Source organism: Saccostrea cucullata, unplaced genomic scaffold (genome assembly GCF_032062105.1).
Source record: "Saccostrea cucullata isolate Sc308-1 unplaced genomic scaffold, CSIRO_AGI_Scuc_v1 ctg603, whole genome shotgun sequence".
NCBI classification, from domain to species: domain Eukaryota; kingdom Metazoa; phylum Mollusca; class Bivalvia; order Ostreida; family Ostreidae; genus Saccostrea; species Saccostrea cuccullata.
In genome coordinates, this window is record NW_026921972.1 from 75513 (window position 1) to 147601 (window position 72089).

Here is a 72089-nt window from a genome sequence, read left to right on the forward strand (position 1 = left end):
GAGGAGTGTATATTCATTGAACATAATTAACCTTGAATCATACTTATACATCACGCAAAGCAATATTTCTGGTAATTCCAAATTTTAAATCAGGTCACTTCATTTAAATACACAAAATTAAACACCAGACATGGTAAAACATTATATATATACAAACAACCTTACCTAATTTGACCCCTTCTTTAACATTGATTTTATTAATTATTACCAGAAATAATGAAGTTTTAAACAATGAAGAAAGAAAGAAAAAGTAACAAGTGGTCAAGGAAAGTAAATTTCTTATTATATATAGTATGTACAGTCCGTGTTACCTTTTACACATAAATAGGTCCCTTCGCAAATACTGATTTGTTCGATGCCATAGACAGTTATCGAAAGGTGCAAGTAACCACCCCTACATGTACACTGCGTTAAAAGACGGTCGATGTGACATTGTAAAAAAAATATGCATGTATATAGTCATTTTTTTTCTCACAACGGAGAATTCTCTTGGTGAAAATAACTTCGTATTTCACAGCTGTGTTCTGATGTAATAAATCGGAAAGTACATCGGTTAGGTTAGACTATATCGTTTTTCATCATTATCGTGAACAGAGTTGCACGTGCGGAGAAAGAATTAAACGAACTCGAGCCAATTTCATCAAATCTTAAGAGTTTTATTTCTGGTACTATTACAAACTTCTTAAATTTCTCCGCAGATCAATTCGTCGAAAATTTTGCTAACATCTAAATATACAACTACCATTTTGTATGGTGAAAAAAATCAATAATACACCCAGTCTTTGAGAAGTACAAAGAAAGTATACTTTTAACGAAAGAAATCGAACACCCTCACAAATCTTATTACTATGTCACTCGATACTATCTAGGATTTCTTGTTACAAGACAAAGGAATTGGAAATTACGACCTTATCACCGGAAACCATTTCTAAAATTGAAATAAAATGACATTACAAAATATCCACAATAACGAAAAAGAAATTTTCATCCCACGTTGCAGGAATAGTATTCATATACAACTAAAACATTCTGTTTTTACGTGTATTTGCAGAGGGGGGAAAAGGATAAAACATATGGGGACCGAACCTATTACAAAGCTTCCGGATTTGTAAGAGAGAGACTTAATTAAATCTTCTTCTAATTGGTCAGAAATATATGTAGCTGTCTATCAACATATTTTCTTTTTCTGTTGCCCCGCAATCTCCGATAACTGTTGACAGAGAACTTCAGCAGTTGCCCACAACATTGGCAACCAACCTGACGCTAATTCGTGGAAGCGTTCAACGTTCGTTCATGCAATCACACGATATAACCTACAAAAAGAATTCGAAATTGGTGTAAAAGTTAAAATAATGAGGCAATCAATGTATTGACCCTAAAAGTGTCTAAATGTTTGTTTTCTTTTAGCAAGGGGTACCACCGTTTTACATTCATAACCGTCCAAAATATACATCTACAGTGAATACATCAAAGACGATGGTACAAGCTTCCAACCTCATGTTTTTCTTTCATTTACAGGGTATTAACCTTAGACATGACCGGTAGAAAAATATTTTCTATTTTTTTTTTAAATTAAAATATTTAGAACAAAGACAACTCAAGTCTCCACATAAAACATTTTTAAGGTATAAACAAAACCAAACATTCTGTGACCATATTTTACGGATGTTGGTATTCTTTACATATTCCCACAAAACACATTCTACCCATACAGGGATGTTTTAACGAACAGTAACATGGAGGTCACCGATCCAAGGAACTCGCCGCAGGTTAGCTTGCCTAAAATCAAGGTAGACTCTACTGCAACTCAAGAACGTTCCCCATATACTCTGTCTTTTACAGTGAAATTGGGACAAGTCGAAAGACCTACAGTTCATTTTTAAGAGCCAGATCGATGGCATGAGAAAGGAATTAAAAATAATAACCGATCTCATATTTACAGAAGATATAGTTTGATTTTTTTGGAACTCAATAACATAATTAGATCTTCATGTAGAAATTCACATGAAACTACACCAAAACAACAGAAACCTTTGAACAAGAAATGTTATTTAACATTTTCAACTTTATTTGTGGAAGAAACCGCGAGAATATCCTGTCAACAGAATTCATCATGTGTATCTACTACGCCTCCCTTCCGTTGCCGCAAAAAGCATGGGTGTGCAACTTGCCATGTTGTCGCACACGTTCAACTTCCATTACTGGAAACCACAGTTAAATAACTATGTACGAATTGTCACGCTAAGATATTGACGAATTTAATCAATACTATTCGGATATTTCATCAGTTTCTATTTTTGACAAATGTGTACCAATTACCAATATATTGTCGACTCAAATCAACCAAAGTACAAGGTTTTTGAAATGTCTTAATCTATTTTCAGCTTACATTTTGCTGACGATATAGGGTCAATATACACCGGGCGATGATTATTAATCCAATATCAAAATTGATCTGATATCATATGCAGCCCGTTACGAACTCAGAAAAATTGCTTGCGCTGCAAAATTTGTGAACAGGTGAAATGGACGCAATGTCTGTACTGTAAAGGAAAATTACATAACCCCCGATAATTTACATTGTTTCAATGATTGAACACCTGATTAAACGCACTTACTTTCACGTGTCATGCATGCTAGCGTGCACGTACATAAGAACTAAAAAATTCTGAGTAATCTATTTAACAAATACAGCAATCTTTGGTAAATTGACTTTTTTTGACTAGGTTCCAATATAATGATTCGAAGTATCCAGTCGCCCAGTTTTTCCCATAATTACGTTATTTACTATACCGGCAAATCCTTAGGTTCAATAACACTACGAGCGAGCATTACCTCACCACAACTTTACTATAATCGTAGTAAAATTCAAATGGATTTTGCATGTGTCTCAGGGTCATAGCCCTGTCTGTTTCATCGAAACTAACGACCAAACCAGTGATTGAATATTATATGTATTCTCCAGTTTATTGATGGCTTACGCGGAGACTGCCTAATCCCCCGTGTGTAGAAATGATACCTACTGGATATTACACCGGTCGAGAGCTAGATACGGATTAATATTCTGATGGAAATCATCTGATCCTATTCGATGTGAACCAAAAAATCCATATCCATGCATTATTATAAAGATGTCAGCACATAAAAGTTTTCTTATACCAAATGATATGAAATTTGTCAGATTCCTAGATGTTTATACGGAATTGTATCAGATGGTATTTATCCGTGTTGGTATTTGATTTGTAATACGTATCATTTCATAATTTTCTTCTCGTTAGATTTTTAGCCCACTGGTTAAAAATTGGAATGGACGAAAAAAGAGTTGCACTTTTATGTATTCAAAAAAGTGTACGTATGTACATGTCTTTGTACGTAATTATATTGTAAAATAGAGCGAGGGCTACTGTAACATTTCTATTGTTATAAGCTGTTACTAACCATAAGTTCGATCATACTTCATATTCCTCAATACGTTATCGACAACCAGCGACAATATCTAGGTTTTCATAATTTTTTTCTACTGTTGTTTTTTTTAGCTCACAGGTCAAATTAACAATGAACAACTACAGATTATAATTTCATGTATTAAAAAACATGCATTTACATGACATGTAGTAATAATAGTACAGCATTGAGAATGAAACTGAGTTTCATTTCAGTACTGGGAAGTAATTAATAAACTGTCAACTCTGTTTCCCAACATACTCTTTTAATACTTTTAACCAAATAAAACATTCCATACTACTATTTTCAAAAGTTGTCCTCGGCATGCGATTTGGCAGATCACGAAAAGCTTTTATTGCAAATTGGATAAAGAGCCGCTTGGACAATTATTCCAATTTTTGTTCAGAACAGTCAACGACACTTCTGCAGCTATTATTCAGCATGTATATGGACTGGAGGTTAATATTAAAGATCTGAACATGCTTTAATGTTTTAGTGGATGTTTTGAGTCTTGTAAACAACATTTTATATCGCTACTTACTGTTAAGGTGAAAATAAAAAAAAGGTGCAAATAAGGAAAGTGATCGATCTAAAAATAAATCAATGAAGAATATAAATTTTTAAACAGGACACAAAACACAGATCCCTGAGGAGTGCAAAGGTGGGATCAGGTGCCTAGGAGGAGTAAGCATTCCCTGTTGACCGGTCAAATCCGTCGTGAGTCCTTTATATTAAGTAAACAGATCATGCCATAGTCAAAGTCAGTATGAAAATAATGGCCTAACTAATGATATTAATCATGTAAGCCAAACTACGATCTAAATAAATGATAGCTTATATATTTGCCAACAAGGTTTTTGAAATATACCAAAACATATATGATATTTTTTTAAAATTCTAAACTGCTATCTATATGTCGAAAGATTTAAACCCAACATTGTTTTACCAGCAATTCAAGTGAATTTCTGAAGAGTTACATGTATACAGGAAATAACATCCTATGGAATCTTACATATACTGAAAGGAAAAAGAAACGCATATTTTACTTTTAAATTAAATTAAAACTATTATTTCGAAAATATTTTCCAGTATTGTTATCAAACATTTTAATTTATCTTTAATCTACAAGTTACCAAAATCTTGTGTGACTTTGACTGATAATTCCTGAGTTATTGAAATTGATATGTTCCCCAAAATTAAAATAAAAATTTTTAATCTCCCTTGCACATTGGTAACAGCCTTGATTTTCCTGTGCATTGAGTTCACCAGAGCATTTATCTTTCTCATTTGATTATTATTCAACTCTTGTAGTCTTAATGGAGAGAGAGCTGTATTATTCCAAAGCCAACAAATCCCCCCGCCAAATGAGTGCCACGAATTTTTTTTTCCAAGATTTTGCCATGGTAATGTGAATGTTTGTGAAAGTCTTCGACAAACACTGGCTACATTTTCCAGTGTGAACACTAAAAACAACGCACAACGTGTAGGTGCGCGCGTGAGAGTAAAATCCGTAAAAGTTGCCAATTTGCAGACCAAATTAGAGCAGAGAATTACTGTCAATTTTAGGATGAAAATATTGGTATATAGTTTTTATTTTTTCAGTGATAATACCTTGACAACAACCGAGGTGACATGATGAAAAGCCCTGTCTTGATGTGACGTTGTTACGCGTCAACGTCACCGCCATGGTTGGTTGGAAACCTTTTAATATACTCTCTGACAACTGAAAAACCCATTCTTGTTGAAAAGTTTAAAACAAACTGCACAGCAACATCTTGTTGCCTTTTCATTCACTTACGCAATTCAATTACTGGAACCATTGTAACTTCCGTCAGCCATACCATGATTGCACGAAATTTATACTGATTTAAAATGCGGAAAAGATGATAACTCCAATGCATCGATTAGCACCACAAAATGTGATCATAAAATTGTCATCATCAACATGCACGTGTTTTTGGCTTTTTATAAAAAAATACATTTCATGGTTGTATAATTGACCAGCAATTTTAGTGCACGGTAATCAAAATACACATTTGACCAATTTTCATAATTTTCGGCCTTATAGTCAAATATAGTTCGCTATTATACTATTATGCGTTTCTTTTTCCTTTCAGTATAAATACTACTGCATGTTTAGAAAAATGAATACAAATAGCGAATGTTCAACACTCTTGTCTTGAATCTATAATTTTTTATGCCCTTCAAAAGCTTTGATTAAGTCTTGACACATCATCCAGTTCGAGATTTGCGTCTCAAGGAGAGACATGTACCTTCCTCAATATGTATATTTTCCAAGAATTTGCCATTAAGTATTATTGCCTCTTCAATAAGTTTCCTCACAAAAAAAAAGTTCCTTACCAGGCATTTGGGGAAGATAGTTACTGTATAGGATGTTATTTATATTTTTATTTTTTAGGAAATCTCAAAGATTGCCAGTGTTAAATATTTGGATGCTCTATCTACTAGTAAGTAGATATTTTGGTTTGGAAATATTTTTAAAAATCACAATACATTTATAATTATGATGGAGTTGTTGAAAATTAGGAAGAGATACAAAACAACTGTTTGTCGTTAGACTTTAATAAAAAAAATACACATGTATATTAATTTTTACACATAATATTCCAAAAAATGATCTTGGTTCAAAATTATATTCCTAGAGTCATAACACAATTATCATATCAAAAGTTTATAATTAGACGATATCAAGTTAAACTTTTCTTTTAAATTAAAGTGTTTATTGTTACAGATAAGTTTTACTAAATAAAGTCTAAACTTTAAATGTAGCACAGTTTCAAGGATACACTGAACGTTAAGAGGTGTTGCTGACAATTTTGGAAAACGGTCATATGTATATTGTATAATAATTAATATTCATACTACTAAAACAAAAAAAAGCCATTTTCAGCATAAACATGTATATATAAAAAGGATGAATTAGGAAAAGAAATCTAATTGTCTCATTGTTAATGATAACAATGCTCGAAAGAAGGTTAAACTGAACGCAGGGAAGGAAGATCTTTTTGTACCAATTGTAATATAATGCATGTCAGATCTAAATAGCTTTTGTTTCAGGTTTACTGTATAGCCAATGCAGAACTTAAAAAAAATCTTTTTTTGCAAACCGTATATTATAAATATTTCAAGCTTTTCCTGGTAGCAAGTACACGATGGTACTGCTAACATTGCAAATCCTTCTGTATAGTGAAAATAGCAACAAACACTGCCGTGGACTTCCTTATTGGGTGAAAGCGTTCAGAGCTGATGGTAACATGTAACCTTCACGGATACTTATTACATTATATATAATTATATTAAGCAACTAGATTGCTTCAAGAAAACTCGTTAAAGTACTCTTAAATCTTTACATAAATATACTCAATGTACTGAGAAGTTACCCGTAGTTAACTTTAGTGATAACTTTGACACTATGAAAAATAAAGCGAACTATAGGGATAAAGACACACTTTGTATTACTTGTACTCTAGGGACAACTTTAAAAACTTTTGAAATCATTTTATTTACTGACACTCTACACATTGAATAACAATAGAGATTCCTTTGGTATGTTTTATAGCTATATCGCTATACATTAAACAATAATTCGTTTAAAAAACTTTCCCCACGAAAATTAAAGTCCAGACTTTTTGATTTCATATAAACAGCTGCTTTTTCAATTAAAATGCAACTTGCAAATTTACTTACCTTATCACTGGACTTTTGCAAATGATTCTGAATATGATTTTAAAAAGATGCTTGAGACTCTGGTTGACAATATCTATGATTTTTTTGTGCTGAAGATCAGGTATTCCAACAAACCATCAGGATTCCGATGGATAAAAATTTTTGCGTTCATGTAAAGATTACTTCTTTAAAAACTTATACATGAGAAGAAGAAACCTCTTGAATTGGCCTTCAACTTGACATTTAGGTAGATTTTTAATTTATTATATCAATTTACAATATTTACTTCCATTATGTATCAAATCGATATATTACAGTGAATTTAAAAAAAAACACTACAGAGTCTGATACATCAATTTCATGTTTAAGATATTTTACTAGAAAAGAACGTAAATGATAGCGTAACATTAAAATTTTATGACAAACATGGTGATTTCAACTTTTCTATCTTTCTCTTCCCTTACTTGTGTAACATAATCACTTATCACAATCATATGATTCAATATGCAAGCGCAAGATCAATTTCTTGAACAAGGCAAGCTATTGACAAACACATAGTTTGAAACAAGGATTTCAACAGTCTCGTTTGAAGTCAACATTTGGATATAGTTCAAAAGTTTCGTTTAAAGTCATCATATGGCAAGTTCTACAATGACTTAAACAGCGAATACAACCTATCATTAAGTCAAATGCTGACTGACGTTTTTCATACTAATTGTAAGGTCATTATATACAAACTGATCTGTCAACGGATTTTTTCATCTACCCAATCATAACAAGAAGCACACGTCGTGTGTGACCGTTTGACAAAGGATGCCTACTCCTCCATAGCATTTGATCCCATCTCTGATGTTCTAGAGTTCCGTGTTTGCTATATTTCCGACTTCTATTGTTTTAATGGACTTTTGTGCTTGATTTTGTTCGTTATCTCCATATTTCATTCTGACATTCACTATTATGCCATACTCATTAAACACAATGTCACTGGTAAGAAGAAGGTATGGTTTTAGCTTTATTGCGCCCTAAAAATATAATGACATCAAAAAAGTTTGAAACTGGCTTAAATATTAGTTAAATAAATGACTCTGATAAATCAGGAAAGAATATGGCACGGAGGTTTACCATTCTGCAAATATGACGTCATTAATGTGAATCATATTTTTAAAAATGGCACATTTCAAGAGTGATTTTTTTAGAAAACAGTGTCCACAACGTTGCCCATGTTAATTTTTTGATATTTAGGCAAAATTCAATAACAAATCATATATCTCAAGATCTTTGTGGGCGATGCCTGTGGATGTTATCTGAAAGAAAATTCCATTGAAAATTGGTGTCTTCTGCACATTTTTAAGAAAATACGGGAAAATGCACATGTTTATGACTTCATAATTAGCATTTAAAAACACATGTGAGAAAATGACTTGTATGATTTTTCTGCATTGAATTTCAATTATTTAAAAAGCATGACTTTTCAAATTTTACACCAGTTTCATTTTTCAGAAAATCATAGGGCAAAATTTGTATGGAAACCATACCTTCTTCTTTGTTAATTTTTAAATTTTTTAAAAATAAAATTTGAAAAAAAATGGATCAAATTAAAGTTTTGTAATTGAATTGAATTTCTAATAAAGAAATTGATTTAACATAGTTAAACCTTTTGCACTTTGATTTATTATACATTAGGCTTTGCCTTGATTCATTTAATTCAGTTATCATACATCTACACAATAAATAAGACATGCGGGTTTTGAAAACAAATTGGCACATTTTATATTTATCTGTTTCCTAAAACTAGCTTTCAACTGTTAATATACATTAGTCCTTGTTGCATGACAAATATAATAGAAAATATAGTTTAAAAAAATGAAGAAATGAATACGAAAAATGAGTTAGAATGTAATATGATTGATCATACTGATAAAGAGATAAATTTGACACTTTGATTTACTAAAACAATCACTGTGATACACATATTATACACGTATATTGATAAGATTAAAAACTTTGATTTACTAAAGAGATAACATTTAACTACTTTCGTTATTTAAGCATAATTGACAGCTAACCAAGGTTTGTTAGAGTACAAGGTACATTTACCGGTATGTTTTAATGTTACTTCAAAAGTTATCAAGAATATTTCTTTCTTATTGTATAGTGCATGGTTTATATTATCTATTTTATAGTATCCAGAACATGCACATTTATAAAGACTATTCAGAGCGAAGATTTGGAGAGACAAGCAAAATCTATCATTTCCAATTTTCAACGCAAACATTATTTGTTTAATGTTTATTATTATACTTCTGTTAAAATGGTTCCTATATAAAGTTTAGAAGGTAAAATAGCTATCTTTAATAGTTCACGCATAGCAAAGCTGTACCCCGGGGTATAGTTTTTGCTATCCAAAGCGGAAAATTTTCATGCAATTTATGCCTCCAATTTTGATTTCCAAAAAAATTGATTTTTGACTGACGATGTCATTTGACTTCAATAATTGCGACGTCATCAGGTTTTCAGATTATTCTTACAGCATTATCTTACTACTAAAAAATTCAAACCTCAGAAATTATATTATACATCAGTATAATAAAACGCTTATCCACTGGGTTTAAAATGTGGGATAGCTCATCATCAAACCCTTTAATAACTATTCCCCTCGGGTAAGCCGTATAAATACTTTTCATTGTCGCGGGTTTGATAACAAGCTATCCCACTCACACCCAGTGGATAACTGTATACTAGATATTGCATTCAAATTCGACCAAAGTATAGAATTTTAATAGTTGAAAAATCATTAAAAGTCATTAAGAATGATCTACCCGAAGTGCTATTGAACATGGCAAAATTGACATCTTTTCTCTGGATTGCAGGCATGAAAAGCAAGGCATATGCATGTTGCACATGCTGTCTCATTAAATATCACATGAAATACAATAATTATTGAATATTAAAAAGTTATTAAATTCTAGTCTTAAATGCTATAATCAAGCGCGCACAAATTATTTATAATCTTTGAATGTTTTATAGACTCATTTGTAGTATATATGGTATTTTAAAAAAAATATTGTAATAAAGTCAACTGTTATAATATTTATGTCTACAAGTTTATAAAGAGAATTTGGCCTGAACATGTACAGTCATAATTAATTTTTTCTGGTTTTTCCAAAATATCTCAAATTACACGATAGAGGTATGGGATTACTTTTTTTATTATTGTAACAATACACCACCCACGGAATGTTATTTATTATGTAATAGTTCCCGCTCTACCACATCATATTAAATTCGACAGACAAACAAAACACCCTTGAGGTAACTGTAAAACCCCAGCAGGCATTTGATCTGAAGAATTCAAAGAAAAGACAGCTACACCCCTGATCAATACGGGGAAAAATTAACTATGGGACGCTTATACCAGAAACCACAATTTTTTCTTGAGATTTCTTAACGATTCTATGAGTCTTTGATATCTCCTTAAAAGTATTTGACATAAAAAAATCTTTTTTTTATTCTATTTAGAAATCATTTACGATGTAGTTGACTTTATCTTATCCACACGCTAAAGGTGAGTCTCTTTTCTTTCAATGCATTTACTGAAGATATTTGGTCCACATACTTATGTTTTATACAAAGTAAATATGAATTATGAATATTAAAAATTTGACATGCTACGACTTGAAATACCCCCAGTTAACGCGTGTCTCCTACTAAGTCTTTTTGCAAAGCAGGGTAAATTTTGAGGTCAGTGGAAGCTTGTCTTAAGATTTCACAGAATTAATTTTTGGGTGATGTTTTGATTTTAAAACGACTAGGATAAAAGTAGTGGATGAAATATTTTTATATTCCGTAATTAAAAAATAGTTTTTCTGAGATATCCGAGTTCTGCCTTCCTTAATATCTTGATGAATTATAAAGCCAAGACTAACATACTGTAATTTAAAATGTGGGATATCTCCATCATCAACCCCTTTAATAACACGCATTGAATACAAATACTTTTCATTATAGCGATGTTTTATAACAATTATGAATAAAAAACCGTTTGAAGTGTCAGAGATGGAGAAAATACAATAAAAAATCCACATGATAGTCTAATAATTCTGATCAGCGTTTGGATTACTTTTAACAATTTCCGACCCATCGATTCGCTTTAATTGTCCTCCCATTCGATACGCCACAGAGTTATAGCGCACCAAAAATTGTCTTTCTTTAATCTAAATGAGGTCTTGGTTTTTTTAGTAGATGAAACAAGTGAATCTCAATTCATATTATTTATTCATAAAATGTAAATTTTGCATCTGTTTGCATTGTTCAAAGGCTTCTGGTTCAGAAATGAGACAGATTATCACGGGCCACACAGAAAAATAATCAAAACATTGATTCTATCATTGTTTTGGATGGTTAAATATTAATGCTTTTGATCTGTATTGGATTAATATACACACATTTCACGCCCTTATCACTTTTTTCTTTTTTGCTGCAGTATACGTTAATCACACGCTTATCTGTTTTGTTCCTTTATGCAATTAACCAAAGAATGGTTATTATTTATGTTGATTTTACTATAAAAATTGACTCATTTAATATGACAAATGTTGCCAAGATATTTAATTTGTTATCAAAGTTTACCACAATAAAATGTTAAAAAAAATAATTAACCCCAAATCCATCTTAAAAAAATCTATGAAGAAAAGGGCATAAAATACAGACCCCTGTAAATTTCAGAGGTGGGATCAGGTGCCCAGGAGGAGTAAGCATCTGCATTTACTGGACACGTCTATAGTGAGCCCTATGTTCTACAGAATATTCCTCATCAAATTCATTATAGAACATTAAGACCCAAAAATTAACACGGAAGAAGTTTGCCAAAATAAGACCCATTTTTAGATTGTCTTTGCTCTCAAGGTCATTATAAAGACTACAAAATTTAACAAAAGGAAAATTTAAATGAAGTTTTTGAAATCCCTGTAACGTAAATCTTTCTGTTAGTAGCATTTCTCGGATAAAAATGGATCATACTCGGAGCATACTCTTGAGTATCAAATGAGTCGGGTGGTGTAATCACAAGGCCTGGGGGCCCTAAAACTTAGACGAACTCACTTTTGATCTAAGTCTCAGTTTTCATCTATATATTCCTTTGGTAAAAGTGAGACTGATATCACGTTTGATCTCAGTCTCAATTTTCATCTATATATTCCTTTGGTAAAAGTGAGACTGAGATCAAAAGTGAGCTCGTCTAAGTTTAATGGCACCAGGCCAGATACAGGTGATAGCGGGATATTACTATATAAAAAGGGAAAGTTGACGATAGAAAAGTTAAAGTCAACTCGTTTTCCATACAATGTAGTACATTTAGTTAATTGGCTGTTAGTCAACTTAAGGCAGTAAAATAATCAAATATGAAACAGATGTGCCCTTTATTTCAAATGCAACGGGATATTTTAAATCAACATTATGAATAGAAGTAACTATAATTATTGTTAATTGATAAAACATCGACGTTATATCTAAATGTCGAGATAAAGTTCACAGCAAGCGTCTTTTTTTCTTATGTAAAAGATTGTAAATAAATTCTTCCTCACGGGAATATGTAAAATTTAAAAGAACAGGTCACCTTATAAAGGAGCAGATTTAGTGTCCACAGAATCATAGAATTCTAAAAAGTTTGTTGGAAAGACCTTGTACCTTAAGAGTACATTGATGTTGTCAATGAGGAACTACGGCATCCTTCTAATATCAACTTTACAGTACTTTTATATAGAAACTAAGTGAATTTTGATAAAGTTATTTGGTGATGACCAATCAGAAGAAAGATAATTTTCGGACTTACTATTTTAGTTGAGAAGCTGATTAAAATATCCAGAAACCTGGTTTTTGATTAATTATGAGGAATGATTTTTAAAGTGTAGAAAAGTCATACGTTTTGATTTAAGTTACTCAATGAAATATTAAGCAAGCTTGATTGAATATATTATTTTACTGCAAATACTATAAAAGCTTGTTTATTCTTATGAATGTACATGCGTAAATGCAGCTAATACTGTAAAAGCACCTAACTATATAGCAAATACTGTAAAAAGGTCGTTTTTTGCCATGAGCATATATTAAATAGCACTAAGTTTTGTAAGATAATTTTATAATTATTTATAGGCAGCTAATTCTGTAAAATATTGTAAATCCACGTACGAAAGTATCATAAAAGCGTAAAAGTTTTATTTGTTACTATTTACAAAAACACAAGTACAGCGGATATCCGAGGAGAGCAGAATAATGTACTTATTTCCGTAATTCTGAGGATCGGGTGAACATTTTATCATTTGTATCATATAGTAACAAAATACGACTAACATATAATTACTGCACGAATATACCAGAAGAGTTTCACAGTAAGAATGTTTTATTGTCTTTTGGCAAGGTTTTCAATATTCACTTTGTGAATAAAAGTTGAATTCTTCTTAATAATGGTTTATCATTGAATAAAAAATTTCAAATAAAATAGAACAAAACTTGAGTGAAATTTTCAATTTTCTTCAATAAGTATTGCAAATATACAACCTTATTTATTTTTTTTAATATAATCATCATCATATACATGTAATACAGAAAAGTTTCAAGTCACGTATCGCCTCATTATAAAGACATCATAGATAAACAAACTCATTATCATACATGATATTATGAAACAGACCACAATAACAAGTCCGTGATTCACGATTCTGCAATTTTTTCTTATTTTCTCCACAGAAACGTGGACATACACGGGATCATTGTGATCTGCGTCATTAAGGAACGATAATTAATTAAAATGCTGATGCAGCACAATGTGGTTTTTCCACCCTATATTTTCACTCTTTAATTAAAAATACCTGCTTACAAACCAATTAAAACGCTAATTATGGAAAAAATATCCAAATATATTTGATCCAAAAATTATTTAAAATTTACATCGATTTTTGGATTCAATTTCGCTACAAAGCTAACATTGCTGGGCTCAGGTCCAAATTGACAACACTTAGGAGCCTGCATGAAGTTGCTTCGGTTTCCGAGTCTTATGATGAACTTCCTTGTCAACCTTTGCAAAACAAAAAAAAGTTTCTGATCACCTTGCAGGGTACCATTAATGTTGAAATACCCTTTGTATCTCGTGTTCAGAACTATTTACACTCCCAACTAACCTTCACTGCTAATAATAAAAAGAATACAAAAGATATTGCATATTAACAGTGTTGTGACAATTTATAATCTATTCAAATACTAATATACTACGACTATTGGGAATGTTGACATATTCCATGTAGGAGGATTTTACTTATTTTCAGCTCCCATTCTGTTTGATTCACCCCTCCACGCTTTATCAACATGAAGGCGACTTTTAAAAAACTAAATACAAAATGAAATACAAACATTTCGAAAACTTTGTCCTCATACTATTCAAAAGGGAGTTCTGCGGCCCCATTTATGCTCAAAATGTATTACTAAATCTGGAATTCTCAGAAATAGTTAAGTATCTCACCTTTATCCTTGTAACTCTATTTAAAATAATATAGTAACGAGGTCTTTTTAAAAACATTGTATGAATTGACGCTTTTTATTCCGTGTATAGAGGCTAACTTAAGCATATTGTTCAATTTAACATTGCAACTTTACGTCGCTATAAACTTGATACATTCGTGTAGTCCTAAAAAAATCAGGTTACGTAATTAGTTTTCTCGTTCAGAAATTTTTTTGTACCTGAAACAAGTCTGGCTTTGAGTTACGTGATTTCCTATATAAATTAGATCAGCGGTGTTAACAAACATGTTTACAACGTTCTGACATTTTGCGCAAGTAATTGTAGTAAAGAAACGAAATATAAGCAGATGTTAATATTTGTACATGTGTATTGTGTTTCTTTTTAACCAGTTTAATACTATAACATATATTATAAGTCTGTTGTTATTTTTCTGTGCCATCGTAATTGTCAGTTCTCAGAAACTACTAGTATCTATCTGCTTTTCCGCAGGCCTTGTAGAATGAATACTTTGGGGTTAAGTCTTAACATAACCTTTTGTAATATACATATCAATTCTTGAAGTTGAAAAATTACTCGCTTTTTATAAGTAATTTCCTCTTTCTTTGCTCTACTCACGGCAAAATTCCTAAATAACTTTTGATCCTCCTCTGCGTGGCAATGGCTGAAAAGAAGAAATAAATATTTCTAATGTAAAGAAATTCATTGCTTGCATCAGAATTATTGATGGAAATGTTATATACATATTTTCTGTAATTATGAAATAACTTGAACAATCAATAAACCTTAATTATAAGAATAAATGATAATAAAATCTGGTGACTGTAAACAAACCATGAGCAAAACATATAATAGTATTCTACAGGAAACCGCTGTTGATCAGAACTCTTTGCCTGTAACCAATTCCTACGGATAAAAAAAGACCATGAATGAGTTTTTGTTAAAATTGTTTGAATAAGTTCGTTTAATTAATAATTAAAATATTGTATGAACTGAGAACTTATGAAGAAAATGTCATAAACCTTTGTTTTGTTTCAAGAAAGCTGTCGAAAGGAAACGGAGTGTTAGAAAATGCGTGTAAAAGCCCTAATACATTTAATGAAATAAATTACTTGCACTAAAAAAATAAATGAAATAAAAGGAAAAACTTTGACTTTCTTTGCTTATTTCTACCTTATCATTTATATTATAGAAAAAGAAAATCTATCTGCAGATTTTGTATGAATTTCCGAGATAAACGTTATCTTGCTCTGATGAATGATATCACCATAAAAGGAAGAAGTAAGAAAACAACAGTAATGACTAAATTAAATAAAAAAAATAAATAATGTGTTATTTAGATAATGCACCTATATATCATAGAGATATATTTATACCTTTTCTGTTGATGTTAGAGCAGTACTTTGAATACTTACAACTAATTTAATAAATAATTTAATAAACTTATCAATTTATTTTACTTGTAAAATAAATTGAATATTACTTCTTGTGTACAAACTTAAATAAAACACCTTGTTATTATCAGAGATATATCGACAATGTTTTATAAATCGAGAATGTATTTACAGTTATTTCATTTATATGTCAACTCAGTTCATCCCATATCCCATATATGAACTGAGACTAAAGGACTTCGCAGAGTCTGGCACATCTGTTTCATATTTGGATGTTGTATTGACTTTAAGGACGATAATTAACAACTAACAACTAAACTGATGAAACACGAGATGACTTCAGCTTTAACATCATCAAGTCTCCTTATTTTTAAAAGTAGCAAAATTCTATTATCACCTGCTTCTAATGTTAATGTTTCCCAACTTTTTCGCTACTCTATAGAGATTGCTCTGAGTATGTTTAAAAGTTAAAAGCAATGCATTAATAAGTTTATGTTTAAAGATAGCAATTCTATATCGCCGTTATAATGACCTTGTTAGCAAATACAACCTATCTTTAGGTCGTGTTATGGCTAACTTGTTTCATACCAATTGTGAGTCCTATGTTTTTACATACTAGATTTGACTAGGGCATGTATCGTTGATCAAAGCATAAGGCTCACGGCGGGTGTGACCGGTCAACAGGGGATGCTTTCTTCTTCTATGCATCTGATCTCACCTTTGAAAAATCCAGGAGTGTTGATGCCCTCTTCATAGATTTGTATTGTTTATAGAATTCTTTTGACGTAGTACACTCTTTGTTATCTTTACTTTTTACAAACTGTAAAATCAAGTTGAAATACATGTGATTAAAAAAAAAATCATCTTCATATTAAACAACTTATGAGAAAATTACAAAGAAATTCAAAAAAGCTAATATTTTCTTACAGCTTATAGATTTTTGGCAATATACGTAAATATGAGATACATCATAATGCAAAATATTTGAAATTTATTAAGTAATACTTTGAGTATATTTAATTTAGTGATTCAGAGATTGTTCAAAGAACATCTACATGTGTATCTACATTTAAGCGTGGCTTTAAAAAGGCCTCAGTTGATTGTCAAATTGATTTCAAATAATTAAATAAACTGATTACATGCAAATAACAGTCGTTGTGTGTTAAAACCAAATGTAATTTTGGAGACAGACAGATCATTGTCAGTTTACTTGTAAATAAGTGTTGAAATGAACTCCCTTGTTAATTTCCTTACACTACTGCTGATGATGTAAGCATGATATTTAACAGTAAACAGGATGGGTTAATTGTATGAGTTGTGATGTATAGTAACTTGTCAAAAACAAAACTATAGGAGCAGAGATAAATTTCCACCACCCACTTAATTATCTGTTATTGAAATTTAACAATTAAAGTACATAGTAAAATCGGGGATGAAATTAAATGACTGATTCAATCAGCAATGGTATTTTTTTAAATAAAAAAAAACAAAACAACAACATAAAACTTAACACTAATCATCCACCGAAGCAGAGTGATCTACCCCCGATGTAAATGAGAAAAAATTGGAAAACGTTGAAAAAAATTTAATTCAAATTAAACTACTTTAAAATAAGTTAATTGCTATTAAATTAACCTTTCAGAAAAGTTAATCCCCCACAAGAAAACGTGATTCTTATGGTGGGTTGTTTTAGGCTTGTTATTTCACAGTTTGTTCAAGTATAGGAATTCACTCTTCAATGGTGTTGTTTTATTCAAATTGAATAGTGTTGTTTACGATAAATTTTTGTGGATGCTTTGTTTTAGTCTGTGTCACTCGGACTGATGCTTAAAGAAGTCTCATCCATTATTTTAATGATAGAAAGAGATTATACGCTTATAGTCTGGATTAAGAAAAGATGTACATATTTATCATCCAAAATCACCCATTATATTTTTATGCCCCCGTAAACGAAGTTTCGGGGGTATATAGTTTTTGTCGTGTCCGTCCGTCTCTCTGTCTGTCTCTCTGTCTCTCTGTTTGTCCGCAAAAACTTTAACCTTGCCCATAACTTTTGATTTAGTTGAGCTATGACTTTCATATTTCATATGTGTATTCCTTGTGATAAGACCTTTCTTTGGGTACCACCAAATTTGACCTTTTGACCTTGACCTTGGAGTTTGACCCACTTTTACATGAAAATTTACTTTTGCCATTTCTTTTGAACAGTAGACACCAGAACATTTATACTTCACATATGTAATGTTTGTTAAAAGATCTTTCATTGGATACCAACAACCTTGACCCTTTGACCTTGACCTTGTAGATTTCTGTACTTGTGAAAAAACTTTAACCTTGGCCATAACTTTTGAACGGTAAGATATAGGGCTTTCATACTTTATATATGTAATCCTTGTGAGAAGACTCCTTATTGGATACCAAGCACTTTTACCCTTTGACCTTGACCTTTGAGTTTGACCTACTTTTAAAAAGCAAACCTTGACCATAAATTTTAAAGGGTTAAGGCTTGTGCTCTCATACTTTACATATTTAATCCTTGTGACAAGACCTTTCATTTGCTAACAAGAAATATGACCCTTTGTCCTTGACCTTAGAGTTTGACCTACTTCAAAAAAAATTTTAACATTGGCCATAACTTCTGAACGGTTAGGGCTAAGGCTTCCATACTCTACATAAGTATTCTATGTGGCAAGATCTTTCATTGGATACCAATTACCTTGACCCTTTGACCTTGAGCTTGGAGATTTTGCACTGATTGGAAAAACTTTAACATTGGCCTACTTTCAAATTTCACAATTGTTTTCCAGTGAGAATACCCTACTTTTGGTACCATTAAATTTGCATTTAAGAAAAGTTTAATCTTTGCTATGTTGCCATACGGGGACATCAGTGTTTCACAAACACATCTTGTTTCTACATGAAATTGTAGTAATAATAGCTTTTCTTAAAAATGTCAATTTAAGGAACCGGATACGAATTTAAACATATATAATTTACTCGCAATTGTAGATCAAAGATATGCTTTAAGAAATTTTTATTTTTGATAGACAACATGTCTAGAAATTAAAGATATACTGGCCTACTAATCACATAATGATTGCCAATCTTATGATATATACAGGTACAAACAAACTAAGAATAACTTTCTGGAATTTTTTCTCGTTCAAAATCGAAATAGCTGACCAAGTTACGCAAATTTCAAAGTATTCTGAATTTTTATATATGAACAATTTACATTTTAAACAAATATTGTAAAAAAAATTATGTATTCGCAGTCCTACCATTATTTTTTGTTATAGTAAATACTATATGGTAATAAAATCATACCATATTTTTAACTTATCATGCAACACATTTTGGACTGTTTAAGAAAATGTGAGAACAACCCAATCCCTGGAATTTCTGATGAAACCCACAGTCATTCAACAAAAGGACATTGGGTACTACTACAACAAACCAATTCATAACTTTGTGTGGTATAATATTTCAGTCAAGTTGCGGAAGATGAGTGATTGTGACGTAGGAGAGGTTAATAATAAGATGCAATGTCCACATTCCCTAGCCCTTCATCCTAGTATGAACCGGAACAATCAGCTGGTTCAATCGTAATGATATAATGACCAATCACAGTTGTCGTACTATAGTAGTTAAACAGGGTATCGCGGATAACCACATACTTTACATTGTCTGAATTGCAGTTATAAGTCGTGAAGAAACACAGTCTAAATATAGATATACAAGTACTTCATGTATAAACTTGTTTGAGAAATTTGAACCACGCGTTTTTTTTTAAACGAATTCAAATGGATTTATGTTCTGACATGAGATTCTCTCATATTACGAGGAACCCGGATCTGTAAGAAAAATAAATGCTTTCATTTCTAAGAAGAAAAGATGATATCTTATTAAAGTTTATCAGAACCAGGTTGAGGTTGCTCATATATGCATATTAAATGGAACGCAGAAAAAAAATATTTAAGAAGTATATATTTCCTCATTGAAAGAGTCACATTTTTGTTTAAAGGCAAAAAATCGTATGTTGTACTAAAACTGAGACACACTAACACATTTTTTAAGACAGCAATGTACTGTAAACTTATGTTTTGTTTGTTTATGTCAGAATTATATTAGAGTTTTTGACAAATTATTCCTGTTAAAAGTTAAACATATTCGCAGGGTTATTCCTTAAGATCTATTATGATAATATATACATTTACAAAGAAACATTGATATTGATATATTTTTCTTAACTCAGTCTAAATATATATTTATAATAACTTGAAAGAAAGGTATCAAATTAATTTCAGTCAAACCCAAGGCGACTACTTGAAAAAAAAAGAAGATTTGAATTACATCATCCCAAAGTGGGTGAAGAAAACGTATAGAAGAAGAACTTGAAGAAATATTATAAAGTAAAACTATATATTTGTGCAGGTTTAATTAAAAGAAACACCGGAAGTAAAGAGGGAAGCAGGAAGGTCTCCTCAGCTTGGACAAGAACGTTCAAGAGTAGGATATAGGGGAAACTAACCAGGGGAGAGATCCAGTTTTATGATACTTAATAACGAATGGATAAGAGACGAATCTAAGGATCAGGGAACTATGTGTCAGTGTGTTCAAAGAGGAGATATAATTACATGCGTAAAAGTGTATTTATAATATTTAAAAATGATATCTACGAATTCTCGATTAAAATATTATTGTGCTTAGTGTCTAATAGCAATATCTCTATGATTTTTTTTTCTCTTAAGTTTACTTCAGAATGTCTCATTTCTATCAATTAAGCTAACACGTGCTATGGTAAATCTCAAACACTTCTTTAAAATCAATTAATAATCAAACAAATAAAGATTGGAAAAGTGAACTTTATTATAATGTAGATGATAAATAAGCTTAAAAGATACTTCTCTGTGATTCTGAGTTTCTTAAAAACTTTGAGAATATTAACATATATATTTAAAAATTGAGAAGAAGAACTAGATGAGATATGAGATGTGCAATACATTTAAAATAACTGTTAAACCAGAAATATATTCAGCTTGATTTGAATAAACACAAAGAATGCTAAAATGCAGAGAAAATAATAAACGAAATGTACAGCGCTTTTGGAAAAAAAATATGCAATAAAATTTGATATATATATTATTCATGTGTTTATTTTATTTTGAAATGCTGACCTTGATTTTTTATTGAATTTATTCATTTTTCAAATGAAATTTTTCAGATTTTAAAAGAAATATTTTTCCCTTAGAGCCAGAGAACGAATCTATAATTTTCTGCAAAAGAACATTATAGAGCAATGTACAAAGGTAATGAGTACTTGACCTTAACGACAATTACAAATAAGTGATACTTCAGTGGATGACTACAAAAAACTCGACTTCTTTGTTTGAATTGCACATGACTTTTATGTCAATTAGGGCGCACAGGATTTAAAGCATTCCTAATTTGGGGATGACCCGGTGCAATGTGACTACTTTAACTAATAGTAGTGACACGCGTTCACCTACTTACTTGTATTTATATATTTATATTAAAGTTACGGTGTGTAGACTCTACTGATGTTCTTTAATTTTTGTTTTATGACTTATTACTTTTTTGCCTATATTTTTGATCTTTTACATTTAAGTATTTATTTCTTATATAAAATTAGAAGCATATTTTACTTTTAAATTAAATTAAAACTATTATTTGAATTTCAGTATTGTTATCAAACATTTTAATTTATATTTTATCTTGTGTGTGACTGATAATTCCTGAGTTATTGAAATTGATATGTCGATACCCCCCAAAATTAAAATAAAAACATAATCTCCCTTGCACATTGGTAACAGCATTGTTCAGAGCATCTTTCTCATTTGATTATTATTAACATATAATATAGCCAACAAATCCCCCCGCCTGCATTTTCAATTAGTTGAACAAACACTGGCTACATTTTCCCAGTGTGAACATTCTAAAAACATTACGCACACGACGTGTAGGTGCGCGCGTGAGAGTAAAATCGACGTAAAAGTTGCCAAGCTTGCAGACCAAATTAGAGCAGAGAATTTCTGTCAATTTTAGGGTGAAAATATTGGTATGACCTTGCTGTAAAATAACGGTTTCAGATATACATTGACAACAACCGAGAGAGAGAGAAAAATACAAAATAAGATATTCCCAGAAATCACATATGACATTGGCCTCTAAAATTTTAATGGTTTGATGCATTAGTGAATATTTTTGTTTCACTTAGCAATTCAATTGAACCATTGTAATGTACCATTGCTTATTAAATTTCAAAGTTAAAATGCGGAAAACGATGTCTAGACATTTCAACCACGGAAAAAATATGTGACTTATAAAATTAGCATAAAGTGTCATCTGGAAAACCAATGTTGATGCTATTTTTTAAAAAAAAGTTGGTTTTCAACCCCTAATCACTTCCATGGTGAAAAATCGGAAGTCAACTTAGTAATCTTTCAAAATGTCATTTGGCTACTGATTATAGGGTGTAGAAGTTCGTTTATAGAACTACATTATTGTTTGAGTAAAAAAAAGACTCTGAAACTTATCGTAGATCAAGGAACAACCGATACTATTAAAGAAGTAAAGCGGGTTTTCTGTAGAAAAACAATTTTTTTAATCCTCCAAAACACCGAACCCGTCCATTCCCCATTCAAACACTATGTTAAAAATCGAATTCAAAATCCTTAATGCCTCTTGAACTACATGTATAAGACACTCTTAACATATTAATTCTAAAATATGCCTACTGTTTCAAATGTATGAAAGAAATTAGGGAACCATTTTAAAAAAAAAAAAAAGAAAAACGTTTTATTCCCTTTTGCTTTCAGGGTGAAAATTGAATTATATGAATCCTTATTGCACATTTCGTTAGATTCTCAAAATTCAAAACTATCCAAAAAATGAATAGGCTGCTGAGAAAAAAAAAAACACAATAGGAGTTCAGAGACGCAGGTTTTAATTTTATTAGAAGAAACGGCTTCCAAGCGCCTATAGGGTAAAACAGAATTCCCAAAGCTCACTGCAAACCAGGGCCCGAGAAACTGAGAAAAGTTTCCTTCTGAATACGTATCTTAGGTTCTATTTTTCAATCATGTTTAAAAACCTGCAGGTTTGTATAATAATCAAACAGAATCAGAAAGAATTTTGATTTTCAATCTGGAGGCAATTGGGGGTAAAAAAGAGGTTTTTCTACAAAAGAAAATTTGCTTCCATAATGGTTTCCTCTTTTTGCAACAACGAGTTCCTCTTGCCTTGCGAGAGATAACTGCTGGGATCAAGACCATATACTGAAGTCTAATTTTCAAATCATTATAACAGATGAAATAACTTTTAAAATAAAACAGAATTTTCATCACTTGTCTGTTTTGATCATTTTACGAAGCTGCAGGTTTTTAAACATGGTTATAAAAACTTGCAATATTCAAAAGGAAAATTTTGCATGACTTTAGTCCATTCTCAGTTTATGTTATCGGGCCCGAGCGATTTGAACAATAAGCAAATACATATTATTTTTAAATTTGAGTGCTTGAACTTTTGGATCAAATACGTATCGTCCACACACTTGACCTCTATTTGCTAAATGTCCGTGGTATTTTGTGAAGGTTATCAGTGACCACCAGTTCTGAAAGCTTCCATCTCATGAGGAAGTTTGTTTTTGTGTATGAAGAAGAGTTCCTTCCTGTTTTTAATCTCTGATGTCTTATGATGAATGTGTTTTTGTCAAGTCAACATATTTATTTGTTTAAATATTATTTCCTTGTATGACATATTATGCATATATCATCATCGAACTTGTTATGCAAATAAATAGTGAAAAAAAAATCAGTCAATTGACGTAATATGAGAAAGAATTTAGGGAGGTTAAATTCTACAAATATATTATGCATGCGCACAAAGACAAAAAATACTAAAGTCTAGTATATCAAAACATTTCAAGTGTTCTCCAGAGAGGCAATACTTCATTGCCTCTCTACAGAGGTTACAATATTCATTTGTCAACACACAAACCAATAAATGATTTATAAATAAAAGAGTCTTTCAAATCTAAAATATAATTTTTTTTATCATGCGATGTTTCAAGTGCAATGTCAACATAGCATGTGGTTAAAAAAAGAAATGGGACATTTATTTTAAGATTTGGCCAAGGTCTTTGGAAAAGAGTGTCATTAAAAGGAATTATTTATCTAACAGCACTCTACCAAACAGATAATATATTTCATTCTCAGTGTAAAGCTGTCACAGATCTAAGAACTTCAAAGGAAACAATGTTATGGGTTGCGTTGAACAAAGAATTCCTTTTTCCATAGCATATAACTTTCATCAGAATCATCAGAAATTGATTTAGCTAGAGAAATACATAATACCTTAAAAAAATTATAGGCCTCGTTTATTTTATATTAGATTATCATTATATTGTTAGATATGCAATTGAGAAAAATCTCTCTTTCTTTCTCTCTCAGATGTTCATATTTTTTAAAATACATGTAGTTAAAATATTTATTTTTTTTTAAATACAAGTATTCAAAGCTGTTTTTCTTATTATCAATAATATTTCATTGGTGGTTTCTGGCAACATTCATTTCACTTTGAATCGAATTTAAATGGCTTATATAATATCAAACAGGTGATATATTGATATACCTGTGAACTTACGAGTTGTATGAGTTTTCAAGAAAATAATAATACATGTTGTCTAGAAATTATTGTACAATTTACAAGCTTACATCGATAATCTCTCTCTTCTGTCGAGTCTTGCAATCATATATTGAAAACCTTCCAAAATAGGTGAAAAAACAAAATAAGCAGAATTTGTGCAATATCTGTTACGTGAAAAGAAGAAAACACTTGCTGTGGCCTTCAACTCGACATTAGGATATATTGAAGACGTATTGTCAATGAACAATGATGGTAATTTCCATTCTTATGTCGATACTATATATCCTGCTGAGCTTGAGATAAAAGATACCACAAAGTCTGACACATCTGTTTCATATTTGGATATTTTACTTGAAAAAGACGTTAATGGTAATATAACAACCAAGCTCAATGATAAACGTGATGATTTAACTTTTCTATCGTCAACTTCCCTTACTAATGCAGCCAGCTACACACGCAGTTTTTATATCTCAGTTGATTCGATACGGAAGAGCATCCTCAATTTCTAAAACGAGGTAAATTGCTGACAAACAAGTTGATAAAAGAAGAATATCAGCAGTCTCGTTTAAATTCATCATTTCGTAAGTTCTATGGTCGATACAAGGGATCTTGTTAGTAAATACAATTTATCATTGAGTCAAATGCTGACTGACTTTTTTAATGCTAATTGTTAGTACATTATTTACATTTATTCAATGAATTGACGACAGCTTTTCCCCTTATTTTCCGATCATGACAAGGAGCACACGGCGGGTGTGACCGGTTGGCAGGGGATGCTCACTCCTCCATGGCACCTGATCCCACCTCTGATGTTTTGGAGGTCCCAATTTGCTCTGCTCCTATTTTGTTTTGTTTTATGGACTTTTGATCTTGAATACAGTTCGTTATCTCCATATGTTTCATTGAAGAAACAACAAGTGTAAAAAGAAATGATCGTGATCAATGATTATCTAATCGTGCTACTCTAAATGTGAATACATGTAATATATCATATTTCAATAAATGTTATATAAAAATGTTAAAATGTTTTTTTTTTTCTGTAAATAAAACAAAATTTGAAACAAAGGGCCATGATCCACAACGCATACCTGACTCAATATCACTCAGCTGTTTTTATCAGAATATTTTTTTCTATTATGTATTTCTATGTGCAACTATTTTGTGGTCTTACTATTCCCCCGGGAGAGTATTTGAAACAAATTTAAATGTTCACTATCTGAGCATGCTTCCATATCAAAATGATTCATCATGTCTTTGCTGTTAATGAAAAGAAAAGTTTACAAAGATTATTTTCCTAAATGTTAATTTTCCTATGTTAAACGTTAATCCCCCTTTGTGGCCCTTCCCTAACTCCTTTGGGGATTTGAATTTTAATGTAAGTTATAATGACTCCACTTTTATCCTCGATCCATGACTGCGGTCCAACACTAACACTGGGGTTAATAGTACAATCTTGAATATACATTATCTAAGAATGTGTTCAATCATAAATTTGCTCAAGAATAATATTCTTAAAGATTTTCCCTAATATACCCCCAAATAAAAACATTGATCCCCTACTATGACCCCACTTTACTCCAAGGGGAGGGGATCGTGATTTAAAGAAAATTGAATCTTCATTACCCAAGGATGTTTCTATGTCGATGTTACTGATCAAGGATCCACTGTTCCTGAAAAGATCCCCTTTAACAGTTTTTTCTCCATTTTCTGCAAAAAATTGAATCCAAATTTGATTAAACAATCTTGAATTTACACTTCCTGAAGATACTTCCATTTCTGTTTGTCTATTCAGGGTTTGTTCTCCTAGAGAAGAAATTAATGTTTAAAAGATTTTTCCTATTTTATTCCTCCTAACCTTTGATCAGCCATAGAAGACACATCCAACCCCCGAGGGTAATGATTTGAACAAACCTGAATCTACACTACGTACAGAAAAGAAAGATGTTTAAAGTCTCATTTTCTTGACCAAGTGCTTCTTGAGAAGATATTTGAAATAGTTCTTAATTATCTTCTCTACAAAAGGCGTTACCCTTCATTTTAACAAACGCCAATTTCCTCTTGCATTAAGGATGCTTTGTGACAAGTTTGGTTGAAAATTAGTTTTGGAGAAGAAGTCAAAAATGTGAACAGTTAACAGACGAACAGTTAACAGACAAACAGAAAGACTATAATCAAAAATTAATGCGATGAAAAAGTTCAGCTTCAGCTTTCAGCTCAGGTGAGCTAAAATTATTTTATCAATATACATTAGTCCATTAAATAATATAGTATTCATCTTCATTAAAGCTGTTTAATATTTTTAATGCTTTAAATCCTGCAAAAGAAGAAAGGGAATGACCTTTTACAAAGATAGAAGTGATGAGGTATGTACCTTGTTTTTACCAGCCTAAGAATCAAGTGCTGTCACTTTCAATAATCGGACAATTCATATGGCGAATGAATACAGCTGATGTTGTTGACAGCGCTAGCTTTCTGCGATGAATTTTAACAAGATTTCTGTTAGTAATTTCGCTCTAACAAATCACTCGCAGGGGCAAAATTTGCCTTTTCATTAATAATTTGTTATTCATTATTGACAATTTAAGTACAAAAAATTACATTAAGCTTTGAAGTCCGATAAAAAAAGCAATATAAGATGATGGATTATTGATACTATTTTATCCCATTATAAATGAAGCAACAGTGAACCAAGTCTCGTTTAAAGTTGTTTTACGGTGTTGAAATTATTCGATAAAAGATAATGACAGTAAAGTGTGAGATGACAATTTGAACTTGAAGGCTTTTGCATATTATTGATAAGTTTAACTGGCATAGCTGCAATGTCAACTACTAGTATCTTCATTTGACATGGACAAAATCTGCAACAAGGCCAATGATACTGCATTACGACTATTATTATATTATTCTCTATTGAGAAGTTGATGGCTCGTTTCAATACTCACCCTCTTGAGGGGGAGTATTGAAACGAGCCATCAACTTCTCAATAGAGAATACGACTATTACACAACAAAACTATGTCTCAAGAATGTAAGATTGGTTGATTGATTGTATGTTGTTTAAAGTCCCATTCGAAAATTTTTCACTCATATAGAGACCGTATGCTGGTGAAGGGCTTCAAATTAAGACCTATACTCGGCACTCGGGGCCATTGAGCAGTAAGGGTTCTTTATCGTGCCAACGCCTACCGTCACATGGGACCTACGTTTTTAAGGTCATATCCGAAAGACCTGTGACTTTCATTTCTAAAGTAAGAATATAAGATTTTGACATTAAACAGCAATGCTTCTTTAAGTGTTCTGCTCTAAATGTACGCTTGTTCTTTTGAACCTGGATAGCGAAGAAACCAAAAAAGTTATTTTGCTTAAATAAAATTTCGTTAACTTGTATCAAACTAAGTAAAAAATGAACAGGTCGGCACATGAGCTCCCAGAATGAAAATGAAAATTTTAGAATCTTATTGCTCATCAGCAGGACATTTTATGTTGATAGATGAAATGGGTACTGCTTAAAATGTACAAGGAGTTCTATAAAACCCAGATTTTTATTGTGAAATTACCTTACTCAGATCATCCCTCATCTTGCACAAAATTGGATGGTTACTGTGTGTTGGCTACTGTAAAAAAAAGTTTTACGACCCCATTTGGTTCCAAGGTAAAAAAAAAATGAAAATAACGAAACCTTATAACACATATGTACAGTGCACCATCATTCATCTTGCAAAGACAAATGGCTTCTGCATAAAATGTAAGTGGGATTTGGAAAACCATTTTTTTTTTTTAAATAATAATTTTTCCATCCCATTTTGGTGTTCAGGATGAGAATGTGCAAATGTGCAAGGCACCGTCCATAATGTTAAAAAATAAATATTGGTTACTTCTTAAATTGTAAAAGGAAGTGTAGAATGATAAAAAGATATGCCAGGTGAAAAGGGCGGACAGGGAAAACAATAATGCACCCGAACAATCTTTTAAAAAAAAGACAGGAATAAATATGTTTTGACAATAAGTAAAGAATGTTACGCAATCGTTTTCAAGCCATATACAAGGAAAACTAACAAATTTCCTACGCTTTATTTGTTCTAATTGATTTTGCTATACGGATTGCATGAAGGGAGAAAAATCGACAAGCTCATATGCCAATGACCTGCTGCTAATGCATTTAAAAGCTGTTGGCATGGGTGTCAATGTTCGATTGTACAATTCCCTAACTACTTTGCATGTTCAATAATACGAATGTTTGAAAGCGTATAAGGACGATAGTATTTTATCTGCCATTTCATTTGCCATGCTTGGCTAATTTTGCTGACAACAAACGCTGCATGGATTCTGGATTGTGGCCAGGAGTATATACGGTAGTAAATAAGATTTCTACTCAGGCAAAATAGGGTGAATTGTTGCATTAAGAAGCATTGGAGTTCAATGTATTTGTGCGATCAGAATAAGGACATGGATTAAAGGAAAAATTGCAAGAGCGGAGAGGTTAACCATTCATACTACGTTGACACAAAACATGAGGAGCAACAACTTTTATTTGTAATCGATTAATGCTTGTTTGAAATAAATCTTTTTATTAATTTAAATGCCAGCCTCCAATCCATTTTTAAAGACATTAAGCAAACAAATTAATTTTTAAAATAAATTAAATATATGATTACTTTTTTCATCGTGCACTTCAAATGGCTGAAAAGAAATTGCAACTCCGCAAATACAGGAAAATCGTTGAAATACTAACATCGGAGAAACTCACAACCATGTTTGTTTGGAGAAGACAGCTTACTTTAAAATTAAACTTTATGTCCTATATAAAATTAGAAGTTTGCATGAATTTTGATAGATATTTATCTTCTTATGACTCGGGTGAAAACACACTTAAACATAGTTTTAACCTTCCACGATTAACATACAATATTGGTCTGTACTCAGTTTACTTGAATACCTTTGTATAGACAAACTAAACTTTGTGTAGAAACCAACTAAAATCACAAACGTGATAAAATTCAAATTTTGCAGGTTACATTTTGCTATTTTCTTCTTTCAGTCTTTACTTGTATACAGTTGCTACATAAACTACATGTCCTCTCTGCTGTGTCAATTTAAATACTTAACTATTGTAGTGTGTGATCAGATGAAACCTGAACGATACTTTTATAGAATAATGTAAGGAAATGATCACTACCATACACTTACTGCCACTTCTGATTGAAGCACGGAAGCCATTACTTGTTAGCTATTTTTCATTTCAGTGATCCAGTGGCGGAAGTGCGATGTATGGTACACCGGAAACGAGGCTTCCTCTACTCCGTTCCTCAGAGGTTAACGGTATCAGAAGCATTTATTTCATCAGAAGGTGGAATTTGAATTTCACATTATATAAAGTGTATAGACGGAATTAACTGTTTGATTATCATTGAAAAAATCTTTTTTATATATAGGGAATAGACTAATGTGTCGAATTCTGCATTTGATTTTGAAAATAAAAGGGGTAATTTCAAAGGTCGGAAAGTCGATTTGTATTCAATTACATGTATAGTTACTAATAAAGTGCAAAAAGATAAAGATTTGTTATGTTTATACGGTTTTACATATTAATTTTACAGAGTTTTAAGGTAAGTTAACGTTAATTGTCCCATTTGTCATTTGTCTCTTGGTATAGGTATGTATTGGTGGTACGGGGTATTTACTTGCTGGTCAAAATCGTCAAAGTCAATATAGGACAACCAGCTACAAATAGAGTTTTAGTTGAATTTTTAAGTTAAGTAGTATCATTTTTATAAGTTTACCAGTATTAGAAGCAAAGTATGAAAACAGAGTAAGGGGAAAATGTTTTACGACCTGTTGCAATTGTCTAAGAAGTCTAAATGTGAGATATCGTGCTGTAATAACGTGAATCTACTTTATTCTCCAACAAATTCAGTGTACATCAATCAGCATGCAAACTATCGGCAGCTTCGTCTGTTCATACAAAACATGAAGAAGGTTTTAGCTCCCTGCAGAAATATGAACAGATATTAAGCGTTTTATCAATCGTTAAAGGTATCTTTGATATTTTTACATGCTGTGAAGTTTATGAATTACTTATCTTGTTATTCCTTATGCAATTAACATACTCTCACCTAAATACGATAATTTAATTAGATATTATCTTGTTCAATAAAAATATTATCCATGTAAGCAGCTAGGATCCTACCGAAATATCTAGGATATGTCAAATATGTGTTTTCTTTTCAATTTGCAGAATTTTGCTGACTTGGTATATATCATAATAGGGTACTTGAATAGCGGAAAATTGGGAAAACCAAATAAATTCTAAAATGGTCAGTGCCGGAAATTTATATCCATGTCATGGTTAAATCAGGCATAGTCATTAGAAATGTGCAGATCAATATCAATTTGAAATAAATATTTCCTTGTTAAATGTTTATTTTTGTATGTTTGAAGATTTTATCCCGTTTCCAAATTTTTTGAAAGATATGATGATTTATTCAATCTCAATTGTTCATTTCCTCAATAATTGAAATGTAATTTTTCTCTGTACTAGCTTCTATACTTAGCGAAGCGAGTTTTAAAAATTTTCTGAAAGAGCATTTAAAATAAGCCTTTGATCACACTTCAATTTCAAAAATATGTGCTTCAGTCGTTACGTTCTGAAATATATAATCAATTTAATTACTCAATGTTAATCTTTAAAAAGTGTAAATAACAGAACATTTAAAAGTAACTATGACTGGGAAAAATACTTATATCTATTATTATGTTATTTTAAGAATCATATATTTATACACTTGTTATTATGTACATGCAAAGAAACATACATGTACGACTTATAATTTAATCGACATTTAACAGACATGGGATAAATATACAGGTAGGCCTTATTTTATTGAAAAATGTAAACATTGAGGATACTTGACAGGAAAATTCTTAAAAGTAATGTTAATATCCATATATTTTACCGTTTCATTAAATTATTAGCAAAAGATGTTGATTTTTTTGTATATTTCTAATTGAAATTAATTGTTTCATACTGAAGCATACTTCTTGCTTGACCCATTATACAGTGTATGTGTATTTAGTTTTTGCACCTCGAGTACTATAAATATTAATGCTTTACTATATATACAATGTACGTTGTAAGTAAAGATATAAATAGAACCGACGCAATGAGAATATGTATATACAGCATATAAGAAAAGTGTAACAATGCAAAATGTTTATTATGTGTCATGTATGTTGAAAATGAGCATAATTTAACTGTGTCTAATTTTTATGCATGTATCATTTAATGCCCAGTCTTTTACTTTTATGTCTGTTCTATCTATATCAACATACATGCATATATATATATATAAGTAGGTATAAAAACCAGGTCATGGTTACCTTCTAAATATAAACCTTATGCAATGATCAGTACATAGATTTTGTTCGTTTAATAAAACATTGCACGTATATAAAGAGGAAATGTTTTGCCTGACGTTTGACAGGAAGATAAATTACAAGAATATGCTTATAAGTATTAAATATATTATTAACCTCTATGAAATATATATGATATGATCTATCTTTATATATGTCTTTTTCATAGACTTTCTTGAAAGGAATTAAGTTGCACATTCACTGATAATTAATGATAATTAACTTTCCTTGAAGCCTTTAAGTCATTCAACCGTAATGAAAATGATTTACAGAAAAAGATACCTGTATTTGAAGAGTCGTGGGGTTGATTCAACGTGTAATAATGACACTAAATTCAAAGATTGTATCAAATAATTTAAAAGAGCAGATCGTAGTTCTCTCCGTGTAACTAATCTCAGATCCCCAATAAATACAGAGTAATACCAAGAGACATTTTATCTCAGCTGATAGCTAGATTTCATTTCGCGTTGTCAGCAAATCTGTATCGAAAAGAAATGTCCAATAACACAAGTCAACGCTAAGCCGTCAAGTCAACTGTTTTCATTCATCAAGATTTCTACCGAGAGTACAAAAAAAAAGAAATCTGCGCATTTCTCTTACATTTTTTCCCTCTATCGTGACGGAATTGGCTATCATTAAGGACACTTTGGATGCATTCTCGCCAGCAGATAGCAGTACTACTACTTAATCATCTGATAATGGGAAGGGGACTGACAAAGACGTAGAAAATGCAACATTACCGAACGCGAGAGATAAGTATTAACACTGCAAAGACACATCGCAATCTCAAAAGAAAATCAGCTGAAATCAGTTATAGGAAATCCTATTTCTTCTCAATTTTGTGAAACAATCCAACTGTAATGAACGCAACTTGGATCATATCATAAATTTAAAAAATACTGATTACAAATGCATTTTACGCTTCTTAATCCCATGTCCAGGTTTTATACAAAATAGATTTTAATAAGTCTTTGTGGACACTCTTTGATCATAACTTAAGTTTGTGCAAAATTTTCTCCTTTACAAAGTCGAAGGGTTTACAACATCAGTTCAGTTTATTGAAGTCAAGAGACATACATCTCATAGACAACATCATAATACTCTAATTTTTCAATGACCTAAGTATGAGGGGATGTTATTCACACAAAGAGCCGTGAACTGGACACTTATGCCTGTGACCTTGTTCTTAATATTCAAATGAGTTTGATGTCATAAATACTTTAGTCATATATTGCTCCTATCTGACCAGGAAAAAAAATGTATTTCAACAAAATTATGAAACTAAAAGGACCAAGGGTTACAACACTTACCTCTTCAGAGGATATTGCTTTATCAAAGAGGAAGATTTTTATATCTAAAAATATTTTTGTATCAAAAATAATTCTTCCAACATTTTATAGAGTTAAAAATTGATCTTTTTTGTTACCCAACCCATCTCCAAGGTCATTATTTGAAGTTACTAGTAAATAAAATGGAAAATAAGGAGTTTTTGCAAAATCTAAGCTATCATGGCTTTGTTATTTTTGAGAAGATTTTAAAAGATTAAAATATGTTATTAGTTAAAGCTCACTTGAGTATTTAGCTCAGATAAGCTTAAACTAGTCAATTTTGCAGAAAAAAAGTTTGGAACAAAGAGAATAAGTTCCCAATCTACATTTGTATGCTTCAATGGCATACCACTACTCTATTCAATTTCATTTTAGGTATGAGCTTTTTTTCTGGGGAAAAATGACTTTTTCATCCCAGAGAATTTGCTTCAATAAGTGGTATTGATCAATTTACGCAGATAAAAAAATCTCTCAGTTCATTCTAAACTGTTCACAAAATGATAAGATACTTCTGAATAAACCTTTGCGTGCAGTTAATTTTAGCAAGGCGTTGCATGCAGGAAATTCATATAAAGAACAAACAGTTATAGTCTTGTAATTATATATTTTCCAGACCTCGACAAGTGTGTGTTGTATCTTCAGTAGCACACGATAAAACACTGTTCAATTATACCACCAATACAAGCAAATTTTGTAGAAATCATGTTATGGATATTGGCAAAATGCACGTGCATCACCCCTTAGTACATCTTGCTCGAAGACCTTAAACTAAGAATAGACTTCAGTCAAATATTGACTTTTGATATCTTTCAAGAGTTTTATTTAACCATTTTGCTTTGCAAAGTTTTGCAATTTTGAATAACATAATTTCAAACGTATTTTAAAAATTTTGTTTCAGTATTAAGAATAATTTCAAAAGTTATATATTGTTTTGAAATTTTGACTTAAATCCTTTGACAATAGTAGAGGACTCGATCACGGAATAATTAAAACTTTTCTTAATCTAAGACATCTATATATGCCAGTTAAATATACTAGTATTAACGCATGCTAAGACGGCGGAAATCAAACAAAATATCCAAGGAATTAATTAACTTTCGCATGAAGAGTATTTCTATGTATCCAGGAAAGATCAGAATAATTAAACTGAACAGACAATCCTAAGACAGGAAGTCCTATTCTTACTGTTCTTTTCAGTACGGACTTTATTTGTTTTTTATATACATTATATTCCTCTAAAGAACAATATATTGAAAGGCCAAGCGCAACAGATTCAAACCTCTTTACAATTCAGGACTTTATAGGTTTACGCAGAAGTCTTAAAGGAAAACAAAAGCCTCAGATTGGCTATAAAACTGTTTTTATTAAATTTTCTGTTATTTTGTATCACCACCAAGGGCAATCTTCTTGACAGTAGATAATCAGCCGCTATGATACGTTATAAGACCATATTTTCCTGACAACTGTTCATTTTACCCCATTAATATAGAATATTCCGCCTCTCATATAAACAACAAAAGAAACTCTGAAATATAAAAAAGAAGATGACAAAAATGTGTTTTTATCCACAATATTTAAAACTCATGACTAGTTTACTAGTTGAGGACATTGGAGACCAGGGAAAGTGGTGCAGTTATGTTACCATGTCAAACATATCTAGCGTTGTATACTAGTACACACAAACACAGTTGAAATTTGGTATCTCGAATACCGATTTCTCGAAAGACGATGAGAGGATAGCGAAGAAAATTCAAACTTAAAAGTCCATTCAAACAATATAAACCGGAAGCAGAGCGAACGCAGACCTCCAAAACATAAAAGGTTTAATCAGGTGTCATGGAGATATAAGTATCGCCTGCCGAATGGTTACTTTCGCGGTGTTCTCCTTGTCATGATCGGAAAAATCCGTAGTCAACAATTGCCATGAAAAAAGAGTCAGCATTCGACTTAATCATAGTTTGTACTAGCTGACAAAGTCAATGTACCGACCATAAAACTTACGACTTGAAACTTATGTCTTTGTACCATCAACTCATTTTGGAAGTTCTTGGTACGTTGAACATATTCTTGTTTCGAATCAACTGGGAGATGGAAACCACAGATAGTGCTACAGAAGTAAGAAAAGTTAACGATAGCCAGATAGCCAAGTTTTACTTTTCACGTGTGACATAAAGATTTGTAAGATAACCATTAAGGTCTTTTTATAGTAAAAAATTTGATTATGAAATAGATGTGTTATAATTTGTTCTATCTTTTATTTCAAATTCACTGCATGGGGTATATCGAGTCGACATATGACTGAAAGTAACTATTGTTAATTAATCGTGTCCCGTTGATATACCGGTATACGAGGGTTGTCCAAAAAGTTCGTGGACAATGACGTTTTTGTCAAAATATATGGTTCTATATAAATCTGTTGTATATCAAAACATTTCTTATGAAAAAACAATTCAGAATGATATAATTTTTATTGATGGAACTTAAATCGGGGTCTTAAAAGATCGCGGATAGTGCGCACGCACCAAGGTTAAAATGACATAAACTCTGATATAAAGTGTTCAGATTAAAACGATTTTTTTCTATATAAAACAAGTCAAAAATTAATAAAAAAAAATTATGTAACACGAATAAAGAGGCTATAATCATTTTATGATATCCTAAGTATCGCTTACTATAATAGACAGTACAAATGCTAAACAAAAACCCTAACAAATATGTGTCAAAACTCGACAAAAAAAGCGACGTCAGCCGTTCGCACGGGGCAGCGTCCGATTAAAAAAATAAGTTTTTATACGGTTGAAACGACGTAAAAGACAAAATATTTGTTAAAACAACTCAAAATTATTGAACATATATTTAGTGTATCAATTTCAGATTGGTATATACGATTTTTCAACGGTGTGTACAAATTCGATGACACTACAAGAATTTAAAAACACATGAAATTTACTGAAAATGGAGATTTCTATTCATGACGTTGTTATAAAAATAGCGCAGCGTCGTACTGGGCTGTGCAGTTTGTGTATGCAAACTGGTTATTTATATGACGCTCGTAATTTTTTGTGCATTGTTTTGAATTTTAAACATTAAATAAATTATAATCTATACATAATGATTATTGCTAGCACTTGGAAGGGCATTGCGCCTTAAAAAAGAAATTTAGTGTGTGTCCATGAACATGTGTTAAGTCAAAATTCAAATGTTTGACGTTATAATGAAATTAGCTTAACGTCAGACTGGTCCGTACGCGCAATCTGCGATGTTTAAAGACCCCGATTTTTACAAAAATATTAAGTTCAATCAATAAAAATTAAAGGTACTTGGACACAGATTTGAAGTTAATATTTTCTCTATAATATTACGACTTATATATTTTAATAGCATTTCACACAAAAATTAATTAAAAATCTTATTTCATTTAAAAGATACTAAAATTTTGAATTTTTCGGCGGGTTTGATTGACACATACTTGCACTTTCACACATTTTAACCCTATTCTTAATCCGTAGGAAAAGTGGCAATCTTGTTGTGCATTAATGAGAAATATTAAAACTTTTATCCAGAAAAATAATTTTATTTAGAGTAGAGATGTTAGAAAGCAAAACTCCTTCACAAGGATCGTCATTCCGAACTAAGAGTTGCGTACAGGGTTTAGCAAATCGAGCACACTCGTGTTATGTACACAGTTTTTGTAAACAGGGCACGAGTTGTGTTTTTGTTAACCGGATGCGTTCTAAATCGTCACAGTCTGCTTACCACAACTGCACGGACTGACAATATATTGTGTGTTTGTTTTGCTTTCGAACATGTCTACTTTGAATTTTCTGGATTATAGTATTAATATTTTTCATTTATACACAACGAGATTGCCACTTTTCCTATAATGATTAATAATAGAATTAATTTGTAGAAGTGCAAGAATGTGTCAATCAAACCCGCCAGAAAATTTAAAATTTTAATATCTTTTAAACGAAATAAGATTTTTAATTAATTTTTGTGTGAAATGCTATTAAAATATATAAGTCGTAATATTGTAGAGAAAATAATAACTTCAAATCTGTGTCCAAGTACCTTTAAACCATTCTGACTTGGTTTTTCATAGGAAATATTTTGATATACAATAGATGCATATAGAACCATATATTTTGACAAAAACGTCATTGTCCACGAACTTTTTGGACAACACTCGTATAATTATCGAATTTCAGGCTGCGGTAATTGTTTTCTTCTTTTCATAGATCGAGTTCAATCAGAAACTCGAGCATCTTTTTATATCAATTGAATAATTTTGCAAATGACCAATGACAAGGTAAGAAAATTAATGAGTTCCATTTTTATTGAAAAAGCAGCAGTTATTAATGCCAAAAAGCCTTGCTTAATTTCGCGTATGGAACGTTTTTTATATAAAGTTTTGAAATCTCTACCTTTTGATATTATTGATTTTGGCAAAATTTTGTGATTTCAAAAATTTCTAAAAGTTCCTTGTTTTTTTTTTAAAATATCGATGTGATTTTTATTCTTTCGATATCTCGAAGCCTCGGATTTTTCGGTCATATCTAGGTTACAAATGATATAAAATACAATGAAGCACAGTTAAACAGAGAGGATCCGTAAAGACTGAATGAGGGAAAATAAAAAAGTAAATTTTTCAGTTGACGTATGATAAATAAATCAATAAAGTAATGATTAGAGAAGTTGGATGCATTTTCATTCAGCTGGCGATATATGTTTTGAAGTTTTTTTAATAAAAGGAATACAGAGTGCACATAATCAAATCGATAGGCTAAATCAGGGAAATCAACAGAGAAAACATCTATTCAGCAGAATGCATCCCCAAGGTTCTTTTCATGCCCCTGGTCGATAAATATACACAGCTCAACACCTCCCGTTTATCAAGTAAGTGTCAAAACAGATGTCAATAATTCTTGTTTAGGTTACGTATGGATACCAAAGAGAGACAGAGAGAGAGAGAGAGAGAGAGAGAGAGAGAGAGAGAGAGGAATATATCCTAATACCTTCATTTAATCCTTTCAGATTTATGTACAGTCATAATTCACAAGTCAGCTAAGCGAAAGAGAAAAAAATAACTTGCATTTGATGATACGAAATAGGGATCTGTAATCCCCTTACTATAAAGTACTTGCAGAGGACATTAGCCCTGGAGAAAGCTGACAAAGAATTCAGCTGATCTATCATTTATAAATTAGTTCGGAACAATCAATAGATTTAAGAACTTATCTACGTTAATTGTAGTCATAAACTTTATCCTATTTAAGGGGTTGGCTAGTGACCGTATCATCATAGATTTGGCGGGATTTGAGGGCAACATGTGTTTGAGACCACAGCTGAGTCCCATGCAGAAAACGTAATTCAAAGTTTTGTCGAAGAAAATACAGTATACAATGATTTATGTTTTTGAGCAGAGCTATATATGATGTCATTGCTACACTAAAAGAAGAAAATATTCACCGAGCCCGAAAGACATAAATATTGTACTTCGAGGGTTTATGAAACATATAGTATTGACCGAAAAGTTAAAAATTATAGCGGAGAAAAAGAAATACAGTCAAATTTCCTTATCTCAAAAACCGATATCACGAATTACAAAGATATGGCGGAAAAAATATGGTATATAAAGTGAAATACAGTTTGTAATCGCCATCTCGAAAACATGATCCCACCTCTGATGCTTTGCAGGTCCGTGTTTGCTCTGCTCTTATTTTGTATTGTTTAATGGACTTTTGATCTGGAATACTGTTGTTTCATTTGTGTAAAACAACATAGAGAAAATACAATAGCAACGTACTAAAATACACGATAAAAGAATGTACAGTTTACATTGATCTGGAAGGACAACCTTCTCATTAACCACCTGTCATTCCTGAATTGAGTACTTAAAATAAAAGTCAGCCTTGAGTTAAAAAAAGAAAGGCCGTTTCCTTCAAAATATGTCAACCTCTTTTTGTCTGAATTACAGACGGAATGGATATAGCTATAGTAGATACTAATAAACATATTTCTATATATTGATATAGATAAGAATGAAGCGAATTTTAAACACTATACCTGCTTGTTATAATGATATATTTAAGTATACGCTTTATTTGAGTTTTAAATCTTGATATAACACTAGCACGTTATCCCCGAACCTAACATGCAGTTTTATTTGTCTTGCAATGTTTTCGTGAACAATAAAGCTCAATTCTTAGCCCACTACTAACTATCAAGTAGTAATTCGCACATAGATACAAGCGTTAAAGCATAAAATTGATTTCTTTTGGATCTTATTATGTTTCCCCAAGTTCTGATTCATCATGTTTACCCTATACATGCAGTTTTAAAAAGACTAAGGTGCACCTGGTTCAAGACCAAAGAAGGCCCCAGAGCGTTGACCTACTTGAAATAACAACAGTTGTTACAAATCGACCAATATAAATGTAAATGATATAAAATAATTGTTTGTGTGCGGTAGGTACATTAACAGAGAAAGTGTTTACTTTTTTGTAAGATTTTGCGCATAATTTTTACTCAGAGACAATTAAGTACCTTGCTAAGTTAGCGCAAGGCAGAAGATTACACTAATTACGTTTTGCATTCTATTTTACACCTAATTTTTTTTATACGCAGGCATAACAACTGCCAGATGTACACACCAGTTTTATTGTTTGTAGTCATTTTGATGATGGTATAGCGTGGGAAAGAAGATGAAAACAAGTTATTTTTCCTTAACACCTTGCATGTTGCATCTTTTCTATCCATCATCCGAGATGCGCGTAATGATCGAGCAAATTACCGGAATTGTGACGGACTAATTTACTGGCGTAACTATTTCCAGGTGCTTTGGTTTGTAAAGTAGTCTCGTTCAACCAGACACTCGGCTGTCTCCGTAAATCTCCGACCAGCCAGAGGGTCTGGTAAAGAATCACGTTAGCGTTTGTAACCGTCAGAGGGCGCTATCTTGTTTTCATTTTGACGATCCTTTTTGAAAACAAACGTTATACGTGTTTCTTCTTCTGGATTGTGTCTTTATATTAATAAACTAATCTTTAATTTGGGACACCAAACGAGAAATTACAATATCAATCGAAGGAATGTGTATTACGCAGGTAGGGCTACACTACTTTCACTTTTGCTTTCGTACAGGATATTTGCAAGATACACACTTATACACTTACTTATAACTGGTGGGCATTACCGTAAACAATTCCTATCTAACAGCTTTAACTTTTAGACATATAACTTCTACATCTTTAATTTATTTTTCTGCTGATTTATCATGTATTTATTTAAATCGTGTAGGTGTGTTCTTTTCAGCCAATCAAAAACTTTACCAGAATTTCGGTAAGCCTCGTTTTGGCGTTACAAACGATATTACGTATCTTTACCAGACCCTCTGGGTGGTCGGAGATTTACGGAGACAGCCGAGGGTCTGGTTGAACGAGACTATTTGTAAAGCGACAATCTGATATATTTTTTTGCTAGGACGCTTATTAAGTCCGGTCAGTAACTGGCCAACATCCGGTCGATACAATAACGGTCATTGACCAATCACAACGAATGCTTACTTCAACATTCAAAAACCTATCAGATCCAGACGTTTAGTTTTTTTTAATATCGAACTTTCAATTGACTTTAATTTTGCAAAAAGCAATGGAGTAAGTATAATCTAAATAAAAGGCCTTCTTAAATATGTTGTAACATGTGGTATTAATGCTCACAGACGATAAACAAGTTCAATCTCTGTTTCAAGAATCAATTATTCATAACTGGTCATACGCTCCCGGGGGTGTCATGTCTGAAACTTACAAGATGCTGACTGGTGGTGTTTCTTTCATTAACTACGGTTTTCTATGATTGATTTTTGGGATCTTGTCACAAGAAATAGCTATGAAAGTGTCAAGCTCAGGAAGACGGTCAATAAGCGAGCCAAGATAAAATGACAAATATTGATCAAAATTTTTATTTCTTACATAAGCTACTATTTCTATTTAGGATGTATCGTTTTGCTTAATTTTTAGGATCTAGGATTTATCTTCGTCATCTTTACACATGCGTTGTAATTATGAAAAATCAATAGAATTTTTCTACATAAAGTTTAATTTTATGCCAAGCCTAGACATTTGGAAAGAAATTTTAAAAAAGGGATAAGGAGGTTCGTTATGATTCATACACAGGGATTGAAAATATGTCATTGCATGCAATCCCTTAGTTCAACATTTTCACAAAGCATTTATTACAAGCATTACAAAGCATTTATTACAAGAATCAATGTGTAAATTGATAACATATACGAAACACCATTATGATTTATTAAACCAATGCATTATGTAAAATTGCAATGATGACATTTATTGTTTTCAATCAAATGATGAAATGAAAGATGTGCTATTTAGATATTAGCTGGTATTCCAGTGACAGAATAACAAATGAGAAATATGTATATTTAACACTTACTAAGGAATATAGAATTCAGCATCTAATATTTATAGACATATTTTAGCTTTCTTGGTACTCTCCTTTGAAGAGTCCTCATTGTTTTGATCTTTTCAAACTGTTGTTTCATACGGGAATATAAGACCTAATGATTTTTTATACTTTAAAGACTTAAGACAGAACAATGTTTAATTCTATTCTTGTGAAGTAGCAGTGAGCCTGTATACACGCATGATGATTTTTCGCAAACAGCTATCTGTTTAAATTCTGTGAAAACAATTTCTTAGTATTGTGTCACCAAGCAGTACTTCTCTAATGAAATACCGGTATGTGGAGATAATGAACACCATTCAAGCTCAAAGTCCATAAAACAATACAGAATAGGAGCAGAGTAAACATACGGACCTCCGAAATCATCAGAAGTGGGATCAGGTACCATGGAGGAGGGAGTAATCCCTGCCGACCGGTCACATTCGCCGTGCACTCCTTGTCATGATCGGGAAATAACGGGAAAACCCGGCGTCAATTCAGTGTGTAAGTATTGGTCAACAATTACTATGAAAAAAGTCAGTCAGCATTTGACTCAATTATAAAATGTATTTGCTAAAAAGGTCATTGTATCGACCATAGAACTAAAGAAATGATAACTTTAAACGAGACTGCTGATATTCTTGTTTCTTCATCTTATTTGTCAATAATTTATCTTGTTTTAGAAACTGTACATACGTAGAACATGTTTTTGCGTATTGAATCAACTGAGAGATGATAAAAACTGTATGCAGGTGATGATGGTATATTATACATTAGTAAGGAAAGTTAACGTCATCACGTTCATCATAGAACGTGGTTGTTAGATTACTGTATATTAACTTTTTTTTTTCAAGTAAAATATCCAAATATGAAACATATGTGTCATATCATGCACCCAAATGTTATAATTTGTTTATTATTATCTGTATACTGTGGTTTAAAAATTGTAACATATATTTATTTGGTGGTACAATGTATTATGCTTTGGCATTACATGCATTAATTATGATGAATTGTGCTTTGTCATTGAAATGGAATGCTTTGAAGAGAAGTAAAGATTAGGGGTACATTTACTGTTAGTAAATTGAGTACCTTTGAAATGCTTTTATGCAAATTTAATTTACTGTAAGGATTGATTTTTTTTAAATGCACGAGATCGATATAATAAGATGTAACACATCTCTTTTGTTACCTCTCTTAATTATTGTATCAGTAATCAATTTGAAACCAATTAAAATTAGTTTTTAAATTGTGTTAAATTTTCAAAGAGGACATGCTAGCAAATCAATTCGCAATATATAATACAAAACTGCAATACATGTATCAGTTCAAACACAGTATCTATACATGCACACGGATAAAATTAAGAGTTCAGAAAATATTAAGCATCCGTTTTAGCTTTGTTTGAGCTATGGGAAATAAAAATTCATAGAAAAACTTAATAATATTTATATAGTGTAAGAGCTTTTCTCTTTACTCCTTTTTATAACAAACAAAATTTGGTTGCCATGTGCCTTGGTTGCCAAAATAACGGACAAAAAAAGCTTAGAGAAAATATTCGATCACAAGCTTATTTGAGTCGTTATTGACTAAGAAAACCAGATTTAACACTCCCACAAAAGCATTTCTAAGAATTTATAAATCATTTACATGTATAAATCGTGGCAACAGTTGGCACACATATTAATTTTTGAAAAGCATTTTATACTTATTGTAGGTATATCATGATAGAACTTTATTCCTTACGATATTAGAACAATTCATGACCTAGTGTAAAATGGTAATTGCAGTGCTATTCTAAAAATACCCTACACGGTTTAAATATTTTCGATTAAAACTTAGAATAAAATACATTGAGATAACGAACAGTATTCAAGCTGAAAAGTCCTTTAAACATTACAAAATGAAAGACGAGCAAACACAGACCTCAAAACACCAGAAGTGAGATCAGGTGTCATGTCAAATTTGAATATCTATATAGTACCTTGTAATGTTGCTTAAAAATTTGCTGATTTTTGCTACATGGTACTATTACTATGGAAGAATGAAAGCTGTTTAAAGTAAAAGAAAATATTGATGCTTTATCAATTTATTTATTTTTAAATCGAGAATTATTCTATCTTAATCAAATAAACGGAATCTAGACCCCCTTCGCATATGCGTAACTAAGGCACTCTGGATCGCTTGGAGCTTAGAAACATAATTTTCCTGACCTTGCACTCAAATATTAGTGACAGCATCGGAAAGAGAGTAAATTTCCTAGAAATATTGTTCTGCATGTGTTAGCTTCTTGCCTCTAGACTGAGATTTTGTGGCAGACCAAATGAAAAGCCAGCTTGAAAGAATATATACATATTAATCAAAATAATGCTTATAAAAGTTTTAGGAATAACACATACAAGTATTTGTATGAAGAAAACTAATTACATTCTATTTATGATATTTTTAAACATTGTTTCATTTAATTTATATATCAACGCTCTATTTCTTGAACAGTTTTTTCAATTTATTGTACACGAGCGCTGCGCCATTACTTTTATACCTGATGTCTTAAAACGGTCCTTTGCAAAGAGAGAAGCTGATGAAGTTAATGAAAATTAATAAACGTCAATGCAACACCAGTGCAAAATTTCACCTTTTTTCTTTTAATTTTACTTTGAAATACTTTTATTACGGATTAAGTGTGTTTACTCGGACATTTTAATTTGAAGATGTCAGATATTCCACTTTTAGGCAAAGCATTACTAGAAGTAACAAGTCTCTACAAAGGTCCGGAGGGCTTTTTTAAACTTCTGGATGTGTTGACGGGGTTACATTCAAGGGTGTGCCGGTGTGTTCCCGTTTTGCACACATTTGGTAATTAGTATAGAACAACAGGTGTGAAGTGTGTTTTGATAGCAATTATAGTCTGATTTTTCTGGTTTGGATTTACCTGGATTTACCTGTGAATATCTGATTTAGCTTAATGTATTCTTAAGAGGTTTAATACAATTTTATAAGCATTTTATTAAAATTCCATACATATTCATGGGAAAATATTTGATTTTATTGAGTAAATTATTAATATTTGTTTCATATTATTTATCATTAAGTCCAATTTCTTAAAAAAGAATATGTACTTTTCAATCTTGATATAATTCTAAATGAATTAAAGATATGACATATAATTAAGAAAATAATAAATAAAAATTAATTTGAAAAGATGTTATAATAAGATCATCAGATAATCAAATACATTAACTTTGTATTTATTCTCTTATTTTTTTCACAATAAGTTCATCTTTCACATACTTACTAAGCTAAGTACATGAATAGTATAGACTATAGCAATTAAGTAATTATTTCACCTGGTCAAATTCCCGTTTTTCACACATTTTTTAATTACCTGTAATTAAATGTGTGCAAAACGGGAACAAACCCATTCAAGCATAACAACCCATTTTACAATCATTTAAGTTCACAATATCAAGTAGTTTTGCGACAGAAAAAGTTAAAAAGTATAATTTGTGACTATACATGCTATGATTTCAGTATTAGAGTAAGGGTCTATGTAGAAAATTTCTCTAAATCTGTTAATTTCTAGAAATTGGCCGCATAACCTGAAACCCGCGGAAAAAATTTCCTACCTAGAATCGTTATTTTTTATTGTAAGAAGAACGACAACTTGCATAACATATTTTGATTTGCAGACATTCGAAAATTTACGTCAAGAAACAAGTTTGAGGTAATGGAAAATAATATAAAAAGAAATTTAAGATATTCCTTTAAATTTTTGTCAGAAAGTGTATAACATTGGGGAATGTTAAAGAACAACCGGGAAATTTTCTCACCCCCGGGTCTGTGGAACAGCCATATACAGGGTACTATTTTACAGAATTCTTAGAAAATTTGACATCATCATCATTTTCACAAATGAATGACATTAAAAAGTAGGATTTATTTTATACAACCATTCCTCGTGATAAATTTTTTAATCTAGGGTTTTTAATACCACATAGAACTGCTACTTCAATAAAAAAGGAATTCGGAAATGTTCTTACATTATATCTTGTGATTGAATATTACCAAAATATTCCGTTGTAAAAAAAATCACATAAAGTACACTGACATTTATATTAAAAGGAATGCTACAGTTTTTTCACTAAAGCATTTATACTAGTATATAGACCGGACCTTCCTAAACTTTATTCTCCCTGAAGTAAAATTCGTCAAAATACTCTACATGATAAGGAGAAAAAACATCTTATAGCCTCCAACTTGACATTCTATTCATAAGTCGACTCGATATATGCAATAAATTTGAAACAAAAAACACACCACAAAGTGTGCCAAATTAGTATCATCTAGATGTTTTACTGTCTGTAGACGAAAAGGGTTAACTAAAAACTGAAGTGTCTGACATACAAGATTTTCCACCATCCCCACCCTAAGTTTCCTTTATTTAATAGCAATACTAATATTCTACCTGAATTGGTTGTTAATGTGTATCCAAGAACATGCTTCGAGAACAATAAATGTTGTTAACCGGGACAGGCTACTGACAGATAAATTGATGTAACAGGGTTAAGACAATCTCGTTTAAAACCATTATTAAATTCATTCTATAGTTGATATAATGATCTACTGAAAGCAAATATAACATATTTTTACATTTTTAACAGTGAAATACTCTTATTTATTCATTGAATAAAAATGATATTCTGTCAGTGTGAAAAGATATAAAAAAAATGATATCCTTTCACAGTGTGACCAATAGACTATGACTGCATTGGAAAAAGACAGAGGAAAAGGGGAAATCAAAGAAAATGTAATAAACAGAAAATTCAATGTTTTGTAGTTGAATAAGAAATTTATTTTACTCGTGAGAGTTTTTTTTTATTTTCACTCGAGCTTCACACTCGTGAAAATATAAAATAAATCCTGTCCCACTCGTGAAATAAATTTTATATTCAACTACAAAACATTGAATATCCTCTATTTATTAATCATTTTGGCCGACTTGTTTCATACCAATTGTTAGGCTTTTGTTTCATACTATATATATTTGATAAGGGTGGTTCCATCCATCTGATCAGTAGACAGGACTAACGGCGGGTGTGACCGGTCAACAGGTGATTCTTACTTCTCGAAGTAACCTGGTCCAACCTCTGTAATTCAGGGGTCTGTGTTTTGAGTCTGTTTACAGATTTGTATTGTTTATAGACATTTTGAGTTCGATCATTGTTATTATCTTCATCCCTTTCATCACATACAGAGAGTAACATTAGTGATAAATGAAGATAATGGACAGAAATCATACTCAAAAGTCTATTTAAACAATATACATAAAGAACAGTACCAATACGGACCTTTTAAAACTACAAAGGTGGAATCAGGTGCCTCTTCAGCTTTTCATACCGTTCACATCTGCCGCCTTGTGCTGCCTGTCATGATCGAAAAAAGGAAAATCCGTAACACAATTTCGTACGTAAATCATGGCCTAGCAATTACATATAGAATGGAAATAAATATTCATTTAAACATGCCAATTTCATAATCAAATATGAAAACAGGTTAAGATTAATATAAAATCCCACTAAGATACAGGCAAGGCTATTATACCAGAGTTTATATCACAGTAAGGTTATGATAAAACTAAATTATTATTTATGTGTATACCTCATTTGATACAGGGAAAGCACACATTTGAAGTCTAATATTTCAAACTCAAACCAAACATAATGTTTAACTCATTTCTATTATTTGGGGGAAAACAATTAGTTTTATTTTAATATATAATATTACATAAAAATGATAATATTACAACACAGGATTTTTAAACCAAATGAACCTTTTTTAACAGTTCATGCACATTAATCTAACTTTGATTTATTCTATTTGGTTAGTTTTATTCATCATAGGCTGCATTTCTTTACTGTCTGCATCGTTCTGTTTTGTCTTCATCATCCTACGTCCCAAAGGTTCCAACAACATTATAAAACCTCCCAACACAGCAGTAGCCCCCATAAAGTAGAAAGAAGTCAGATAGGATCCAGTGTAATCCCGTAACTCACCTTCAAAATCAAAGAATAATCGTGACCAGTGCATAAAATAGAGTAAAAATAGGGGAAATCTGATTCTAAAATTAGTTGTTCGTAATTAAAATCTTCATTATGATTATCAAAGTTTAGCCATGATTCTTAAATCATTTAATCATTGTAATCAAGTTAAAAAACTATGATTTTGTTATTTTATAGAAGCTTGTGACAAACGTAATGTTTAAAATTGTAAGTTTGTTTATTTTTATAAAAGGTTGTTTAAACATAAATACTTTTTCTTTGAAACTTTTGCCTTTTTATTTTACTTTAAAAAGACGTTAATGGTTATCTAACAACCAAGCTCTGTGATAAACGTGATGACGTTAACTTTTCTATCGTCAACTTCCCTTACCTATGCATCAATATACCTTCATCACCTGCATACGGTGTTTATATATCGATTCCATACTCTAGAGCATGGTCTATGTACAGTTTCTAAAACGAGGTTAGTTATTGACAGGCAGGTTGATGAAACAAGAATATCAGCAGTCTCGTTTAAAGTCATCATTTCGTAAGTTCTTTGGTCGATACAATGACCTTGTCAGCAAATTTATCATTAAGTGAAATGCTGACTGACGTTTTTCATACTACATGTACATGTAATTGTTAGTCTATTATATATACACTGTATTGACGACGTATTTTCCGTTATTTCCCGATCATGACCAAGAGCACTTGGCGGGTGTGACCGGTCGCAGGGGATGCTCACTCCTCCATGGCACATCATCCCACCTCTGATGTTTTGGAGCTCCGTGTTTGCTCTGATCCTGTTTTGTATTGTTTTATGGAATTTGATATTGAATACTGTTCGTTATCTCTATATCATTCAATCTGACAATTCTTCATTGATAAGAATGAAGTTGAATCTTCATTTCCTGGACGTACATGCCATTTACTCTTACTTATAATTGCTATATTATTTGGAAAAAATTTAAAATAACCAATGCATTCTCATGCAATGATCACCTGTTGTACCGAGGTCCTGCTCTTGAACCATGACTGGCTTGAAATAATTTTATTTTATACTAGTGCATGCATATTGTGTGAGTGATACGTGCTTTGGACACATGTTTTTAAAAAAAAATTCCGTATAGCGGGTTTTCTTGGCGGGTGTAAAATTTGGCGTTTTGCCTGCTCAAAGTTATACCAATAATTCTGGCGTAATTCATTTTAGCGGACACAGGGTTTCAGGCATATAAACACAGTAAAAGTACTGAATATTTTAGCGATTAAAGCGGGCTATCATCAAGACGCGAAAAATAAGCCAAAATTAGCACCCCGCTAAAATAACCCGCTACGGTATTCTTAATTACTAGTGTTCCATGTATAAAAAAAAAATAACCACCCCTAAATTTAAGGGTCTTCATCTTATTCTCATTTTATATAATCATCTTGTTTTTGAATAATTTTGCACAATTCCTATCCTTTTTTATATCAAAAAATGTATTTATTTATTGTTGTGCAATCTTTGAACCAAGACTATGTTTTGAACATATTTGAATCAAAGGATCCCTAGAAATATTGCATTATCATTATCTAATAGCATTCATTTTCCAAAAGAAATGATTAAAAGATGGAATCATTGAGATACTTTAGATTGTGGTAAAGTGGTTCTTAAAAATGAGCTAAAAATTAAAAAAATTATAATGTACGAGATATTGGACATGTTTTTCAGGTAGTTACCTTACAAACCTTTTTGGGTTTGTTGTCATAAACAGAAGATTGTAAGTAAATTTTACCTATTAGTACAGTAGAAAGTGAAACTGAGATTCCCAGAGTAACTGTAATAGTGGTGAGACCGTGGCGAAGATTTTCTGATCCTAAAAAGTCTACAATTATAGCCGGAAACAAGGAAAAATAGGTCTGTCCAAACAAACCATGCAACACGGAAAATATAATCAGAGTGAAGAAGTCGTCGTAAAATCGTACAAACATACAAGACAGTCCATTCAAAAGCATTGTTAGGGCTACAAATTGGTGCCGCTTAAAAGTTTTGCTCTCAGCAATGAATGTCACGATGATTCTATTAACTAGGTCGCATGCAGCGCAAATAGTGACTAAAAGAGCAATTTTTTCATCTGTTAATCCACAGTCACGTGCAAATGGGGGTATATAATTGACAGGCAAGCCTGCAGCAGAAATGTTCAGAATAGAACTCACTGTAAAGATGTAAAAAAGAGGGTTTTTAAATAACGCAAAATTAAAACATTGGTTATCATTTTTTTCTTGAAGCCGCTGTGTTTTCTCTTTTGACTGGCGACTATAAGAAGAGTCTCTCTTTTCAATTGAAGACCACACTCCTAAAGTCTGTAGAGATGGAGAAAAGTACAACTTTTTAAAATCCTCTTGTAAGTCATGGGTACTTATAGCTGTTCTGTGAAGAAGGTTAGAAACTTTGTTAGTCTCTATAATGTTTTCCGACTGTGTTCTTCTCCTTCCAGTCACTGGGCCATTAGGCCGCTGACTATTAGTCTTACCATTAGGAAGGGTATATGTGCCGTTTGATTTTTCATACACATTTTGTTCTTTTGTGTCTTTATGACTTGCACTTCCTCTGTCATCATCATCCACCTCTAATGTTTGAATTTTACCGCCCATTGGCGGTAAGGGTCTCACTAATGCCCCACAAACGATGGCTTGTAGGAACATTCCACTGACAATTATCAATGTCCCAAAAAGTCCAAGATAGTCCATCGAGATTTTTAGTAAGATTGGCCAAAGTAGTCCTCCTATACTACCTCCAACGTTGGCAAAACTGTTGGCAAATCCTCGTTTTTTCTCAAAATATCGGGACAAAATCAAGAGAAGTGCAAGTTGTGTCATTGATATACCAATACCTAATAAAGAAAACAAAGTTAGCTGATTTTCATTCATATTTTTGATTATATTTCGAAATATTTCTTCTGTATGAGACATAAGATTGGATGTACATTTTTGAAAAGAGATCATTTCATGTCAACAATTAACAAATAAATGCAAATTCTGTTCTCACTAATGTATATACATTCTATATTCATATTCTATGGTTCTTCAAAAGTTATGTTGTATTTAATATGCAGAAACTGGAAGAAGATCGGATTAAAAAAAATATTTTGATTTTTTTAAATCAAGAAAGTACATTGTATCAACAATCTTATTTATGGCAACAACAGTTTTGAGTCGTAAGTTTTCTTTAAAAAAAAGACCTAAATTTTATAATAAAAAATATTAACCTAGGATCAAAGTAGTTAGAAGTTAGACTAATCATTTTTTATTTTATTTCATTATTTCAGATGACTTCAATCATTCACCTTTCTCTATCTCAAAATTATAAAGGGATACAAGTTCGCTTGTTTTTTTTCCATTAATGCTGTGGCTTTTGAAAACTTTTATCAGTTATAATCATGCCCTCTAGTACTAGATAACCTGAGCTGCCAAACACAAAAATATATGTACTTTCCTCAGAGAAAATATATAAAAGGTTAAGTACCAAAGATGACTCCTTGTGTTGCCATCAAAACAGCAACACTGGGAGCAAACGCACTGCCAATTTGCGACACCGCCGTTAGGAAAGCACCAAACATGACTAACGTTCGTTCAGCAAAGAATCTTGTCCCTATACCTAGAACAATGACCGCTACAAAAAATATAAAATAAGATAATAAGACTGAAAAGAGAAACCTGTACTGTAAATTTATAATTATTTATTAATAAAAGCAGCAGAAAATCTGGATTTTTAAAAGAACATGGTATCATTTAAGAGAGAGAGAGAGAGATTTACATGAGAGAGTGCTACTAATTGTCTGGATGGAGATCACAAGAGATATATCAGAAGAAGTGGCGTCATATTTCTTCAAAAATGCCACGAAAAATATCCCAAAACTTTTGACGAAGCCCACAAAGATAAAGAAGTGTACAGTAGAGGCTGAAAGTATGAAAAACAAAAACAAAATGATAATCCTCATTTCAATAAAAGAAAAAAACTTTTCATGTAGAAAGAATGTATTTATTAATAATGGTCAGCATTTACTTAAACTTATTTTGCCGATGCACATTGATGCAAACTAGGCATTGGATGATGAAATTCGTAATAAAAATGATATTAAAGAAACCCAAAACATAAATAAATTCAAGCATTTTTTTAATCTTGAAAACTGTGCCAAAAATTACAAATGTTTAAAGATAATTATATTTTGTGGACTTAAATTGGGAATACTTAATTTGCATAGACATCTCTGCATCAGTTTGAGATACTGAATTTGCCATCATCACGAAATTAACAAGATTTAATTTATTCATTAGATATGGACAACACGGAAATAACAGTTCAATAAATTATTCTAGAACAAAAGTATGTCCAATGTTTTGTCTCTTTAATACTTTAACATTACAATAATTATATATGATAACTCGACGTTCCTAGGCAAAGTGTTAAACACAACTGTGCACATATAAGATTTTGTTTTTTCGTACATACACTTACTCGTATTTAATGTTCCAAGAAAACTTGAAAGTCAGACTGACCTGCTAGTACAATCCAGGCCCATCCTCCGTCAACTGGTCGTTTAGACTCCGCAGCTGGCATCAACTATCGATTTAAATAATAAGACAAAAATCTCCTTAATTAATTATTTGTTAAAACAGAAAATTATAAATAAAGAGAACATATTGAGAGTAAAATGAAAAATAATTGATATCTTCTATATAATTATGCACATTCATTCTTGTGGCTATGCATAGTAGAGGTCAAGTAAAAATATTTGTTTGTGTGGATTTGAATTCGTGGTTGGAAAATATTTAGTAGTAATGCATATAAAATTTTACATTTCGTGGTGGTCATAAATTCGTGGGTCTCTCCACACCTCGAAAACAACGAAAATTAAATCGCACGAAAATTAATGATTTCACAGTATTGTATTATCTATAAAAGATAGTTTTCGATCATTGCTTTCACCAACATTTATTTACAGTTCTATATAAATTTTTGATTTGTGATATCTTGCTATAATTATTTCTAAATATTACTGAAAAATGGATTTGAAAATAAGCATTTTTAAAAAAAACAAAAAACATAATGATTTAAAAAAAATAAATAAATACAGTTCTCAGAATTAAATCTTTGTAAAAATGTCTCAATTTTATTGAAAAAGAGTTTACCACTGAAAATCCCTTGAATAATCGGAATTTGAAATTTTGCAAATTATTTAAATGGCCTCGCAAAATGACCATTTCTATATTAATTAATCCCAAATCAAAGTTCAAAGAGTTTGACTGAAAGAGAAACAAAATGGCTGCCGATACAGAGGCACGTTCTCTAAAAAATGAAATCAAGTCCTTTGTACATTTTGAGAACCGCTGTGATCGAGTTGCCATTTTGTTCTGGTTTAATTATAACGGAGAATTGGTGAAGTATGCAGAATTGAAGAAAGATGAATTCATCAATATGAAGACAATAATGAACCATCCCTGGTGTGCCGAAGACGCTGACACTAATGAACGACTTGAAATCGATAACGTTACGGTGTATTATCCAACAGAGACACGGGAAGGTACCGTTACCAACGTGTTCATAGATAGTTATTATATATTTCTTATTGACTACCACGTTCTAGCAGAATAAAGCAATATTTGAGTTTTGCACCTAATAAAACTTTACTATACTTCATTAGGATGGTGATTAAAGTCCAGTGGAAATGATCGTAAATCATTGTCAAAAATACCGGTATTAAGACCCAAAAATTCTTTGTAGTTGTAATGATACAACTATGTCAGTTGAAAATTGTGATTGTTTTGGCTGAAAAAAAAGAAAACGACTTAAGGAACAAAAAAATCATATATATATATATATTTATTATTTTTGCATGGTAATATAATAACCCCTTTTTTGCATTTGCAGGAATTATGTAAACAAATCATCTGACGTTTTTCTTCCCCTGATGTACATTGAAGAATACAGTCCAAAGAAAACGACATAAAGGATGAAAGATAGTTGATATTTTTAGTCCTGTACACACTTCATGAATTTTTTGGAATCAGAGTCATCATACTATACTGGGAAAAAGATATCAGATGCGATGTCTACAAATTAACATTCTACGATCTGGTTTATCGGTGTGTGTGCATGCATGCATGATTAAGATTTCAAAACAAATTCAGACTACAAAATATTGGTCTTAAAGACGAAAGATGTTAATACAAGAACAAGAGAGATTATAATAATTATAATTAAAACACAAAAATTGTAGGAAATATATGTTATTTAAACATCCCTCCGGTAAATTGGTTGGTTAGAATCACTGGATCCTTCTTAAATTTAGTTTTAAATAAAAGTTTTTAAAAGTAATAACAGTTTGTTTTTAAATATTGGAAAACCTAGGAAATCACTGTATATATGTACGAAAAGATAAAGTATACATTGGTTTTGTCATAATTTTTTTTCAACTGTAATTTGTTGTATGTGTTTGATTCAGGTTCCAAAGAACATATAACAACATACATAGGAATGAAAATATATACTGTTTATAAACTAAAGGTACTTTGAGCAATGAGCTCATTAAATAATATCCCCCGCTTCACATATGGTTATAATGGCAAAGTCCATATTTTGCTCTTGCAGACCCGAAATAATTGTCAAACGAAAAGGTAAAATAAGAGGAGGAGTTGCGGATAAGAATTGGGTACCCTTCAATAATATAAAAAGAATGGTCGTGACCATAGTTTGATCTGGGAAACCCAAAATATGTGTCCGATCAAACAGTAAAATAAGACATGCACAATGGCACTATGTATCAAAGATTTTGTGAAAGTCTCATTAAATTTTATTCAGTGCATGGTAATGAAGTAGTTGCGGATAGAGAGGGGTTTCCTCAAAGCGTAACAGAGGGACGGACGTAGGTTATGAATGGTTTTTGCTTTATATACATGTACATACAAAATATAAATATATTATAAAAAATAAAAAAGGTTGCATTTGGTAATTTGTATTTCTGATAGATTGCTGGGTGTAACATGTATCATAAACATTGATTTCAACAACATAATCGAGAGTTTCGCCACTTTTCTCATATTCTTTATAGTACTGTGACAAAAGAGCACGTTGATATTGATTGCGACATTATTTTAAATATGTTTTTACTACCTATACCCTATTTCGATGATTCAATACCCGATGTCGGGTATCATATAATATCCAATTTCGAGTATTCTCTTCACTTAAAGAAGTTCAAAATTTACAACCTATAAACTATTTGAGCTAAATACAAATAAATGATACGCATGTAAAATACTTTTCACTCTATAAAGTTTAGTTCTAGGTTCAAATTTGACTGATGTTGATACTATTATATAAGTATCCACGTAGATGAACGGTTAACAATAATTATTGTAGTATGGCCATTGTATTATTTGAACTATAAATGATTGTGTAAATTTGACCTCGGCATTGATCCGAAGACTAAATTCTCGGTTATAAAGGCTCGTTTTCAGCTTTTAGCAACAGCACAGTGGGAATTGTTTACGTTTTGTTAGTAAACATTAAAGACAGAAATTTTCAAGACTGTCTTCCTTCTATTTTAAAGTTAAAAACCAGCCATGTTTATTTCTTAAACATTGATAAACGCCATTCTTCGTAAAGGAGGGACTACGTGCAGCTATAAACGTTCATCAGATGACATACATCGATTGAAACAAGAATGTAAAATGGCTGGAAATCAAGATGAAGATGTCGGTAGATCGACGGAAAGAGAAGAAAGCAAGGAACCACGCTCATTAAATAATGACATTGTTACTTATGTGCGCTTTAAAAATCGCTGTGACAGAATCGCCACGTTGTTTTGGTTTAATTTTAAAGGAAGCTTGGTGAGGTACTCCATTTTGAAGAAAGGGGAATTTATAGATATGAACACATACGTTACACATCCATGGTGTGCAAGAGAAACTGTGACAAATGACCGACTTGTGATCGACAAACAACGCGTGTTTTACCCTGCCGAGGGAGCAGATTTAACGTACAAACTTGTCTACATCGACATTCCAGGTACTCGTGAAATGTGTTTCTGTTTATAGATTATGAACGATAACTCTAACTAGATCTTGACTGTCATCAAAATAGAAATAAATAAAAAGGGATGAAATTGGGCAAAATTCTTGCTAACATTTATTCCATCATTTTTTATATTCTTATTTACTACTGTAATCCTTGATCTAACATCAATCTTTACTTTACAGTTTATTCTTTGAGAGAGAGATGTAAACAGATTATATGGAAAGCATACCCCGACACGGACCCAAAGACACTAGATATACCAAGAGTGCTTACCAAAGAACTGGACACAAAGAAGTCTGTCTCATATACTGACTACGAAGGCTTCCATCAATCATGAATTTCTAACATAAATATCGGATAAAAATGTGATTACATTATTGCATAATTCTTCCTTCATCTCATTAAGTTGATATAGTACAGCAGCATGTCATTTTAAAGAGTATGCAAATGATTTATGATCTTTAAGTTTTTGGTTTATGTTTTAAAGACAATGTTGTTTTAAATGATCAATATCAAGAAATCCAAGCATATTTACCAAATATTGTTTTTCACAGCTGCAGAAATACACATGTATACACTGTATTTAGTTTATTTTGTTTGTAGAAAATAATAATATCTACAGAATGTGAAATTTTCTTACGTGTGCTTTATTTGGGATATTATTTAAGATAATTCACTTCGTAGTTAAAATTATCTTGAAAAAATTTTATTGAATCTTTAGCATAGCTAATCAGACGTAAATTTTATGGATCCTTATAACTTAATGTTTATGTATAAATATTTAGTTCAACAGTTCAACTTGAAATAAGTATTTTTGTTGTTGTTGTTGTTATACATTACTTGTTATGAAAATGTATTTCTTTACATATATCAATGTCTTTTAATGTTAATCCATTGTTCATTTGTTTTCATTTTGATCTGCGGCTTCTTAATATAAATGTGCCTGCTTTACAGAAAAAAATCCATCTATTTCCAAGGTCTCAAAATGAAGGCATATGTAAAACATATAATACATGTTTGGGCTTTATTTTATTTCAGCAAAGATCAAGCTCTGTTTTTCATTTGCATGGATTTAAGTCAATTTATTTAATTGACAATGATCTTGCTCAGTTTGGCTGATATGAATATATTTTTTAACGCAAGGAATTGATGCATAAAATGTATAGAAATGTCATACAATTTATGTTATTGAATTTCCGAAAAATATATTGATTTAAGTTTTCTTTGAAGCTGATGAGAATTCTCATGTAAAAAAAAATATGGATATGGAAATATATGTATTTTATTTTCAAAAAAATGCATGTTAGGGTTATTACTTGCCTTTCTATTAAGGGAGAAATTCTTCAAAATCATAGGCCAGCTATAGTTATTTTTAGTATCCCAGCGATCAAATTGAATTCAATTAATTACCATACCTAAGCTTCCATACCATACCATAATACCATACCTATTACCATACCATACCTAAGCTAGACTCTTATAAACTACGTAAAAAGTCATAAAAATAAAGATACATAGCAGGTTCTAATAAATGTTCTACCAAATTTCTTTATTTTTCACTAAAATAATATAGTAGTTAAGGAAAAACTTAAAAAATGGCGGGACTTAATTTCAATATAAATGTATCCGAGAAGTGACGTTAATCAGATGTACGAGAGGTGATCAAAAAGCTCACGATCTATCTCCAAATGTACAAAACTACGATTCAGATCAGAAACATTTTAGCCCCGTTATTAACAGACCTATTTTCATATTCACATGAAGCCCAATTTGTCCAACTTCTATGCAAAAAAGAAGAAAACACTTGATGTGGTTTTCAACTCGACATATAGATATATCGATGACGTTTTGTCAATTAACAATGGTAATTTCAATTCTTATGTCGATACGATATATCTTGGTGAATTTGAGATAGAAGATACATGTACCACAGAGTATAAGACATCTGTTTTATATTTGGATGTTTTATTTGAAAAGACGTCAATGGTTATATAACAACCAAGCTCTATGATAAACGTAACGACTTTATCTTTTCAATCGTCAACTTCCCTTACTTATGCAGCAATATACCTTCATCACCGGAGTTTATATATCTTAGTTGATTCGATACGCAAGAGCATGCTCTACATATGAACAGTTTCTAAAATGAGGTAAATTGTTGAAAAACAAGTTGATGAAACGAGAATATCACACAGTCTCCTTTAAAGTCATCATTTCGTAAGTTCTATTGTCAATACAATGACCTTGTCATGATCAGCAAATACAGTTTATCATTAAGAGTCAAATGTTGACTGACGTTTTTCATACTAATTTTAATCCATTATCTATACACTGAATTGACAACGGATTTATCCGTTATATCCAGATCTTGACAAGGAGCACACGGCGGGTGTGGCCGATCAGCAGGGAATGCTTACTCCTCCAATGCACCTGATCCCACCTCTGTTGCTTCGGAGGTCTGTGTTTGTTCTGCTCCTATTTTGTATTGATTTATGGGCTACTGATCGTGAACACTGGTCGTTATCTCCATTTGTTTCATATACTAGTAGTGCATTTGTTTGGTCTGTGCTAGATCCATTATGATGTTATAATTAATTAAATGTTACGTTTCCCCGTACTTTGCACTTCAATAAAATTGTAGAATTCAATTTAAAATCATGCAAACATCCAATAAATCTTCAATTACCAACTGAATAGTATAATATCTTGATGAAATGTGTCTGAGTCAAAGATGTTTTGAATATTGTGTGTAAATGTTGTGATGTCTATCATGAAATGATATGCATTTCTTTTCATAATCATTTGTTAATTGTTCATGTGTAATTTAATGGTTGGTGTTTGATATTTTTTTCTATCAAATGTGATCTTTAAAATTAAAAATAACAATATTTGATAAAGATTCACATTGTAAATATCAAAGTAACCCCTCAAAATCTTTTAATAATCAAATCCTACTTCTGTGCAAAGAGGTGAAGAAAAGTAGCAATGATAAATAACCTATCTCTCATTATTTTGCAGGGAAAAGTATATATTCTGATTGGTTTTTTTTCCACACATTCATGTTGTTCCTCATAATAGAGATTGAAAACGTTCTGACTTCAAACTTTTGAAAAAAATCACAAATTAAGGGTAGAAATTTCAGTAAAAGTTGAGTTCATTTTCCTATATTTTTAAAATGTGGACTCTTCTTATAAGTAAATTCAGTATGAAAGCATTTATTCCTGAGTAATATTGCTAAATACTGTTCAGTCAATAAAGTCTACACACGACCATATTTTAAAGAAGTATTTTGTGATTTTTCATAATCTCTTTATGACAAGTACCCCTCAAATGTGTTAAAAAGTGTAGTAGCAGTATACAATTACCATTCCAAGTTTCACAGGCTGCACTTCATTCAATAACAAGAAAACATGTTGTGTACGTTTAACTGATTAATTAGCGAGTGCTTATACTTTATCATTTTAAAAAGTTTGAAAATCTTGTGCAATATCTAAAATACCTGAGCAACGGATGGCTGTTAAGAGGCCTATAACTTGGAAATTCCGTTGCAGTAACATATAATTATTTGAACAAGGTTTATGAAGACAAAAGATTTTACAGACATGATTGATTGTTTGTTTCAGTGGTGTTAGGTAGATGGCTAAAAATGACTTTAGTTTCTGTTGCCCAGTGGAAGCAACCTTAGGAAGAGATGTGTTCTTAGTTGAACAATTATTATGAAGGATCGTCAAACATTAGTTTTGGATTTTTGTAAAAAAAAACACAAAACTGACTTGAAAATTACGTACTAGTTTAACTCTATTGTAATAGATACGTTTTGCACTTTGTTTGTTACTTAAGAAATTTCGTATTAATATTTACATTGTTCTGTAAAAAAATTTTGAGATTTAGAGTAATATGAATTAGACTGTTGAATACTAACTTCAATACGGATTTAGTTATCGGTTTTATTTTTCTATACTATATACTATATGATTGTTTGTACTTATTTACATTCCCCTAACATCGTGCAGCATAACACGATATACGACCTATTGTACCTTCATCAACATGCTGGAATGTTTTTCTATGTTCCATCATCAACAATGAAACAAAACAAAACAACACCGAATGTTTACCTTGATAAGAGCATGTTGTTCACTTTGGACGACTTTGATCAGCGATACCATACACGTGGTAATACAATTAAAGGTAATTTATTTTGATTGGTATACTCTAAATAATTATTTCCTTAAAAACATGCATTAAAAACATTTTGGACGTATCCTGCTTAAAGTATTTTAAAGTTGATTGCAAAGGTTATGCATTCATTATCTTCGAAAAGTATCAAGCTTAAAGAGGTCTATGAAGAATGAACAATTAAAGTGTCATATGTCAGACAAATAATTGTTAAAATATACCAAATGACACTATCAATACATGAACGATGTTCATAGCAAGACAAACATGAATAAATAGATTTGTTAAAGCATTCGTCCATCGTTTGAGATATGCATTTTATGCTCACGTTTTAAAACAAATCTTGAGGCTTTGTATATATTTTATGCAAAGTTTAGAGAAACGCTGAGATAAAAATATGCATTTTCGTTTCATAATAAAAAAAAATTATGATAATTTAATGTTAATAATAACCGAAATAGGATTGCAAATGCGACAAATGACCCTCATCCGAAGAACGGATCTTCCCGTCCTACTGTAGGATTCGAACCTACGTACAACCTAACCTTAATGCCTTATTTTGCGATTCTACACCAGATATCTTAATGTTGTAAGCTATCCTTAAAACTATCCAATAAATACAAGAAATTGAAATTACAAAAAGCTCTTACATAGAGAGTATGAGATTAAAGAAATTAAACAGGTTTGTTTACATATAAATGTATAGATGTGTTTCAGTGTATACTATAAGAAACCTACTTGGATAGCGTTAAAAAGATTATTACGTCATGATTTACATTTTTTCTAGGTTTTAGTGACTTATTGAGCCTCGTCTTTCCATCATATTTCACTACAAGAAGCTTATTAGAAATTCGTTTCTTTCTTGATGTCAACAGTTAATGAAGTTGTATATATGTAGAACACATTTATAAAAAGAAGAAAATGAATATATGAATTTTGAATCATTCTTATGGAATAGATGAAAAATTACGATCAAAACAAAACAATTTCTGATGATAGAAAAAAAATTGTCTCCTCTTTAAGAAAAAAATCATTCAAAATGGTTCATTATTTGAGATATTTTATACTTATAAATCGAAGAAATGTTTATGAAAATAAATGTCCAGATCCTACCGTGAATGATGGTATTTATCCAGTCAAAATATAGTTCAAATTTGATGTATCACTTTATGGTACACGTTTACTAAAGATAGGTTTATTTGCACAGAAAAGATATGAAACGAGGACAACATTTTGTGTTTATTTGTTTAGCACCGCAATACAATTTCAATACGCAGATTTTCATATAATCAAACACATAATCACACTACAAGATTATTGATAGTAAGATGTAATGACTGATTCTAGACCTTCCTATTTTGGTCATTGTTTGATCTTTTTTTAAGGTCAGACGATACGTTTCTCAAATGTCTGGGTTTATTTTTATATTTTGGCACTGTATGAAAAGTATTAAATATTTTGATAACATTTCAATTTTCAAACCAGTATCTGATTTATTTAAAAAATTAACCACGAAAAATGTTAGTTTCGAAGATTAAATTTTTTTCGGTAATCTGTTTACAGATTTGTTGAATTCGTTATAACCAAATTCTTGAATTGGTTATTCGTAATTACAAATTAAATTATAAGAATTTTTGATCGTATAAGAACCACTACCTTCTGCTATCTTGCAAAAATGCCTGGTAAGTTTCCTCAATTTTTTTTATAGTAAACACATTAAAGAAGCAATACTTCAATAACAAAATCTTGGAAAAAAGTTGTAAATTATTGAAATGTATCATCTGTCCTCAAATTAATAAATGATAATCATATAGTTTTTACAATGCACATCATATGAAAGAACAGTCAAGTATGTCGCCATTTATTTTTAGAGTCATTAAAAACAAAGGCTTCCTATCCTTTATTTTCCTTCCTTGGCCTTCGATCTTCATAAAAGGTCATGTTATCCTCAGCTTAGCTAAATGTTCACATTTCTCAGCACAGATTGATTGTACAAACTTGGTCTAAAAACCGACCGATCAAATGGTACAAAACAATATATACTCTTTCAGGACACATTGGTTATATAATATAATCTGATCATAGACATAATGAGCCCTATGGACATCTTTTAGCTCACTTGAACCAGTTTTATATGGGCTTTCCTGATTAAAATGTGCCTGTTTTCCTTCTTAGGAGTAAACTTTTTAGAATTTCATTTATCTTCAAGAATCAGTCGGCCAATTTCAACAAAATACTTTTATGCCACTAATCATCCTGTTGTAAAGGAATTTAAATTTGTTCACATAAAGAGTCATGCCAAACTCTACGGGGACTTATTTAAAATTCAAGTAAATGTAATTTCATCTTTTAAAATTTCTCAAGAACTATCCCCCCGCCCCATCCCCTCAAAACCAAACAAAACGTGTAAATTTTTTCAAGAAGTTAATGACAGATACTCAAGAGCAAATTCTAAACCAAGACAAATCATTGACAAATAATTTATTGAAACAAGGAAATCAACAGTCGGCTTTTTTAGTCAACAATTCAATATTTTGTCGATTCTGTAGCTGACACAACGAAATTTTCACTAAATACATGAATTTCTATTATTGGATCGAATGCGGACAAATGCTTTTTAAACCAATTGATGGCCATTATTTCTAAACTGAATCTTTGTGGATTTTTCGTTTTATCCTATCATGACTAGGCACACACAGCGAGTAAAACGGCAGATGCTAAGTCCTCTATAGTACTTGGTCGTACCTTCGATGAATTTAGAAGTCTGTCTTTGCTCTGTTTGTTTGAAATTTATTTTGTTCAAATGGTGTTTTTGTACGAAAGCCGGATAAGCTCAATTCTGAGAAGATAAAAAAAAATTAACTCGTTATAACGACTTAGTTATCTCGTTATAACGAGTTAGTTATCTCGTTATAACGAGTTAGTATCTCGTTATAACGACTTAGTTATCTCGTTATAACGAGTTAGTTATCTCGTTATAACGAGTTAGTATCTCGTTATAACGAGTTATTTATCTCGTTATAACGAGTTTATCTCGTTATAACGATCTCGTTATAGTTATTATCTCGTTATAACGAGTTAGTTATCTCGTTATAACGAGTTAGTATCTCATTATAACGACTTAGTTATCTCGTTAAAACGAGTTAATTTTTCTCGTTATAACGAGTTAATTTTCTCGTTATTACAAGTTAAGACTTGTCTAAAGTTGATATGTCTAAGTGATGGGAAGTATAGCATATAAAACCGAGTCGATCTAGTTTGTTTATATAGCGTGTATAATAAAGATTTTTATTGAAAAACTAGTTTGTTTTTTTAGGGGTTGTGCCTGTAATTGTAGTTCGTTTATGTATAAACGATGCAGTTGATTCGTGTTGTTTACTTGAAAGTCCGAAGACAAATACATGCACATGTATACGAAAACTTATGACTGCCTCGTTATGTTATGTTATGAGTGGGGAGTAGCCCCCGAATTTTACGCCCATGACCTTATTGCTGATGACTCCATATCCCCCTTCTTCTAAACATTTCTGACTCTCAAAATAATATGTATCACACTGTAAGTGTATACAATATATGTTGCATTAACGCCTGCCTTAGCTTTCTATTATAATGTATAATTTAGGTACTTAGACATTGATTATACTATCAAACTGTGATTATTGACAGCAAGATCGTTCAGGATTAATAAACTTGCAAATTTTTATCAATTTTAAGTTAATTACGACTGATAATTATCAAGTAAACATTAATGGCATTAAAACTACAGCCATTTTTAATTCCTTTATTGCTATCAAATTTGAAAATACAGGGGTAACTTATTATTTCGTTATAACGGGATAATTATCTCGTTATAACGAGATAACTAAATCGTTATAACGAGTTAATTAACTCGTTATAACGAGATAATTAACTCGTTATAACGAGATAACTAACTCGTTATAACGAGATAACTAACTCGTTATAACGAGATAACTAACTCGTTAAAACGAGTTAATTAACTCGTTATAACGAGATAAGTAACTCGTTATAACGAGATAATTAACTCGTTATAACGAGATAACTAACTCGTTATAACGAGATAACTAACTCGTTATAACGAGATAACTAATTCGTTATAACGAGATAACTAACTCGTTATAACGAGATAACTAATTCGTAATAACGAGCTAAAACTAAGTCGTTATAACGAGATAATTAATTCGTTATAACGAGATAATTAACTCGTTATAACGAGATACTAACTCGTTATAACGAGATAACTAAGTCGTTATAACGAGATAATTAATTCGTTATAACGAGTTAAATATTTTTTTTTATCTTTTCAGAAATGAGCCTATCCGGCTTTCGTATTTTTGAACTTTGTGCGTTGTCTTCATATTCTTAGCATTCTCATAAAGTAAAGACTATCAGACAATGACCACGGGGAGTATGTTGGGGCAAAAATTGGAAATCAAAGTTAAGCATATGAAAATATAGAAATAACCTGGAAAAGATTTCTCTTAAATAAAGCCATGAAAAACCATTTTTATACTCATGTGAAATGATCCTCAGGTAGTGTAAATTCAAATTTGTTAAAATCATAAATGATAATACCCGACAAGTGGGCTATCAATTTTTACAGAAATATAGAATGATGGAATTTAAAAAAAGATGTTCTCATGAAAAGTAAGAAAGCCATGTTTATTCATATCGATCAATTAGTGAAGAATTATCTTGTTAATATAATAACCCCCAAAATAGGGTGGACATACAATAATGGGTCTAAACTCCTATTTAGAAATGCTTTTTGAGAAATCTGTAAAATTCATTTATATATGGTCTTGATTAGTCAAATAAATGTAAAACAGCATCTTTATTTAATGTGAATTGAAGTTTTTATGTTCATATCATGCACCCTCCTCGCCCCTACTGGAGAATGGGTTAAGAGGAACCGCTTTTCAAAGGCAATTTACTGATTTTCTTTCTAGCCAAACTACATATGAATTAAGAACTGCACTAAAGACTATACTCGTTTAATGCATACGTTTACTCTAGATCTCTACATACATGAAATATACATATTCCATAAATATTCCAGTCCCTTTTTACATAAATAATAGTAGCAGATATATTTTAATGTCAATAAAATACATAGTGTTTAGTGTTAATAATGGTGTTTTAATATGTCTCAGACTACAACATTAGAGAAAGTTATAATTTCTTGGAGTATATCTAAACATAGTTTTTCATCTATCGTAAAAATGGTCTACTCTTGCAAAATTCACTTGAAAGCAAGCTTTAATTTTATAAAATGAAATATTTTTAAAAACACATTATTTATTCTTTCCTTCGAGATTTCGCTGTTTTCCGATGCACTATCTAAGGAAGAAACGCATCATTTCAATGACCCCGAACACAAAAGAGAGAATGATTCCACAACACCACAAAAGAACACGCCGCACGATAGACTGATCCTCCATTTGTTCTTTATACTTGATGGCAATAAACAACACTCCATGATTCGATTCAACATTTCTTAATCCCTCTTCAAATATTTGATTTCCCAGTTTTACGTCTTTATTTTGGTAACAGTATATCAATGACTGTTCCAGTGCAATATTTAATTCTTCAGCCTCGTTGTTTGGCCATAACGGATTCATCGACGGAGCGCAGCTCTCATCTACTATAGACAGGACAATAAGGTTATGAAATCCGGCGTCCCTAAATCTCCTCCAAGCTGAACGAATTTCCGATAGATTCCAACAGTCTACATCATTGTCTGGGAAGTTATGATTATTTTTCAACCTAGTATGTGTCTTTCCAATAATGAACTCCTCTATTTCCTTTTTTAAATTCAGATCTATAAGCACCCGATTGATGTGTGCTATCATGATATCTGCAGCTGTGCTTAAGGACGTATCTGAAAAATCTACATCTCTCAGATGGAAACATATTCCTGTAGACCTGTGTGCGTTTGCCAAATCTATAATATCCATCTCTTCATTCTAATCTAAAAAGTTAAAAGAATTACGTTTAACTGTGACATTTAACCCCTTCCTTTAATACATGTAATTATTGCGAATCATTTAGCATCGTGTATTACGCGATAATGTTTTTTTTTCGATTTACTAGATATTTTGCCCTAACTGAAACCTTGTCGACTTATGAAATACAATTATAACAATATATTAAAGACATAAAAAGCTCAGTATAAATGTATAAGGTCAATGCACATTTTATAAGAAAAAGAAAAGAAATCCAATGATGAAAGTTTAATCTGTATATATCATCATATAGGTTTTAAAGTCTTCATCTTCTTCAACTAAAAATCTCAATGTTATGATTTACCATTTTATGTAAAATTAAATCCATAGTGATTATGGTTATCATAATGAATTAGATGGAGGAAACTAACCGTATTCAAGCTTAAAAGTCAATTAAACAATATAAAATAGGAGCTGGGCAAACATGGACCTCCAAAACATCAGAGGTGGGACTAGGTACCATGGAGGAGTGAGCATCCCCTGCCGACCGGCCACACCCGCCGTGTGCTCCTTGTCATGATCGGGAAAGAACGATAAATCCGTCGTCAATTTAGTGTATACAGTGTATGGTAATTCAAATTCATTCTGATTGTTTGGAATATTAAAAATATTCAAAACTGATATTAGATTTTGAAGAATTTCTTCCTTAAAAAGGATATAAGTACAAGTATAAGTATAAGCAGGGACCAGTACACCCTGATCATGTAATCTATTTAATTCTTTTTTCACTTCTGGATTGTTGAAAACAGAAGGTTTTTGGAGTGCTCCTCAATCTTTTATTGCGCGATTTTAACATACATATTATGATACATTTAATCCATGATGACAAATTGTCAATGTCTTCTTCTTCATGCCTTGCCCATCGCCTGGCACAATCTTCTACAGAATCCATAATATTTATGAAATTCCGACGGCAGTTGAAGGATTAGGGTTCCCTATATTTAGGACCTCTTGAGATTAGTGATCTACTCATTATTAACTATATTTACGTCACCAGTAATAACGTGTCCTGCAAGACTATAGTTATAGGGTGAAGAACATGAACAAGATGGAGGACTATGTCTCAGATAATTGATATCCAGGCCCTGTAAACTTTTCTTGTAATCAAAAAGTTTGGAAGACATAGTCAATGTATATTTGTAGAAAATATATACAAGGTGTAAGTCTTTAACTTGAAATATGGTGGAATACAAGACTGGCCCTTTTGTGATTAAGGATGTTACTTATATTAACCGAGTCAATGCCTTTTTGGCATATTAAAGTTTAAGGAAAAAACAGATTGTTTTGCATTTTTTCAGTACAGTAAACGCACGGGTTTAATAAGCCTACGGTTTGCAATATCCATAATCATATCCGAGCCTGCAGATTAAGCAATCAAGTATTTCATGGCACAAGTTCATACAAGTACCACTGTCACAGTAACTCAATAAGAAGAGCGCTCGCTCCGTGATAGGAAGATCGTAGATTCAAACCCCTGTCGCGGCGGATCCAAAGCAATCGAAAAAGGTAGCAACTGTTCCTTCGCCAAGCGCTTGACGTGAAAGTTGCGGGTCTTTCGGATGAGACCTTATGTGTTGGCACGATAAAGATCCATCATTACTCAATGGCCCTGAGTGCTGAGTAAATGCACTTCACCTGTATATGGTGACGTCTCTATATGGGTGAAAATTGTCGAACTGGACGTTAACGACATAAATTTAATCAAGCAAAGCAACACCTAATAACAAATGGTAACATTTTAGTCCCGTGTAATTTTAATTCTTAGGTAGAAAAGTAGTTAAAAAGACAAAGTTATTTTTAACTCAACTGAGCTGAAGGCTCAAGTGAGGTCTTCTGATCACATTTTTTCCGCCCGTCCGTCTGTCCGTCCGTCCGTCCGTCTGTAAACTTTTCACGTTTTCGACTTCTCAAGAACCACTGGGCCAATTTTAACCAAATTTGGTGCAAGGCATTCTTTGATATAGGGAGTTTAAATTATTAAAATGAAGGGCCAATTCCCCTCACAAGGGGAGATAATCAAGAAAAGACAAAATAGGGTGAGGCCAATAAAAAAAAATCTTCTTCTCAAGAAACACTGGGCCAGAAAAGCTGTCACTGATGTGGAAGCATTCGTGGGTAGTGTAGATTCTAAATTGTTCAAATCATGACCCCTGGAGTTTAGGCGGTGTCACAAGAAGGAATCAAAGTTTTACATATGAAAAATCTTTCAAGATCGTCTGCTCGTGAAACCATGGGCCAGAAAAGTTGAAACTTAGGTGGAAGTATCCTGGGGTAGTGTAAATTCTAGATTGTTCAAATCATGACCCCCAGGGGTAGGACGGGGCCACAATAGGGAATCAAAGTATTACATAGAAATATATAGGGAAAAAACAGAAAATCTTTTACTCAAGAATTACTGGGCCAGAATAAATGAACTTATTTGAAATCAAATTGTGACCCCCGCGGGTAGGGCGGGGCGACAATAGGGAACCCAAGTTTTACATTAGAATATATAGGAAAACTCTTTTAAAATCTTCTCACGAACTACTGGGCGAGAAAAACTGAAACTTATGTGAAAAAACCCTGGGGTAATGTAAATTTTAAATTGTTCAAATCATGACCCCTAGGGTAAGGGCAGGGCCAGAATTTGGAATCTAAGTTTTACATTGAAATACATGGATTTTTTGAAAATCTTCTGCTCAAGAACTACCGGGCCAGAAAAGATGAAACTTATGTGAAAGCATAATTGGGTATTGTAGATTCTAAATTGTTCAACTCTTGACCTCCGGGGGTAGGAGAGGAATAGGGTATCTAATTTTTAAATCAAACTATGTAGGAAAAAACTTCATCTTCTCAGGAAGTACTGGGCCAGAAAACTGAATATTATGCATCCTTGACTGTTGTAGATTTTAAATTGTCCGTATTATGACCCGTTGAGCAGAGTGGGGTCACAATATGTATTACTAGGGGGGAAATCTGGTAAAGAACATCATTGTTAAATTAAAGCTACTCAGGTGAGCGATGTGTTCCAATGGCCTCTTGTTTTAAATTTTATTTTATTACTTACATGTACATAGGAAAGCCTGTCCAACATATCGGGACCTTCGTACTTAATTCTGGAACAAAGTACTTTAAAAAGTTTAAATGCAGGTATTTCTTTCTTTCTTTTTTCATTTGAATTTCTGTCAAGAAAACCATAAAAAATCAGCTTTCACAATAAACTAAACTTGGAAAAAACCAACTGCATGCTACATTATTGATGGAAATAATATCATCCGTAACTGCATAATCATGTTTAACTAATGCTTATACATGGAATTTGTCAAAACGAAAATAAGCATTTTTCTGAAATTTTTTTGTGTATAGGGAATACAAATAAAACAAGAGGTACTGTGAGCAATGAGCTCACTAAATGATACCCCCACCACCCATATGGTTATAATGGCAAGGTCCATGTTTTGCTGTGGCCGGGAAACCCAAAATATGTGTCGGATCAAAAAGTAAAGTAGGAGGTGCACAATGGCAATATGTAATAGAGATTCTGTGACAGTTTCATTAAATTTCACTTACTGGTATAAGAGGAATTGCGGATAAGAGATTGGTACCCCAAAGCGTAACAGACAGACGGACGGACGGACATACCGATTACAGTATACCCTCCAACTTTTCAAGCGGGGGTATAAAAAGTTTAGTTTGTAGTACCATACAACTGTACGCAAGATCAAAACACCATGATTGAGACAAATCGCTTGGATATCATCAGAAAGGAAGTTTAATGTGTTGTACGACGTAGAATTTTTCTGTGTTTATCTGTAGGTGGGTGGGAGGTGGAGGGGTAATGTGTGGTAATTTAACTAAAGGCCCTTTGACAATATAATTCAGAACTTCTTCGTTTTCCCATTATACCGGATCATTAATATGAATAAATTACATGCATATACGTGCATGTGAAAATTGATAATAATGTTCATTGGGAATTAATTTTTAACGTGAAGTTTGAGTTTAAAATTATCACACTTACAGACAGTACCTCCCGATGAACAACCCAGTTAAAAGTTCCTTGAATCAACCACTCCGTTTAAATCTTTTTTGACAAAATCCCCTTTCTAACTCTATCCCCTGTGTTGATGAATTCCGCGGCGCCACGTAATAGTTTTTCACGGGCAATAAATCTTTGTCAATATAATAAAATACACACCATACTAAGTGCTTTTTTAAGGAAGCGTATTAGTGTCATCTGGATACGTTATTTTTTTTTTTTATTTCTGCAGTTTAATCTGTTACAGTAACATTTACACTTTAACCTGTAAATTTTACTGATTAAAGTGTAAATTTACATATTATTAAAGCGTAGAAAATAAAAAAATGTAAAGTGTCCAACTGGCACTAATTCACTTCCGTACTTTTTAAAACGTTAATTTGAAAAAACTGTAATTTTCACAAAATATTAATGTTACATATACGTATATTTTTTATCTTTGATAAACACTATTAAAGTCCAGTTGTTTGATTTCTTGATCATTCGCGTGGAATGTAAATTTCTCAGTTGAAAAGTCTATCAAAGTGTGTGTGATAAGCTTTAAGAAGAGAATTAAGTTTTTTATTAGAATAAGCAGGCGAGTTATTTCTCATTACCAATGAATAAAAGAAGAGAAGTACAATAGCTTTCATGAAGTTTAATAAGAATATAGACTTTATTCAAACACATTTACAAAACTCCGATAAACATCCACAAATATTTAATTTCATCTTTAATCTGCAAATTTCCGATATCTTTCGTGATTTTGACAGATAATTCTTGAGTTAATGAAATTTATTAGACGGTACCCAAAAAATGAAAGTGAAAATTTTAATAATCTCTCTTCTGTATCTGTTAAAAACCTTGATTTTCCTGTGCAAGGAGTTCATCGGTGCACTTTATCTTTCTTATTGAAATTTAAAATTTACAGAATGACTTGACAAATAAAGGCAACATTTTCCCGGGGTGAACAAACAAGTAAAAATCAGACATTCGACGCTTGCGTGAGCAAGTGAGAGTAATGCCGAGGCCGCTGAGGTCACGGAAAAAAATTGAGCGAGTTTTTTGAACTGACTGTTACATGTACGATTATGATTATTTACTGTCTAGGTATCTGTTTCATTGGTAATGAATCATTTGACGATTACAGAGGTGACATGATGAAAGCCCTATCTTGATGTGACGTTGTTATGCGCCAACGTCACAATCACGGTTGGTTGGGAACCTTTAAAGTTACTCTCTGATATCTTAGGAGAAGAAGACATCTGGTGTGTTATAGATTTTGAATTTACCAAATAGGAGTAAATGAAAATTTAGAACTTACAACTAGATTTTGTGTTCTTAATTTTGTACTTACTTTCACCAAATAAATCCAACACTTACCGCTAAGGGACTATTTTTATTTAAAAAATCATATAAAATAGTTGTTTTTACTTTTTATTAAATAATATTCAAGGTTCTGTGTAAAAATGCCAGGGCAACTGACAATTCTTAGTAATGAATCATGTAGGCGTCGGAAGCAACTTCATTGTGTTCCTTTCTTGGAAGATGTGATTAGATGATATAAATGTACATGCATATATGAATACTTAATGCTTATTCTTTTATTAAACACGTTAAAAAATCATATACAAGCAAATGAGTGATTACTCATCAAAGGTCTATTTATTTCTTTATTTTCAGATAAATAATTTTTGACAAAATAGTTATTTTGAAAAAGCCACGTTATTTACTTTTTCCTTCGAGATTTTTTCTGTTTTCCGATGCACAATTTCAGGAAGAAAAACATAATTTCTATAACCCCGAACACAATAGAGAGAAGGATTCCACAACACCACAGAAGGTCGCGCCACCAGTTAGACGGATCCTCCACTGGTTCTTTATA

The 72089-nt window shown here is 31.6% G+C and overlaps 3 protein-coding genes and 1 long non-coding RNA gene across 4 annotated transcripts in view; 2 read left to right on the plus strand and 2 right to left on the minus strand.

The window, feature by feature from the left end:
• The first annotated feature begins 13388 nt into the window (after nucleotides 1–13388).
• LOC134260983 (uncharacterized) lies at nucleotides 13389–20561 on the plus strand. Its single transcript, XR_009990694.1, has 2 exons — nucleotides 13389–13517; nucleotides 20470–20561. It is a non-coding gene; the product is annotated as an uncharacterized LOC134260983 (long non-coding RNA).
• A 27212-nt stretch (nucleotides 20562–47773) lies between these two features.
• Nucleotides 47774–61490, minus strand: LOC134260987 (monocarboxylate transporter 2-like). The gene is made up of 6 exons (XM_062743484.1): nucleotides 61298–61490; nucleotides 52486–52549; nucleotides 51743–51886; nucleotides 51452–51598; nucleotides 49722–50819; nucleotides 47774–47958 (listed from the first exon to the last, which is right to left on the minus strand). Exons 2-6 carry the CDS (start codon nucleotides 52544–52546, stop codon nucleotides 47774–47776), a joined length of 1635 nt encoding a protein of 544 aa, XP_062599468.1. The 5' UTR covers nucleotides 52547–52549; nucleotides 61298–61490.
• Nucleotides 55458–56697, plus strand: LOC134260984 (von Hippel-Lindau disease tumor suppressor-like). The gene is made up of 2 exons (XM_062743482.1): nucleotides 55458–55996; nucleotides 56188–56697. The coding sequence occupies exons 1-2, from the start codon at nucleotides 55660–55662 to the stop codon at nucleotides 56340–56342; spliced, it is 492 nt and encodes a 163-aa protein (XP_062599466.1). The 5' UTR covers nucleotides 55458–55659; the 3' UTR covers nucleotides 56343–56697.
• Nucleotides 61491–71859: 10369 nt separating the features above from the next.
• Nucleotides 71860–72089, minus strand: part of LOC134260986 (uncharacterized) — a 1599-nt gene continuing 1369 nt past the window's right edge. The window contains exon 2 of the mRNA XM_062743483.1: nucleotides 71860–72089. This exon is cut by the window's right edge and continues 514 nt beyond it. Within this exon, the coding sequence (XP_062599467.1) occupies nucleotides 71934–72089 (156 nt within the window). The 3' untranslated portion in view covers nucleotides 71860–71933.

Excerpts from the sequence above, each read along its gene's own strand:
- LOC134260987 (XM_062743484.1), bottom strand. The coding sequence starts at position 52,546 with ATGCCAGCTGCGGAGTCTAAACGACCAGTTGACGGAGGATGGGCCTGG. Across the intron at positions 51,599-51,742 it reads AATTAGTAGCACTCTCTCAT|CGGTCATTGTTCTAGGTATA; the intron begins GTAAATCTCTCT and ends TATTTTTTGTAG. Across the intron at positions 50,820-51,451 it reads AACACAAGGAGTCATCTTTG|GTATTGGTATATCAATGACA; the intron begins GTACTTAACCTT and ends TTTCTTTATTAG.
- LOC134260984 (XM_062743482.1), top strand. The coding sequence starts at position 55,660 with ATGGCTGGAAATCAAGATGAAGATGTCGGTAGATCGACGGAAAGAGAA. Across the intron at positions 55,997-56,187 it reads TGTCTACATCGACATTCCAG|TTTATTCTTTGAGAGAGAGA; the intron begins GTACTCGTGAAA and ends TTTACTTTACAG.